Here is a 72,089-nt window from a genome sequence, read left to right on the forward strand (position 1 = left end):
CAACCTTTAGGAGCCCTACTCTTACGGCCGATTTCTTCACCTGGATGAAAACCGGTTTTCGTTGAAAACCTTTCGGCTTTCGGCGAATTGGCCACTAGCAAACTGAAAACTGGTTTTCATCGAAAACCGGTTTTCATCCAGTGAAGAAATTGGCCGTTGCAGTCACGTTACCCAGTGATTAAAATCAAATTTCCTTCTAATTACTAGGTGACGTAAGTGTGAGAATAGGGCCCCAGAAATCATTAGAGTTTTTCTAAGTGTACCTACTGGTGGGTAATGGAACTTAATGTCGTTTTTCTTGAAGCGAAACTTAGTCAGTTTCTAACCCCAACCAAAATGTATGAAGATGAACTGACAGTTAGAACCTGACTCAGTTTCGGGTTCAAGCGAAAACGCCATCAAATACAATATTTGTATTTGACGCCATAAGTGTGTAGGTACCGTGTTACTCAGATTTTTGAGTAGTTATAAATCAGCGTGCTTGGAACAAAAAAAAAACAATAATAGTTCATAAACAAGCTAAATTTATTTAGTAATTGGTAATGTAAATGACAATCAAGCGTGTATAATCTGCAAAAGGTGCTTTACACAAAAAGAACATTGTTTCGGAAATTCTGCAATGTCGACCAAGAATGTAAACATGCAAGTAGAAGACAATGAACCAGCCGCTACAAAACGCAAACCAATTTGCATGATTGTGCTCGGAATGGCTGGTTCCGGTAAAACAACATTCGTTCGTAAGCTAGCTCAATACAAAAATGAAGAACACAACCCGTATCTCGTCAATTTAGACCCTGCTTGCCGAGAAGTACCATTCCCCGTGAATATCGGTATGTATTGATATAATTCGTATAAAACGTTAACATACATTTTGAACTCCGTAGACATACGAGATACCATTAACTACAAAGAGGTTATGAAACAGTATAAACTCGGACCTAACGGAGGAATCGTGACCGCCCTTAATTTGTTCTCCACAAAGTTTGGCAAAGTGATTGAGTTGATCGAGCGGACAGAAGAGAAACACAAGTACTGCGTTATTGATACGCCGGGACAGATCGAGGTGTTTACCTGGTCCGCTTCGGGGACAATTATTACGGAAGCACTGGCAACAGCATTTCCGACGGTTGTTGTTTACGTGATGGACATTGTACGATCTACGAGTCCTACGACGTTTATGTCAAATATGCTGTATGCATGCTCTATTCTTTACAAGGCACGACTTCCTTTCATAATTGTGCTGAACAAAATCGATGTGCAGGAATTTTCTTTTGCCATCGAGTGGATGCAAGATTTTGAATCGTTCCAAGAAGCTTTAGAAAATGAGACAACGTATGTTAGTAATTTAACTCGGACAATGTCCCTTACTCTGGATGAGTTCTACCGAGACCTGAAGACATGCGGGGTTTCGTCACAAACTGGCATCGGGTTTGGGAAGTTTTTTCAACTTGTCGAGGAAGCTGCCAAAGAATACGAGAGCGATTACAAGGCCGAATATGACAAGTTACGAATCGAGAAAATGATCGAACAGAAACGAATGCAGGAGGAACAGCTAGCAAAAATCTCTCAGCAGGGGAAAGGCCAGGAGGTATCGCTTGTAAGTGAGCTAAGCAGTGGACGGGAACGGGCGGAGATTTATCTAAAACATCCAGGCAATGAAAGCTCGGAAGATGAGGAAGGTCACGAAGATGATGCTCCAGTGTGCCCAGGTGAGTATATATAGGGATTGTTCAAATTTAATTTTTTGATTATAATATGTTATGATACATTAACGAGGTGCTGAAAATATAATTTTTTTTCTCAGGTGACGATGAAGCAGAGGAAGCAAATTTCAGAGCATTTGTCAAAAAACACAAAGAAATAAATCAGGATACGTCGAGGAAACAATCTGGAAAATAAAGACCAAGCAAACAGTATCAAACAGGTTGTATTTTATTCAACAATTAAATAAGTAACATCATGGAAACAACAGGACCAGTAATTAGAATTGTATTTTTATAACAGGATAAACCTTTAATGTTTGTCCAAAACTACTGATATCGGTTATTGAGTTGCGTCCCAGATCATCCGTCGATAAGTAATGGATTGAAAAATCCCGTTCCAGATCTTCACAGTTGTCTACTTCGTTGGAAATTTTACTGCAAGGAACCGATTTTTCGTTACACCCAACTACTTGCACGGAACTTAAACTGAATTTGTCCGGCAGAGTTATAAACTTCTGCTCCGATAGTCAGGCTGCAATCAAGGCCCTTAGCTCAGACAAATCCCGGTCCAAGCTAGTGATCGCGTGCCGAATTCAAATCGAAGAACTAAGCATTGTCAACACTATCTACCTTGTCTGGGTGCCCGGACATTGCGGTATTATTGGAAATGAATGGGCTGACGAATTGGCCAGGGCAGGTTCAGCGATTGACTTCGTTGGTCCTGAGCCCGCGCTGCCAATTTCGACAAGCTGGATAAGGGAAAAAATACGGTCCTGGGCTTCGTCCGAGCACCGCAATTATTGGAGAAATCTACAAACGTGTCGCCAAACAAAGGCGTTTCTAGAACAACCATGTCCAATGGTTTCGAAAAATCTCTTACATTTTTCGAAGCTCCACTGCGGCATGCTGACCAGGTCTGCAAACTCAATTATCACATGGCAACTATTCAGCGCGCTGAGTCTTTTTCATGTGATCTTTGTGAATCCGAATACGGAACCTCATATCATCTGATATGCAACTGTCCAGCGGTAGCGCAATTGCGATTTCGTGTCTTCGGCCGTCCTTATATAGACGAAACCATGTTTGGACGACTGAAACTCAGAGACGTACTAAAGTTTCTTATCCAATGTGGTAAAGAGCTTTAGGCTTATTCGCAGGCAAGTTGAACTACTTGTGAGTTTAACTTACCTGTTGTTTATTTTTGTTTTGTGCTGTTATTTTTCCCACCCTTCCAATTCTACTTCCCCACACCTCCTTGTCCTTTCCTTCCGCTCAGGAAATGATGAAAACACACGGCATTCAATATATTCTGATTCCTGATTCCAGGTGACGATGAAGCAGAGGAAGCAAATTTCAGAGCATTTGTCAAAAAACACAAAGAAATAAATCAGGATACGTCGAGGAAACAATCGTCTGGAAAATAAAGACCAAGCAAACAGTATCAAACAGGTTGCATTTTATTCAACAATTAAATAAGTAACATCATGGAAACAACAGGACCAGTAATTAGAATTGTATTTTTATAACAGGATAAACCTTTAATGTTTGTCCAAAACTACTGATATCGGTTATTGAGTTGCGTCCCAGATCATCCGTCGATAAGTAATGGATTGAAAAATCCCGTTCCAGATCTTCACAGTTGTCTACTTCGTCGGAAATTTTACTGCAAGGAACCGATTTTTCGTTACACCCAACTACTTGCACGGAAAGCTTTCTCCGGTGTTTATTATCAAAAAGTAGCTGATTGTAGAATTCCATGATGTCAGACTTGGTCAGCCCCTCGATATGTTCCATTTCTAACTTGTTGCGGTTGAAAATATACTGTTCTGTTGTGATCTCTGCCCAATTCCGGTTCACTTCATTCTTCAACTCAGTATCGATGATTTGCTTACTTTTCAAAAGCGAGGTTTTTATTAGATCGAAATCCGATTCGGACATGCTATCCAGGATCTGGACAAATTTACTATTGAAATCCTCAATTCTTTCATCAATGTACTGGTAAGTAAATTTATCCTCTTGTGAGTAAACGGTAATTGAGAACCCTAAAACACCGAAATTGTCGCGCATCGTCGTTGAGACATCATAACCAAGTTGTTCCTTGGTGCGAAGAATGTCGAACAGTGGTTCTTCGATCAGCATTGTCAGCAGTTCCAATCGGGAATTCAGCATAGGTGTTGCAGGACCCACCTGGTAGAAATTCGTCGTCGCTGTGTTCACATCGTTATCGCGAAACGATTTAACGGTCAGGTAGTTGTTGCCTAATGGAATTTCGCGTGCTTTGGAGTCAATAAGGGTTCGCTAAAATTAGAGGTTTTTTTCGTTAACTTCTATTGGGAACTGAAACAAGCTATATTTACATTTTCAATTTTTCCGATATTTAAGCTTGTCAATATATCTGATATAATGTCTAGTGCGTTCTGTTTTTGTGAGTTTCCTTGTATGAGTGCCTGAACCCTGACATTTTGAAAGTATTTTCTAGAATATTCAATCAAGTCCTCGATCGTCAAATTCTTCAGCTCATTGAACCTCTCGAGTGTAGTCCAGAAAGTCTGCTGAACTATTTTCAATCGGATTTCCCTGGAATTGAAGTAAGTTTGATTGTTATTCGATCCGAAAATCCTTTTGAACAAGATTTAACTTACCGATTCAATTTGCTTGCTTTGATAATTTCATTGTAGTATGATTTAGCGAGTTTCTTTTTTATCACCTCGAACACATCAGGGTTGATATTGTTATCGAAACCTTGCATTGCCTTTGTTATTTCACTAACGACAATTGGCAACTTTTGATTGTATCCATCGACCTTGAGATTAAGAAGCTACTATTAACCATTGTCAAGGATGGAATCTCACAATAAAATTACCTTTAACACGATGCCTTTTTCAGCAGGGTAAATTTCATAATCCAATCCGGCTACCGATGCTGGATATAGCTCCTCAGCGATTTGAAATTTCAACACCGAACAATATAGACTTGATAGTGTTGCACTGTCAATGAAAAAATGAGTAGCAAATATCACTAGTTTTATTAATATAAGAGGTATCGCGAATGCTCACCTTTTTGGGCTCTGCAGCGACATCGGGGATACGAAATAGAAGTACATCATCGATATCGGTAGTTTGAATACGTTATCCTGTCGAAACCAGAGTTCGCATAATTCGTTCTCCAGGATTTTTTCCGGGAATGGTGGCGTTTGTGTCACACCCAAGTCGTTTTTGTCAGTTAAGATGGTAAAGTCCGTGCTGATGTAGTGATTTCTTTCCTGTAGCTGGAGTTCAGGTATGATTTTTGCGTTATTCCAGAGATCTTTCCACTCCTGAGGAACATCTATAAGTATGTAAAATAGTTGGAATGAATCGGTCCCAAGCTGTATCATTTGGATCTTCTTAATCTCGTACAATGATACGGTCTGCAACACTAAATTCAGCATTTCGGCTGCCGCTACTGTTAAAAGATACTTGCGATGCGCAACGTGCCAATTTTTGATAGCAAAGAGGATAATAATTATAAATTATTTGCTCTTACATTTCAAATATCCTTACTTCCTGTAGGTAAACATTTTTAAAAAAGCGGACCTGATTTTTTTTATTTATCTAAAATTGATTGGCTTAACTTCTAAAACCATAGCTTTGCCAAGCGAAAACATATGCACTAACCTAATCTTGTTTATAGATTGATGTCACATTCGATTTTAAAATCGGTAACTGCCACGAATAATTCTGTATCGCTCGCTTTTAGTAGTGTTTATATATCTGGCACTATGTGTTTTCTAAGGAGAATTCGTCATAACTTCTCTAGTTGGCCATCGAACCTTGCGCAGCTGAAAATTATATGATTCGAATCTGCTATTACAGACCCGCAGGACAACATGTCCTCATCAATTATCCCATTGCGACGCAAATGGGCAGGGAGTCGTGAATGGTTACTTATTAGTTTGTATAGTATTACCACTTGTCTTCTCGAGAGTTGCATGGTTTAAACGAAACCGTCGGTAGCAAGCTATGACAGAAACGACCTTTTTCCCCGGCCGTCCACGTTGCCTGCCATCGTTTTTGCACGAAACCTGTGAGGGAATGTGACGTCGAAGCTAGTGATGACATTATTCCCCTATGGGACGGAACCAACATGAAGATTGTTTGTGATCCTCTGGTTTTAGCTGAAAAAACTTCGCGTTTTATATCGAACCATGCTACTGGAACCGTTGAATTTGTTTTACAGTTATAAAGGCTACTACTTACACTGCTTAAACTGTCCGTCATTACAACGTACTTCGCCTTGGGTATCGATGTGATTTGTTGAATAGCTCTGCGAATAGGCAGCAATTAAGCCATGTACTTAGACACTGTTGAAGAAAGCTTTGTTTTTATAGATGGAATAGCGAAGTCATTCACTACGGCATAGACAACATCGTTGTTATCTTTGGATCCATCAGTATCGAATATTTTGAGGTTTCCATAGTGTTCTCTAAATCTTTTGTTAAAAATTTCAGATGCAGATACGTCGTGCTCTTGAGAAAGTAGATTCTTGATGGATAAAGGACGATTCAGACGATACATCAGCTTCCGTCAACGTTAACGGAACATCACCGTTCCGTCAGGATAAGTTAGATGCGTTTCTCTTGTTCCCGTTCACACGTGCCGTACATCAAAACGTTCCGTGCCGTTGATGTTGTGTGTGAATGCCTCCGTTTAACTGCATGTAGCTAATCTTTACGTTTCGTGCCAGAGATGGAAGCCTGATGTTACGTGTATCTCGTACTTATATCAACTTTTAGTCTCTTCAGTCTTATTTCCGAAGGGAACATGAAGCATGGCAAATTTAGCACGGTTTGGTGTACCGGATGAAACTCGTGAAACTGTAGAACCGCCTGGTTTATAGCTGTGGCATTACAGTTGTCGCGAATCGTCTGCGCTGCAAAGCGCTCTTATTACGACTCTAACGAAAGGCGTTTATTAATGGACCGTATTACCGCTGATTTACGTCGCAAGCCTAGTGCGATCAGGCCTTCTAAGACATCTAAGGAACCAGTATGAGTTGCTTTAGGGGATCGTAGGCATACTCGGATACACGCCCATTGAACTTGATCCAATATTAATGCATCTCGCTTTGTAATGTTTACCAGGAAGATGGCACCGTACTCTAATTTTGATCGCACACATGATTTGTAGATATTTAGAAATGCTGAGGGATGCGCATCCAAATGCTGGCTGGCTACACTGCACAAAAAGTTCACATATAGCATCGTACGCCTCTTCAGCGCTGAAATATGGAGACTTTTTTCAGTTATATGCATTCCCAACAGTTTCATCGAGTCCACACAAGTAACAATTGATCAATTGATACAAATTGACGATTTCTCTTCCAATTGTTTTCTTGAGCTAACCATAACACAACTTATAGTTGGGAAGACCTCCAAGCCCAGATCGGACACGCTTTGAATCATACTATCGATAGCACAGATACACGAACCGCTACTGAAATATCACCAGCGTAACCAACTTCAATAATTGTATTTGGAATGTTTTTCATTAACCGTGCTATGTAGATGTTAATAGCAGATAGGACTGAGCGGTGATCCTTGGGGAAGACCTTTCCACGTAGTCCTATATATCTTTCGAGAAGCCAAGGGAATGGAGACGATACGTTCTTCGAATAGCCTGTAGAAGGCACTGATGATACAGTTGAAAACATATGTCGTTCGATATTCCGAACCAACAGATTGACATCGACGTTGTCATAGGCACTCTTCAGGTCAATACTGCAAATGATCATGTGTTCTCGTTGCCGTAATGCTGCTGATGCCGGATGATGATCGATGAGGAGATGAAGCGTATCCATCGTCCCTTTACCCATGCGAAATCCACACATTTCGAGAGTTAGAAAATTGCTGCTCTCTATATACTGCTCTATCATTAGCTCATATATTTTACGGAAACAGGATGCCAAAGCGATTGGGCGAATCAATGACGTACTAGTTATGTCTTGACCTGGTTTCGGAATTGCCACTATCTAGAAGTTCTTCCAGTTCTGAGGTATGTCAGCACCGGCATGTACGCTGTTGTATATTCCCAGCAATGCCTTCACAGCACTAAACGGTAGCTGATTGAAGACAGATAGGGAACTCCGTCTATTCCCGGCGAAGAAACTTTACCAGATTTCAGCACGTTCTTTAAACCATGCATTGTCAAGAAGTTGGCTCTTGCTTGGTCGCTGCAGCTACAACTGGAAAATTGCATCAGATTTTTTTTGCGGTACTAGGAGCCAGTCGATCTAGCAATTCCTCAATCAGCGACTTTGATGTAGCTTGTCGATTACCAGAAGCCACACGCCCTTCGAATCTCCGTGCCATTTTCCACAGTGTATCAACGGAAGTGTTATCTATCTAAGAAGTTACAGAACCAGTGCCAATATTCAGTTTTGTTCTGCTTCGCCATAGATCGAAAAACACGTTCGGCTTCAGTGTGCTCATAATGTGCTTCAGCAGTCAAGAAGCGTTTCCAGAATAGGTAGCTCGTGTGAGTGCTGTGAATTCCTCGTCCCAGCATGGTTGCGATATTTTCGAAATGTTAGAAACTCGTTTCGGTATTACCGCCGAAAATTCATTAGCCTCCCAAACACACTCAAAGAAGCGCTCAAATGTTGGTTCGTCTGAAAAGTTGTCTATTCCCTCGTCAAGTTTATCGGTAAATTTGTTCCAGTCCATTTTTTTTAATTTATTGGCCTATAATGCTTTGTGATTAATGTTGTAGCAGATCCAAATATAATCGGGAATGATCACATGGTGATTTTTGAACTTCCCACGAAACGTCTCCGACGAAACAAACGTGATGTCGATTGAGCTCCATGACCAATTCGCATCGGAACAAGTCGGTTCACTGTTATTCAGGATTACCAAGTTACACGAATCCAGGGCCTGAGAAGGTAGCTCCGACGATTTTCCGATTGGTCGCCCCACAAGGGGTGTTTTGCGTTGAAATCTCCTGCTATTATGCAAGGTGAAGGTACGGATAACATAAAGCTCTCAAACTCGACTTGAGATTGATTATGTGTACATATACTGAAACTACCGTAATTTTTCCAGCGCTACAGCTGAACTGACAAGCTTTTTGTTGAATTACTGCTATTGATGTTATATTATAAGGAGTTGGATTGAACTCTCTACGTACTGCGAGTGCGACACACCTATTGAGTTTCTGGTATAATCTTTGCGGAAAATCACATGATGGGGGAGATTGAAATTTGTGTACCGATCAAAATGTGTCTCGCTCTCGCTGAGAACGGATCTAGGTCGTTTATAATATTTATAAGAGATGCGCGTTTGCTTAGTAAACCTCTACAGTTCCACTGTTAACATTGCAGTTAAATTGCATACTTTGATTAGGTCGATGTGACAAATTATCATAACCTTAGTGATGACAAATACTCTTGCACTTTGTTATTTACAACTGCCATGATTTTCCATCGGTGTGACCTGAAAATTGGTTTGACGACGTTCAGCATCTCTCCTTTTTTGTTGAGAAATTCTAGGGCATAGTTTATGATCGTTTGCACGATGTGAATAATTGCAATTCACACAGCGGGGTATAGATTGGTTACATTCATGTACAGAGCCAACCCAAGCAACACGGTATGTTGATAAGCTGTTTTTACAACACCAATGTTAAACATTAATTTGTGAAAATATTACTGCAGCAAGCGTTATTCAACTGTTATGCAATTAAAAAAGCGCAAGGGGTGGAGCTTATAGGCAACATGTTCATTTGTTCCGAATGAAGTACCAAGAATCATAATAACAACAAAGAGTGTTGCAATAATGCTAGCGATTGCTTTGAAAACAACTTTGTCGAAAGGAAATGAAACTTAATGTGTTTCATGAAATTGTTATGCAAACAGAGCATAAATATTATTCACATATGACAATATGATTAATGTGGGTGAAAATGTATAACCAATAAAAATGAATCGAGTAATTTTTGAAAATACTTTGATATTTTTAAAGGGCCTTAAAACAACGTTGATATAAACTCAATAAATTTTATACTTATTTTGTTAATTATTTACCGTACTCAGAGGACTGTGTTCAAATATAATTTTTTCGAGAGTAATCAAAAATTTGAAGCATATTAATGATGAAAATTTTGGGATCCGATCAAAAAATCTATACATATTAATTGTTCGTCAGCAACTTTTATAGAGAAAGAATTCATTCTATCAATAAATATGGCGATTGTTTATAAGTGTATCCAGAATCAAATTTGCTGACAAGTTAAATAATAATGTCATCTCCAGTTTTCGCGATGATGCTTGCAACAAAATTGTTTTAACTGTGCAGTAGAGTCACAAACACGTTGCAAAAAACATCAATAATATGTGTCAAAGTTGATTGTTTCAGAAAACATTAGCACTACAAATAAATAACTAAGGTGTAACGTGCAGCAGCTGTGTTTCACACATGCAACAGTCATGTTTTTTGCAATTCTGTTGTCATTGTAATGCAACATATAACTTTTATTGTTTTTCTAGAACATGTTGCAAGTGCTGCTTGGGACTTCATCGACACAGTTGTTACAACGGGGTGAGCTTTTACAGCTTTTTTTATCGTGTCCCAAGCGCCAGCGCTTGGGACATTGACAAATCGGGTACATATATTGTTTGATTGGGTTGCATCAATCAGTATAAGATGATTCCAGTCTTTGATCGGACCTGCAAAGTCCAAGTGAATTCAGCTCCAAACATCTCTTGAAAAACTCCACGGAAACAACTCGGCCTTTGGTGAAAATTTACTATAACACGCAAACTGTACAGCTTTTCACAGTTTTCTCGATATCTTCGTAGATCCATAGCCACGCTAGTCCTAGCAATGCTCTTACTCATAACCATGCCTAAATGCGATTTATGGATTTGGGAAAAAAAACCTTTTTCCTGATTCTATGATAACAACTCAATGCAATGCACTATCTGAGTGTCTAGTTAGACGATGTGTCCAAACTAACTTTTTTTTGTCTAACTAGTGCTAATCTGGGTACTAGTTTAGATACATCGTCTAACTAGACACCTAGATGTTGCTAGTTGCTGACGAAATGAATTCGAAACACAAAAAATAAAACTTAATTTAAGTTAGGTTTTGTGCCCTTAATGCGCAAAGTGGTTCAGTCCAATTTTCCCTTATGGGAATTTAAGATTGCATAATGCCAGGCGTTTGGCTCCCTAGCCAAAAGACAAGAGTTCGTTTTCGCTTTCTCGTCAGCAAACCTGAGCTTCTGTATTTGCTTCCCGGGACATCACTCGTGACAAGTCAATTGCTTTGAACGTTCACATGTGTCGTGTAAACCGTTTGGCTTTTTTGTGTCTAACTAGTGCTAATCTGGGTACTAGTTTAGATACGTCGTCTAACTAGACACCCAGATGGTGCTAGTTACTGACGAGATGAATTCGAAACACAAAAAATAAAACTTAACGTGGGACTTGCGATTATGGGCAGAATTCTTTTCTTCGGAAATTGGTAAGTTGTATTCATAATATCCGCTAGACCTTTGATAAATTTGGTATAACAATTTACTAGCCTTGCCAGTGCCCTAACCTCAGTTTATCTTCTCATCTCTTCACAAAGCAGAAGCACACCGCGCTACGCTATAGCAACCAGTGAAGCAAGCAAGCGCTTTGTTCAACATCCAGTACACAAGCAGTACTGTACCGTTAGGGGTGGGCGTAGCGTAGTTGGCAAATCGATTGCCTTGTACGCCGCGCACCTGGGTTCGAGTCCCGACACCGCACACAGGGTTAGAAATTTTCTATAAGAGACTTTTCTAACCCGAAGAGGCGAATGACCTTAAGGTTAAAACCTCTGTAATCGAAATAAAAAAAAGTGCTGCACCGTTGTTCCCGGCTATGTAGTGAAATGAGTCAGGCAAAGGAAACAAACTACGGGATGACACAATTTCGATTGATTTTAAGAAAATTCGTGTTAGACCAACAGTTCAGGAGGTGGAACAATCAGTAAAAGTTGAAATGAAACTTAATCTCGCGGAAGTGTCCTACATTCAGCTACACCACGTACAAAACTGGACTTTGATTACGTTTAGAAGTTTATCTCAGACAGTAAACTTAATTGGGAAGAGCAACATGTAATACTACGTCGCACATAATAATATCGGAACCAAGATCCCCGTGTCTATAGAAAATGGTATGGTGGATGTTCGTACAAATGACCTGGCATCGCGTACTAAAACATCATCATTACATCAAAGCCTTCCCGAGAAACTCGAACGCAGGGTTGTTAATCGATAATTAATCGTCATCGTCGATAACGTTAACCACCCGTCAACGTCATCGGAAACTCCGTTAACGATAATGTATCGTCGCCTTCATCGTCATCGTCGATAATTGTATCGTCGTTTTCATCGTCATCGTCGGTTCATCGGTTATCGCGATACATTTTGCGTTACTTTCCCGTTTATTGGGGTTGAAGTTGATGCGGTTAACTTTCAATTGTTTAGAATTAAATAACTATTGAAGGACATGTTGTTGGCAGTTGAAAATCAATAGTTTTGGACATTTTCTATGCACAGGGGTGGGGGGAGGGGGGGGGGGTCGACGATGTGTCAAAATGGAGTTTTTTGTCAACTTTTCGGGAGAGTTTTATATTGAAGGGAAAGTTATTGGCAGTTGACAATCAATAGTTTTGGACATTTTGAATACACAGGGGGTTCGACGATGTGTCAAATTGGATTTTTTCAACTATTGAGGAAAGTTTGTTATATTGAAGAAGTTATTGGTAAGTGAAAATCAATAGTTTTGGGCATTTTCAATGTACTGTCGGTGCATCAAAATAGATTTTTTTTCAACTTTTCGCGAACTTTTTATATTCAAGGGCAATCGATAGTTTTGGACATTTTCAATTCACACGAGGATCCAAATTGGCAAAAAGGTGAAAGAAATTCTTTGAACCACGAAAAACATTTTAGTTATAGTGTCTTCAGCAAAGTTTATTTATATTTTTTGCATTTAAAAAGTATTAGTTGGGTGATTAATTCCTCTAAAGCTGAGAAGAAAGTTTTTGCTTATGTTTATGAAAATAAAAAAAAAGTTCTTTGGCAAAGTTGTTGAGAATATCTTACTTCGCTGAAGAGACTATGTGTCTATCGGTCTATTTTAATTTACATTTGTGGAGATGTTTTTGATATACCCCTGAAAATTGCTTTTTTCAAAATACTTTTCCTGGTAATTTTGTAGAATTTCAAAACGTTCCAAGATGTTGTTCAGCATAAGAAAATACAGAATTTTTATAATGTAAGTTTATTTGTATCTCTTACAACTTAGAGGTTATCGAATGTTTTAGTGCCCAAAAAGCAATATTTTGGTATGGAAGCCGTAAATTTCCGCAGACGAATACCAATACGAATCTGTAAAACAAACACTATCAAAATCGTTTGGTGGGCTCTAGCTTACGTTCAAGTCAAATTCGAGTAAATTCCTACTTTAGCATATTTTTCTTATCTTAGAGATGCAAAATATACAAAAATAATAATACTGTACTGTAAGACCTCCTTAAGGAAATTTTTTACTAAATGATCAGAACGGGTTATGAGGCTTTGTCGAGGAACTAAAGAAGAATATTTTAACCGCTCCGGTTTATTAAAAAGAAAGAAAAAAAAATGTTAGTCCAGGTGTTTGCGTTTCGACTTCGTCTCTTCAGAACCAGCAAAAATATGTGCCGATTTCGTCAATGCCATCGTTTTATCAGCCTATAATTCGCCAAGGGGCTGATGAAAACGGGTCTTCACTGTATTCAAAGAACGAATAAAACTCTATTATGAGGCCGTACATAAATTACACTACATATTTAAGGGTAAAAGAAGGAAGCATGAAGCATCTTGTTACATAGTGGAGCGAAGAAACGGAGGAGGGGGCTAAAAGCTTCCTAACTAGAAAAAGAAATCAAACATTGGAAATATGTATATTCTCCTTTTCAAAATCCGAAATCTTCTGGTTTAAATCAAAAATTATAATAAAATCTGTTAATCACCACACGACTTAAATGTGTAGTGTAATTTGTGAATGGCCTAATAATAGTGGTTTAGTAGTTATTTCAATATATGTTTTTGCGTGCTAAAAATTACTAATCGCACAATAGCTCAAAATTTGTTTTCTTCATGGTCAAAACAATTTTGATCACCTTTTTACTGCTTGGAAACAATGTGCACCTGGGACTCTTCTGTGCACCAACTTACTCGAAAAGTTGAAAAAATTCAATTTTGACTCATCATCGGACCCTTCTGCGTATTGAAATGTCCAAAATTATTGATTTTCAATTGCCAACAACTTTCCCTTCAACATAATACATTTTCCCCCGAAAAGTTGAAATAATTTCATTTTGACGCATCGTCAGACCCCGCTGTGCATAGAAAATGTCCAAAACTATTGATTTTCAACTGCCAACAACATGTCCTTCAATAGGTATTTATTTCTAAACAATTGAAAGTTAACCGCATCAACTTCAACTCCAATAAACTGGAAAGTAACGCAAAATGTATCGCGATAACCGATGAACCGACGATGACGATGAAAGCGACGATACAATTATCGACGATGACGATGAAGGCGACGATACATTATCGTTAACGGAGTTTCCGATGACGATACATTATCGTTACCGAGTAACGTCGATAAATTATCGTGAAAAATGTATCGCATTAACAACCCTGCTCGAACGCCTGTTCAAGTCGGGTAATGTGATCGCTGTCTCCACATTCCATCTGCTCCCCACCGTAGATTTTTTGACACTTCTGTAGGACTTGTCGAATCGCGAATGGTTACACCGTAGCACCAGTAACAGCTGTTTGCTATTGCCCTACGAACTTCATTATTAATGGTGAAAGAATGTAGGAGAGCAACTTGCAGGCGGCGATCAACAAAGTGATTGCTCGGTAGTTGCAGCAACCCAGCTTATCGCGCTTTTGTAGACAAGACATACTACTCCCTCCATCGAACCCTCCAGTAAAATCACCTCCTCTTAGTTATTCGAACTCACCCAGTGGAGTGTTCTAGCCAATCATGTTTGAGTATTTTCTATTTCTCAACCATCCGATCTATTTCTGAATCTCCAATAGATCAGGTGCTGGGAATCCGTCATCGGCTGCGAGCGTCCCCAAGCTTATTCTTTTGTTACTCTCATCGTTTATTGTTTAGCCATTTAAATGTTCGTCATAATACAGCTTCCAGCTATCGTTCATCTCACACTCGTTAAAGAGAAGGTTCCCATTAGTGTATTACCACTCATCGTCAAACCAGTCATTTCCTCGATTTGGAGCATACGTTAGTTAAGGCCTCGCCAGTGCTACTTAAGCGTGTTCCTCCAGCCAATCTCAAGAGTAGCCCCGCCTGGTTGCTTCCGTTGGTAGCGCTGCCTCTAGCTGCTGCGCGTATTCCCCGGCAGCACGATAGTCTCGTAGCTGCTCGATCTTGAGTATTGACAGCCGTGTTCGACGAGTGTTGCACACCGTCGACTGTTTTAAGTGTATGAAGGTCGCTACTAGCTAGTGATTCGAAGCTATGCTGGCACTACGGTGGGTTCGAATATTAGGAGTCTTTTTTGTTCTTAGTTGGACTTGGGGATACCTTTGCAGGAGGAAGAAGGCGCTACAAACTACAAACTTCATCGAGAGGCTGCAAAATTCTTGCATTATTGATGGTTGTTATTTATAACGGTGTGCAAACTATCCGGTCCGATCACCGGTTTATACATTTCCTCCCGGCCTGTCCGAGGGTTCATTTCGCTGATGACGTGCTTACAACTATCAGTTGTCCTAGATACGCTCCAGCTGCGCAAAAAATGCGCTTTTTCTTGTCCTCGTGCCTCGCTTCGTTAGGGCAGTGCACGTTGATATTGCTGTAGTTGATAAAAGAGGTTTCCATACTACACACATTCTTTCACTGCCTACCACTTGATTACGCGTTGGTGGTGTATCTTACTCGCTACGATCTGGTAGAACACACCCGCTCGGTGCCCGCTTTCCACACCTCCTGCCTCGCTAAGCAAAGTTACAGTAATGCTACAACTTCGAAATTGCGAGTTTGCAGCCCGTCGTACATAATTCGGTCGAACTCTAGGAACCCAAGCGACTTGCTGTTCTATGTTCCAAAATCCCGGCCATAATCTTCTGGGCAGCTTGTTGGGCCTGCAACATCCCCCTGTCTCGTCGGAGAAGCGCCGTGTGGAGTTTCTTTGTTGTCCATCACCCCACATAACTGCCATTTAGTTCTGCCTACCGTAGGATTGAAGTATCCATGTAAGTATCTTCATGTGCATAAAATTTACTATAAATGTATTATGATATAGGATTATCTATAAAAGTATTGTGGTGGATCAGATTCATGGTAGATTTGCTCGAAAAAGTTATTTTTGTATGGGTTTTGTAAATATTGGAGCGAAACTACTCTGAGTCGTGAACCAAAGACGAAAGCAGAATTAACAGCTGTAACAGTTCAAAAGTTACTTTGTATAATCTTAAATCGCTTTACTGCGCGTTGGTCCGCTCAACGTTAGAATATTGTTCGGCTGTTTGGAATCCGTACGAACAGAACGGGATTGACAGAATCGAGGCTGTTCAACGCAGGTTCATACGCGATTTCAGCTGCCGAGCTATGAAACCGTTGCCAGCTAATACACCTCGATACACTCAGCATTCGGAGGGACTGCTCTCAAGCCTTGTTCGTCTTGGACTTACTCTTTGCCAGAGTGGATTGCCCTACAATCCTCGGACGTCTGGATCTTCAAGCACGCGTTCGAGCTCTACGTAATAACTCTCTTCTGCGAGTTCCGTTCAGGAGAACCAACTATGGTTGCCAGAGCGCTGTTACCGGACTCCAGCGAATTTGACTTCAACCGGACGCGGAATGCGATAAAAGCGAAAATGTTGGCAATTTTAAAATGTAACTAGTTTAAGAAACCACCATTGGGGCCAAGGGCCTGTTGGTGAAGGTAATAAACATAAACATAATACAGCTTCTGTACCAAAACATTTTTTACGTTTCAATTGAAGAGTTTTAACTGTAGTGTTATTAACCTTTTTGTTATAATAATTTTTAATCCTATGAGCAGGGGCTGGAAATCGAACCGAGCCCAAGTAACAATTGAAGTATTATAGTACGCTATAAGTTCAATCTAAGTTTTATTAGTGGCTATAAAACTATCATAAAACAACAATTGTTACCAGGCAGGTGAGATGCGTATAATACAATCGAGTTACGCTATGCCCGTTCCCTAAAATATTGATTCCATAACCACCGACTATGGAGTGCTGGACATTTTTTTCGCTAGTTAAATATTGACACAAAACATTAGCTTACCTCTCTCAGCATATTCCGTTCCGAACCACTTTTCCTGCTTGTCATACATGATTCCCTTGTACGGCTTGGATGAAGAGATCATAATATTGAAGTTTGGTAAATTCAAATTATCTATAACATCTTGTATTTCCTTAGCGTTATATTGGAAGTATAGCTCCGACCCTGTAATAATATCCTTCGAGGGATAATACCGCATGTTAACCACCAACTCTTCCACATTATCGCTGGCATCTTTCTCTTTGCGGTAACGAAATGAGGTTGCCTCAATCTCCTTAAGTTCATTGTACAGCCACTCTACTGGGCCAGTCTTTTTCAGCAGTCTGATGTAGGAATAGATCGCCTGCAGAATTTCGTCTATGTTATCTAAGCCCTTATCAGTCATTGTCACAGACACTGAGAACAGCGTAAAGAGAGAGTTCTTTTCAAAGCCATAACTGGCTCCTGTTTGTACATCCGACGCTAATGTTCTGATAATAAAAATCATGTACAGTGTGTTTCGGTCCACAAAATAATGTTAACCTACCTATTTCTTAAATAACTGGTTAGACTATATTTCCCTTCATATCCTAATAGATACGACAGATAATCCACGGGTTTCACTTTATAGTCCTGACAATGACAAACCATTTAGAAAAGCAGTTCTACCTGCAGACCTCGTTTGCGAAATTACCTTTACGGACGGTGGTAAACTCCATGTCACATCCAGTCTGCATATGTTAGACTTTGGTTTTACAAATAATACCTTATTATAAAAATCCGACTTAAATGCATTGCGTTCGTTATACATGGAAAAATCATCTCCAGGTAGATGGTTATTAGGGATGCTCGCGAAATACTTTACTGTTAAATCCTCAAGTTCATCTAAACTCATTCGAGCCTGAACGGCGAAGTACATCCGATGAGCTGAATAGTGGCGTTTTCGAAATTTGTGCAAAATTTCGTACAGCTCATTTTCGGTCACATTATCTTTCAAAGTGCGTAAATTTCCCCAGGAGAACAAGCTGCATGGATGATCCTCTCTGCCCATAGATCCAAGCAGCTGCTCTCGCATAGATGAGAAGCTATTAATGTTGGTTTGAAATTCCGACTCAACGGCATCACGCTCGCGGCAGATTGAATCTCGCATCATTAGAGGAGAAGCGAACAAACTCGAAAACCTATCAAGAGCACCATCAAGATATTCCTCGTCGATCTCAAAGTAAAAGGTTGTCTCTTCCAGATCTGTAACAGCATTGTCGAATCCACCACATTTCTGAGAAAATGTGGGTTTGTGTTACTTGTTATACTGAATTTTACAGAGGAAGATACTCACGCTAATGTAAGAATCATATTCATTTTCGGTGGGGTACTTGTCACTGCCCATAAAAATCATGTGCTCTAAAAAATGGGCCAAACCTTGTACTGTGCGTGGATCACTGTAAGAACCAACACCGATGCATAATGCAGCGGCGGCTAGTTTTTCCCCGCTCGCATCACCTTCACCATCGCTGTCATTTGGCTCATTTGTGCTTGATGTTACACTTGACTCTTCATCACTCTGAGATTGATACTCGGTATCGCTTCCTTCGTTCGAACTATTCCCCACTGGTTGCACTCGCCCGGCTGGATCGGAAATCAGTAGTGCATGGAATCCATTCGACAGGATAATGGACCTGTAATAAGAGAAGGTCAATTGGTATACAGATCATCTATGTGGTAAAGACATGGCACGGTGGTCAACATTGCACTATGGTCCCAAAGCCATATTTCATGCAATCGCTTCTTATATAAGTGCCGTTTGCCGATGACACAGTTTTGTTTATCATCGGTAATAGTTTCGATAAGTGCATCAGGTTAATGAACCTTGAGCTGACGAAGTCTAGTGATTGGTTGTAGTGGAAAAAACTCAAACTGAACATTTTCTAGACCAAATATATGATTGTAACTAAGCGGCAGATGAATGAAAGTACTGCAACAGTTGAAATAGATAGAGGGATTGTTGAACGAATTGCAACTATCAAATATCAATAATATAATAATATAATCACATTGGACGAAAAACTAAGTTTTAATGAGCACCTGAACTTCACAATCCGGAAATTTTTGGCGTTCTTTGTAGGATTAATAGGTTTCTCACATTTGACTTAAAGATATCTGTTTACAAGCCCATAATAGCTCCCCATTTTGACTACTGTGCTTCTATTTTGTTCTTAGCAACAGCGTAAGCAAATGCAGATGATACCTGTGTAACACTGTTGTGTACGAAAGAGTTGTGCACCGGCATGAAAACAGACAAGCCGGCAATCCGCGATTGTTGAGCGCTAAGAAATCTTATACGCAGAACTCCTTATTTTATAAAGGCTACAATTTGTTCAACGCATCACCAGAATACGCCAAGCGGACTAATAACCTAAGAGAGTTTAAGCAGGCCTGCAAGATATTTGTGAAGCAGAGGCCTTTGGATTTATAAGAGAGAAGGATGGACATACACGGATGTGAAGTAAGATTGAAGGAATCTCTCATGAGTGAAAACTATTATCGAAAGATATCTTCTCGTAAACCTTCCACACTACCAACGATGTGTATGGGTGGCCATCCCAGTATATGAACAAAAGGCCATTGGTATGTATAATCAATTAAGTGTATATTTCAACGAATATATCATTTATAATCGAACTGAATACATTGTGCAATATTTTTATAATACCTTGGTATTAGAAAGTGATATTTATTTATGTTCTCACCATTTCTAACCACGAATCAGAACTAAAATTGCTGACACTTTTTGCTATTTCGGTGTATAATAGACACATAGGCGTGCGCAGCCTTTTCCAGTAGGGGGAGGGGCTAATCTTAAAAATTTTCAGTTATGTTAAGCATTCATTATCAGTTTGATTTCTGATAGAGGTTAGATTGTAAAATTGTAGATTGTATTTTGTTATTGCAATTTACGTTGTCTCATTTATTTCGTAAATCTAGAAACTGGTTTTCATAAAAGCATCCAAAGTATTTCTGTGTTTTATTATCATCCCATTTTAATAAGCCTTTTTTGTTGGAGATGAACCACTGCGACCAGGGGCCCTATTCTCACAGTCACGTCACCTAGTGACTAGATTAAATTTTGTTCTAGTCACTAGGTGACGTGACTGTGAGAATAGGGCCCCAGTATTTAGATCTGTGGTACTAATAAGGCTTTAAAATTAACATTAAATATCCCGAAAAAAATTCTCATTTTTTGCGCAAAATAATCCTCAGCATAATCAACAGCTTTTTTGCAGTATAATTTTTCGGAAGTTTATAAAATTGATCATTTTTTAATCCCAGATAACTCGCAGACTTGTAAATATTTTTACGAATACAGTTTCGATCCATTTTTTGCACACCCGAATTTATTAAATTTTTGTACCCGATTTTATGAAGCTTTCGTCGCATTAAACTATAGTGGATATTCGCCAAATCCTGCAAAAACTTGAAAGAATCCCGGCGAGACCTAATTAACCACTTTTCAGACTTTTCGCTTTTCAGTCAATCGTTGACGTATAACTCGGTTCATATTGTTGGTTGTGATGAAAATCGGAGTCTTACGGCCATAACTGCAAATTTACTGTCAGATCATACACTTTCTCCGGCAAACTTGTCTGCAACAATAATTTTATACTTCTTGGGAACATCTCTGTGATCTTTGGTAACATAAAGCTTCTGTCCCGGAAGCGATTTCAAGTCAAATTTGACAGGGCGCAATGTTTTGCTTTACGGTCCAGTTTGATTGCTGGATAGCCCTATACTTGAAGAAAGCTTCCCATGCCCGAAAGTCCTGGATTAGCTTTGAAAGCCTTCATGAAGTCCTGACGCAGTTTCCGGTACTGCTTCGACGACACATTAATTGAAATCTGTTTGTACTGCACATATATCATTCTCGGATTTCAATTAACTTTTGTGTGTCTCGTGTTTCATCGCGTGACAATTAATGAAAACTTTTCCTTTTTTCAAAATGTTTGCTCGGGATCCTAAGAGAAAGGCATTGTAAGCAAATTGCATTCAAAAGCTTCCAGAATCGACCACAAAGAGCACTGTTCCAAATAAGAGAAAGCATAACGATTCTACATTCGCAGAATTTCAAATGTTTCTAACTTGGATTTGTTTGTAAATTTTTAGAATTATGTTGGGAAAATTTAGTTAAAAATCAGAGTGGATTTCAACATACGAATTATTTCAATTTTAACAGGACACCTGCTATGAAATTACCTTGCTTTAGTTGCTATAAGACCAATTAAGTTTTTCTTGAAAATCCTAAACTCAAGAATGCTTCAATGAAAAGAAATAAAATCAAAAAAATACTATAAACTGAAATCGAAAGTTGGAAAAATCCATAAAAAATTATCGTGAGATATAAAAAACAAAAATAAGTTTTTCTTTTGAATATTTACGAAACATATTATTTCTCTTTCTATCTCGCCAAGATTTGGCCACTGATGACGTAATTTATAGTGCATTAAAAATCTGGATGGCCTTTGCTATCGGTTGATGGATTTCTAATATTTGTGATATATTTTTTGATCTTCACCAAAAACATATTTTTTCAATTTATAAAAAAATCTATCCATAATATTGGGAGAATCTCTAATGGATTTATAAGAATAATGAAGACAATCAAAAACTTCTGAGCAACTCCGAGAATTAATTAGAAAATACAAAATCGTCTTTTTGTAGGAAAAAAAATTATTAAAACTTCCGACGTAAGCATGCGTGTATAATCCGTACAGTCGTTGTTCATGCTTCAGGTCCATTTTCCATTTCTTTTCTTCATCTTAGTATTTAGTAGTAAATATTTATAAGAAGTTATATATAGTCATCTTCGACTGATCTTTGATCGACGCCAATTCCGAAGCATTTCATGAAGCCAAGAAGCATGTGATTATGGTTTCGTTTCTTCGTACACTGTATCGTATTGTATTTTCGAGTACATCTCCATGTTTCAATTTATCTTCGACGAATTTCGCGCCAACTCGAAGAAAGGTTGTCAGCACCCTCCGAGATTTTAATGAAACTTTCTGTACATGAAGACTTTATCACAAAAAGCCACTTTGCATACTTCGTTTTTCCAAAAATGACCTAGACTGTCTTTGGAAAAGAGTCAAACTTTTTTTAACCATTTTTTTCAAATGGCTATAGTCTAAAAATGACAAATTCCAATAAAAAAATGTTGTAGGAGTGATTTTCACAAAATTAGTCCAATTTTTCAATAAAAATATTAAAAAAATTCTTTATTTTAAAAATTTAAAGTTGATTTACAAAAAAACATCTTTGATCTGGATGAAATTTTGTTTCAAGATAGGTAATTATGTTCCCTACCTACCGTAAAAAATCAAGTTGGGCACCTTCAAGGAAAAAAAGTCATTTGAAAAAAACTTTTCCTTATACAAACTGATTTTTTTAGTGTATTTTTATCGAAAACTAAACCAATGAAAGTCATAATCATCTCAGAATCTAATTTTCGAACTGCTAGTTGCCTAGTAACGAATTTGGTATATATTAACAAACAAACTTGAATGTAAACTTTCAACTGGTGGATAATATAAACTTAAGTGGGTAAGACAAAGCGAGGTATTCGCGCTCACATAGCAACACTCAAGAAATACGCCTTAATATACAATATTAGCTCAAGATCATTCTAGTTAGGTTAGTTAGTTCGGCTAGTTACTTAGGTTAGTTAGTTAGTTTAGTTAGTTAGGTTAGTTAGTTAGTTTAGTTAGGTTAGTTAGTTTAGTTAGGTAGTTAGGTTAGTTAGTTAGGTTTGTTAGTATCAACTCCTACACTGACTGTTCAATCCTCACTGTTCGAAGAAAAGGCTGAGGAAGGCGGCCTAACGATTAACAGACGCACAAAAGATGAAAAAAGTCCAAAACCTCGAAGAGGCAGAGCAAGGTGCTTGGAGTTCTAAGGTGATTCGTCTTTGGCAGTAACTAGGTGAGGAGTGAGGTAAGCGTACAGGAGACTACGGGGAATAAAAATGACAGCGAACAACTTTGTTTACCCACTGAAATCCAAGCAAACATATGGAGAGAACTAGTAAACAATGTTGTTAGCTGTCGTTTCTAAAACCAACATGGCTGATCGGCGTTTTTGAGGATCGTATCACCTGAGAATAAAAACTCCTTGAGGCAGAGATTGCGCAAAATAACCTTAAACGCGGATTAGCACTATTCTTTCTCGCTACACTTCACAGAAAGGAACAAATACTTGTGTGTCGATTGAGCGCTCGAAAACGAATATCGTTCAAGAACGTTGGTCTGATACTTAGACTTGGCCGATTTAGCTCTAATCTGGAGCAGACACTTCTGGTGGGACTAGGAATTGACTCAAGACAATTGATCAGGCTTCTAGGAAAACATTTGATTTTCCAAACGATTGACACGATTCAGTTTTATAGCTCATAAACCTTTACTACGTCTGAATTTGACCAGGTCCCCTTACAATTTAAAAACATGCAAACCTAATTATGGCTCGAATGGATTAGATAGGATCGTTTTATACGTTGTTTGTTAACCATGGCAATCACTAGTGAGAAAGCACTGCCTTGTGAAAGTTTTAATGCTCAGTCTTTTATCAAATTTATTTTACATCATACTCACATCGGTTTGTTCGAACATTTTCTAGACTATCCACGGTACACAAAACTCTCGCCGAGATACCCGCTTGTTTAGAATTACAGAAATGTTTCGATTATATCACTATGCGTTTTTATCAATTTTATATCACGCTCGGTTATATTACGATTTTGTTTTATATTACGGCACACTACGTTTTGCTCCAAATAAGCCACATGTTGTGTTAAAACTGCCAGGATTGCTTTTACAATTGATTTGCTTATTTACATGTAGGGTAATACGCCTATTAGTAGGTTTTGGAATATTCCGTTAAGGGTTTATATATGATGAGGTCGGTCAAAATACTTTTTTATTCTTTTATCTTACAGTATAGAAAATTGTTTTAATAGAGTTTCAAGCAAAAGAAGCAAAGTTATAGCGCTGTTCATCTTGCTACCATACGGGGGCGGGGCGCATGGCGCGAAACTTTAAGGGGGTCCTCTTATATAATTATACCAAAAGTACCTAATGTTTGATAATTGTAAAATGACTTAGGGACGTTTTCTTCACCCTCGCTTAGCGCCTAAGCCAGGTTTAAACGTACTGGTGAACCTGGTTAAAAAGTTAAGCGAGGGTGAAGAAATCGGACCTTAGACATGTGGGCTATTTTGCAAAATGTTTATTAGAGTTTCATCTTTAAAATCAAAATTTTCGAGTGAAAGGTGTCAAAAATGGCCACTTTCTTGAAACAAGATTTTTCGAATCTGCGGGCATTCTTGTTTTTTGAACCATTCAACTTTGCGTTTTGCCCGCCTAAAAGAAGTCATTCTTCGGCGCTTTAACCTACAAAATCGCAATATTTTGATCATTAGTGATTTTTTACTGCCGGCCAAAGTGGAAAAGTCATGCGATAAAATGATACTTTTTTTTCAAGTGGCCGCTATTATGTTTTTAGAACGAATTTTTTCATGTTTTTAGGTCTCTATGGAATGTAACCTTTTTGCACAATTATATAAGAGGACCCCTTAAACGTGAATAATCCAGAAATCATGTTTTACCAAAAACGTTGTTGCAATGACTAGGATTGCCGAAATATCTTTCGGTCGATTCAAATTTTTGTGTTAAATTCTTCGTAATCTTTTGCCGTGTCCTTAAGGGGGGCGTCTGGTGTAGCGGATAAAAAATCTACTTCTTTTTAAATCGCTTAATTGTTACTTATCCACAAGAAAATCTAACAAAATAATGAGAGAAACAAAATACGTAAGATATGCATTTACTCTTCAATCGATGTGAATACTTTTCTTTTGAAAGGACAACATTAATTAATGGAGATGGGACTATTTCTATAGATGTTGAAACAACGAGAACTGAATTGTAGTCTCTTCGAATACACTGATTTTAATAGTCAAGATATTTGCCCAAAACCTTAATGTGCCAGATTTCTTCAAGTTTAGCTTTGGGTGGTTCAACAATTTTAAGAAACGGTACGGGCTACGTAAAGTGAAATCGTGTAGGGATCCGCTGATGCCATTCCATTTGACCAATGTGTTGAGCAAAGATGGCAGAGGTAGTGTGATAATAGAAACCTGATAAAAATAGGCTCATTACCATACTATGATTTGACTTACTCTTTTTGACTTACTTTATCTTTTTTTAAATAATAATACATAAGTTAATGTTTGAAAGTAATTTTTTGTTTTGTTTTGAATATATCACGCTTCAAATATATCACGCTAAAATACAGACCGACCGTTATATAATTATAATCGAAACATTACTGTATTCGAATTGTTTTGATTTGTGATCATTTATATTTTTTACAGAAAATTAGGTGGGGGATCGGAGTTACCCTTTACCCACCTCCCCCTCTGGCTACGTGCATTAACAGCGCTTAATATTCACACTAGTTTTAAACACACATATTGTGGTTCTGATGACGAATGATGTACAAAATGCTTTTGATGGTTGTTGAAAAGAATAAATTTTCATTTCCTTTTGAATCTTGATGATTTTTATTCATATTTTTCCATTTTTAGTAAATTTTCTTGCGGTGTCGACAACCGACCACATATTCCTACATGGAAAAACGATCATTTTACTTAATTGCTAGTAAATTTTTTATTGCTGAAAGAATAAATTAAATTTTTTCACTAGTTGAGTTTGAGCTTGTGCGACCACCCCTGGCTGCTACTCCGATATCGATCTGGACTAGCTGAAGGGAATCAGTAGATAATTATGCTTGGGAGTAGCGAAACATTTTTCAATGTGCAACTGCTGGTAATCTTAAAGTGTTTATTGATCAATACCGGCGCCGGCCAGGCCCGAACGTAGATCGCGGAAGGAAAGGGAAGGAATTGTTAGTCCGATACTTGCTTTTGCTAGAGGCCGTAGATACTACTGCACACTCCACAAGTATCACGGGAGGAGGATATTTGATAGTAAGTATAGAAGTTGGATTCTACTGTTTCTTTATCGACGCCACAGAGGTGACTCCACTATCTGGACGAGATATCGATCCATCAACTTATGGGCCGGGGACCAACGGCTTTACTTCCCTTCCGAAGGAAGACGTGACAACAGATTTTTTCACCTCAGAAAAATCTCAACGACCTCGGCTGGAATTGAACCCAGGCCAACCGGAATGAATGGCGGTCACGCTTACCACTCAACCACCTGCGCCGTCTAAATTAATTTTTTTCACTAGTTATTAGCTAAAACCTTTTGCTCTCCATTGGTATGCTTATGCCCCTATATTGACCAATTGGAGAAATGTTATGGGCCAAAAACAAAAGGATGCCGAAAACCGACTACATTTCCCTATTATTTCAATATTATTCTGTAATTTTTCTATGCAAAAATATCGACAAGCAACTCGATATCGAATCTTTTTGTAGAGCGGTTTTTTGTATGTCTAATGTGCAATGCATGAAGCCTAGAGCCCTAGATTCCATTCGAAAAACAATTTTTTGAGCATCTCGATTTAAAAAATCACAGAGAGGTAACTATTTGCAAAAAAAATCTCATTTCAACATTCCATTGAACAGTCCCATAACAATGAGGTCTCAGTGTAAAAATGGCCTAAGTCAGAAAATTCAAAAAATGAGATTCACGGTTTCTATTATTGGTTTTAATGTGATAAAGATTTTCGCAATCACTAGTAACCGAAAGTTTCAAATTTAAGAATTTTGTTTCAAAAACGATGTCGAGAGAATCATGTCTCAGAGATGATGCGACAGTAAACCATGAATACTTAGTCAAGAATACTTTAGTTCCACACCAATATATTCCAGAAAACAGAAAAGAAAAAAGTATTTTAGTTACAATGTTGGATAAAAAGATAATTTTCGGTGATTTCCGTTTTTCCCTTGTATCTCGAAATAGGTTTTTTTTGGAGTTTGGCAGAGCCCCTCAAATTCAAGTCGCATACAATCAATCTTCAATTTCTTTCCGATATGACACTAGATCTTGAAGATTCATGACATTCCTAATAAAATACGTATTCGGGTGAACATTTTTGAACTTTGACTGTTTTGCGTCCAATTTAACTAAAATTTAGCATAGAAACTTTTTTCGAGATGAGGGTATTTGAGGTATATCTAGATATGAAATTCGATTGTCACTTTTTTCCAATACATATAAATATAAATCTGTTTACCAATTTCGCTCGCTCTTAAAGTACACTCAAGTTTTTTTACGCGGTTTTTTTTTGCGCGGTATTTTTTTACGCGGTTTTTTTTACGCGGATTTTGAAATTTACGCGGTTTTCATTTACGCGGATTTTGAAATTTACGCGGTTTTCATTTACGCGGATTTTGAAATTTACGCGGTTTTCATTTACGCGGTTTTTGAAATTTACGCGGTTTTCATTTACGCGGATTTTGAAATTTACGCGGTATCCATCAATGAGGTTCCCTTTATTGCGGATTCTTAAATTTAAGTGGTCTTCATTTACGCGGATTTTGAAATTTACGCGGTTTTCATTTACGCGGATTTTGAAATTTACACGGTTTTCATTTACGCGGATTTTGAAATTTACGCGGTTTTCATTTACGCGGATTTTGAAATTTACGCGGTTTTAATTTACGCGGATTTTGAAATTTACGCGGTTTTCATTTACGCGGTTTTCATTTACGCGGTCTGTATCCCCCGCGTAAAAAAAACCTGAGTGTATAACGTATTGTATTCTGATTGGCTATTCTTGTATTATAATAATCTGCACTTACCTGTACTCTTTTTTATCTGAGAAGGATTTGTCTGGCGTTTCTAGATAACGGATACCACTTTCTCCATCCTCGTGCTTATCTTCTCGGGTGGGCATCTTGGACAGCGCGTTCGAAACCAGTTTCGATCCTGGTGATAGTGCTCGCTTGCGCGTCATTAACGATGGTCCAGTCGTCAATCGATTACACCCGTATCTCGCGAAGACTGTGAAACATGCTATCATAACCAATAACACATTACCTACACGGTATCGATGGGACACAACGGGAAATACCGCCATCCAATGCCAGAACCAGGAAGACGAGCCAAAAAGAAAAAAAAGAGACACGAGTGTGAATAAAACCGCCGGAACGTGTTTACAATACGATTTAGCAAGCGCAAAAAATCTAGCATTATAAATTGGACTGTTGTTGCCCATCGTTACATGATAATGACCGCATTTTCGGTCTAATAACCACTTTCCACGAGCTCTAGGACGTGTCTGCACCACGCGCGCCTCTTTGGTGAACTGAATACTAACAACTAACACAGCAGGCAGTGTCTCAATCAAGTGTCATTATTAGATTCGTTCTATGTTCGCCTCCGTGGAAGCTAAATTATTTATCCACCATAAACCAATCAATCAGCGGCATGTAACTAAAAATTGTCTATTGTTGGTCAGTACTTCTATTGATCAGCTGCATTGGATATAGTCACTACATCCACCTGCTAGCAAATACCACCGAAGCACCGTAACGATGGAATCGAACTAACCGTTTGCCGATTATAGTAGTCTCTAATATGCCTGCTAATAGCAAGGCATTGCAACTCTATCAAGTCGCATCCGTTCGTTTTGAACCATTCACGTGCGTTTGAAGTGTTGTGTAGAAGATGCCTGGGATATTTGGATGGTGTAAAAATATTTAATGCAACAGACTTAAATGGTATACTATTGAAAGTGCATTAGCAACGTAACGACCAAATATTCAAATGGGCATCAACAAGCAGCTGTGATATGTATCTACAAGTGGTATATTTGATATAGTAATGTAAAACAAGGACTTACTATTAATACATATTGTTATATGGATGAATATGCGAGGCACTATGCTACCGTCGTGGTTTGCTCGTTAGATTATTTTTACCGGATTGCGTTTTAGTTGGACTTACACTAGTTAGGCCATGGTTTTAACTGTTTTTTATTTTGCAGTGTAACTGATCATCCAAATTTCATGGTAGATGGACTTCGAAAATGAAACAGACTATAGTTCAAGACGTGAGCACTTGTATTCTACACAATATATTAATATATGTCGTTCTACTCCAAAGTGGCTTATATATGGCATTTCTACTAAATTCGTCAGCTTGGCATTGCTGATTGTTGTACTCATAAAGTAAGTTCCTAGAATCGTCATTTGCACCATTTTTCTAAACATTTCTTCTCAAATGACGTCAATTATCAAATCTCTAAATTACTCCGATATCTGTATTGGACAGTTTGATTTTTCGTAACAAACGCTTTGCAAAATTGCGTCAATAGATAATTTACATAATAAACTAATCAGCATTTTCAATTTGAAAGAAAACCATTTGTTCAATTCTGCTTTGCGCAAAATTGTATTCGTTATCTAACGCTGTATGAAGTTTAACATTTATTTATTTCGTAAAACAGATGTTTACAATGTTTCCTCTCAAGGGCAGTATTCTCACAATTTCGATTATAATAGGGCTTCACTGGTTTGACAGAGCCTTTTTTGCATTCCCAAAATCGTGAATAAAGTGCTTTGAATTCTAGAACAATCACGTTTTTACGTTACAAAAACATGATGATGAAGACGATGATGATGGTCCTACCTCATACCCCCACAAAGAAGATAATTCATATTTTAACTCATGACAAAACCAGTTTACAAAAAAGCGGACTGGTTTAATTTGCAGACATAGCCTTTTCTTCAAAAGAACGTAACACGATACATTTCGAATATTCCGACAACAAGCAGGGTCCATCAATAAAATTTCCATTCCGGGAAGATACTTGATAGAATCGGAAATTGAACCCAACAGCTTCCATTTCCGACAATTTTCTGTAAAATTTCTCCCGCCTGACCAAGAAATCAGTACTACCACCTGCTAAAGAGAGAAGTAACGAGCCAGGTAGTAGTGCAGAGTCCGTTCGAGTTTTATCATCCATTAATTGATTGATCAGGAATTGAACCCAATATCTAGTTATATCAGAAGGAGTCATCAAGCTCCATACTTAACAAACTAACTCTGTTATTACTATCGCACTATCGCAGTAATAACCGAGATTAACTCTATTGTAGAGAAAAGCCAACACAATTCCATCATCAAATTAGACCCTGATCACAACAAAACTCTAGAAGCTTCGATTCAACCAGATAAGCTCTTAGTACTGGTCACCATGTTCGATTTCAAGTTATTCTGTATCTGCTTATCGCGCAACATCTCATTTTTTAATATCTTTAATAAAATCCATCATCATCATAGTGAATATAATAACTTATTGTGACTAAATGCAAATAATAGAAGAGAAAATACATTACATAGTTATTCAAATTACTCCAAAATATAAAAATCCAAAAAAAAATCTGTCTACAAGGCAGATTTTACATAGTGTTTTGAATACGGTCAATGTTGCTGCACCTATGCCTAGACATCGAATTGAATAAAACGTATTCCTTTGTACAAGGTGCTCTGCGATCTACTAAATAAAAAGTTTGGTGTTCTTACATCAGACGCGTTTCTAGTGTTAAACCTATGCAATTCGAAAATGTCGAGGCAGTATTCCATTAATGTTGGACACAGAATACGCAAAAATCGAAAACGAAAAAAGCAGTTTTTTCCACACCGTGTGTTAGATCTTCATAAAAATCAATCAGCTTATGTAGAATGTTGTTACAGTAATGCTGATTAATTTTTATAAAGATCTAACATACGGTGTGGAAAAAAACTGCTTTTTTCTTTTTCGCTTTTTGCCCTTTCTCTGTTCAACCTCAATAATCTAAAAATGAACACTATTGTCAAGCAATAAATTCTTTGCTCCACAGAGAGCCATTGTTATGCGTCTGGTATGAAACCAGAGGAAGTGTATCTGTTAGATTTTAAAATCAATCCCATGATTCTATATTGCAATCGTGTTTGTGTTTAATTGTTAAGAAACGAAATGGACGGACAAAAGTCAATATGTGGTGAAATAATAGATTTACGTAAAAAAGTTTTACTACTAATTTTTAAATCATTTTTGAGACAACACAATATAGGGCTGGCAACACCGTTTTCCAGTCAAGCCAGTTTACTCTGAAGAGACTTGATCAGTTTCTCTATCCCGTTTTCTAATGCGATTTTTATCGGGAAAATATACTTTTGCATATAAAATATTTAAAATAATCCATAAAGAATTGTAAAACGATCCATAAAAAAGTTGTTCATGTTCCATAAAACAAAACTGGAAATCCATAAAACAGTGTGAATGATCCATAAAAAAGGGTGATTTGATCCATAGATCATGTAAAATTGAACCATAAAATGGTCGCAAAAGAGCACTAAAATAGTAATAAAAGAGCAATTAAAATCAACCAGTGCCCCATAAAAATATTGGAAATGTTCTATAAAATGTTACATTTTGCGCCATAAATTAACTGACATTGATCCATAAAATATTAACAATGTACATCAAAACACGTCGATATGTTCCATAATATCGACAAAAATGTTCCACGGTATTACAAAATGGAGCAACAAAATGTTAGAAAAAGTTCCATAAATTTGATGAAAATGTTTGCTAAATAATTTTTCTTGGTCCATAGAAGATGTAAAAATGAACATTAGAAATGCTATGAATTGATTCATATATCGAACGTTAAATTATGGTTCATGGATATTTACAAAACGATCCATAAGAAGAGAAAATGTAAAACGATCCATTAAATTTAATTTTTCTGGTGCTTATGCACCAGAAAAATTAAATTTAATTAATTCAAGCGAAATTTTTGCTATTCGAACTAATAATAAAGTATATTACATTTGTTTGACATTCCAAACTACAACAAACAATGCATACATTATAGTTAGAAAACTTAAGCTTCCATATCCCACTAGTCAGGTAACTGAGCTTCGCTAACCTGAAATCATTGTGGCAACTATTTTAACCGATATAAACCGAATCCGAAAGCGGAAATGTAAAATTATTAACCAAAGTATGGTTAACTGAAAAAATAAGTTGCGCTAAATAATACTCATAACAGTGACAGTGTTTTAACAAGTGAGCTTATACTGGGAGCTAGTGTGATGCGGCTTGGCCGCATATCCGAGGCCAAGGATTCGAAGCGGCGCAAAGCCGCTGAGGATCCGTTGGACGAGGCATTGATTAACCCGTAACTGGAATTGCAAGCGAACCTGTGATCCTCTCGTTTGCCCGGTTTACTCAAACATAGGGGGTATAGCTAGTTAAAAGCCAACTGAGCGGCAGCGAAGTCGGACAGTGCACTAGAAAGCGATGTGGCGTAGCCACATTAGTCAGTGTTCGTGTATAAAGTGTCTGTTTTCACTTAAGTTATCTGGTATTTGCGACTCATGCCAGCCTGTATCAGTGGTCTAATAACTCTCAGCACGCTAATGCCCTTTAAAGAGTTGCCACAATGATTTCAAGTTAGCGAAGGTCAGTTACCTGACTAGTGGGATATGGAAGCTTAAGTTTTCTAACTATAATGTATGCATTGTTTGTTGTAGTTTGGAATTTCAACCAAATGTAATATGCTTTATTATTAGTTCGAATAGCAAAAATTTCGTATAAATTCCTTAAATTTAATTTTTCTGGTGCATAAGCACATATTAATGGATCGTTTTACATTTTCTTTTCTTATGGATCGTTTTATAAATATCCATGAACCATAATTTAACGTTCGATATATGAATCAAAACATAGCATTTCTAATGTTCATTTTTACATCTTCTATGGACTAAGATAAATTGTTTAGCAAACATTTTCATCAAATTTATGGAACTTTTTCTAACATTTTATTGCTCCATTTTGTAATACCGTGGAACATTTTTGTCGATAGTATGGAACATATCGACGTGTTTTAATGCACATTGTTAATATTCTATGGATCAATGTCAGTTAATTTATGGCGCAAAATGTAGCATTTTATGGATATGGATTATGAATATTTGTATGGGGCACTGGTTGATTTTAATTGCTCTTTTATTACTATTTTAGTGCTCTTTTGCGACAATTTTATGGTTCAATTTTACATAATCTATAATTCAAATCACCATTTTTTATGGATCATTCACACGGTTTTATGGATTTTCAGTTTTGTGTTATGGAACATGAACAACTTTTTTATGGATCGTTTTTCAATTTTTTTGCGAATCATTTTTATTGTTTTGGCGGCGCAAACTTAGGCCTGCCATTTTTATCTGTGCATCGATGTTTTTTCGAACATTAGAGTGAGATTCAGAAATGGAATCGAGTTGTTCCATCTTCTTATTCAACTCAAAGACTATCGAAATGACATCCTGTACACCACATGACTGGCTTGACAAACACTTAGCACATTTGAAGCAAAGACTAGTATTGTCAGCCACCCAATTTACCATGGCATTGCTTAACCCCGAGCAACGTTGATGGTACCTATCCCCACAAACTGTAGTGGGTTCCGGGTCCTTCGGAGATTAAAATAACACATTCACATTTCGAACATTTACCCGCCATCCTAGACAAATTAAACGCTCAGCTGTAGAAGCGCGACAAAACAATTTGAAACAATGTATCACATCACTGCGTGACAGCATATATAGCCAGCCGTTGCAGTGAAATTAAGGGGGTCTTCTACTCTCACGGTTTCAAAAAATAGGTTTTTTTTCTTTGTTTAATTTCAATCTATATGTATCTGAGAATATGTCACAGAAAGGATTTGGTGAAAATCATATTCCTTGGCATGTTTTTAGGAACCGAAAGGTACCTATCTCCGGCCGTTTGTGAGATACTAAGCGCGGCTCACCACGATGGCGCTTGTCTATGGAAAAATCATTGTTTAAAGAATCAAACGGTCCATTCTTGATCGCTTTTGTAAATGTGAGCGTCTGTGAATGGGAACGATATTACGAAAGCTGAAGAAAGAATACAAAGATATCGGTAGAAAAGGAAAGGGAAAGTTGACGGACAAATCAATCGGCGAGTTAACAAAATTTTATGGGCTGGCGATTCGAAGAAACTCAAATTCTGTAGAACATGTGCGAAATGCAATCTGGGTTTCCCTCGAACACTGTTCGTCATCGAACGAAAATCCCCAACACTCAAAGTGCTCATTCGGCAAGTGGCGTCAGCTCGAAGCAAAAGGAACAATATCAGGATCTACGAAAGTCTATCATCTAATGGTGTATTAGAAAGATGATTGGGCGCACACATACAAAACATCAATGAGTCTGTGAATAGTGGAATCTGTGCCTTAGCGCCAAAACACTTGCCCAAATTCAGGCAGGCTGGTGGTTAATATTGGGACTTATTTGGCAGTTATTATATACAACCAAGGATTTTCAACGATATTACAAGCTATGGAGGTGATGGGAATTACGTTGGGGACTGAAGCTGAAAGATGTCCTACTCGACTCAACGGTGAACGTATCACTCGATCTGAACGCAAAGTTGGACTCGCGGCAAAACAAGTTCAAACGATACAAGTTCAAATAAACGAATTCAACAGGGGGAGTGGACAATCAAGAACATTCCCGTGATGAGGAAGGTGAACTCCACGGCCCCAATTTGCCAAAACTTTACTTAAGCGGGACCCATACAGTTTCAACATCAATGTCATCAATGAAGTTTCAGGGTCACGAGATATTTTTCTTTTCGTCTTCAAAAGTTAAATTGAAAAGTCAAAACATATATCTTCAAAATATAAAAAGGTTTCAAAATCCATTGAGTAGATGTTTTACAATGTATTCCCAAAAAGTGCTCAATTTTAGGCCGTCGAGTAGAAGACCCCCTTAAATCAAGAAATCACAGCAAACTGCAAAACTAAGTGAAAACAAAACACAACATGTATATTTTTACATATGCAAAAAATAAGTTAAACTGCACTACTAGGTCAAATCAGCCTGCCATGTTGGTATAGTTGTGTTACCTGTTGCATTAGTTGTACTACCATTTCCGTTCATCCCAAACTGGTACGGATAGATGTTTTCTTTTTCGTTTCCATTGCTGCTCGCATACTCTCATTCTGGCTCACTTTTTAATCTCCTGGTCTCTCACTCCAGTTACCACTGATATGAGAATTAAATTAACTTGACATTTGTGTTTATTTCTTTTTTTATCGAATATATTGTGGTTTAACGAGTGACTAGTGAAAATGTAACTGATGAATTCACATGGTTCCCGGGAATTCAGATTTCCCCCCGGTTCCGGTATTGGGACACTAGTTATAAAATTCAATGGAATACTGGCAAAATGGATATCTTAATTGTTGCAATTGTTACAGAAATCTGTTACACTGATAGAATATATTTGTAAATCGCTGCGAATTAATTTCATACAGACAATTTTTTATAACGTATGCGAATTTTTCGTACATGAATCATACGTAGTTCTACTGAATTCCATATTTATTTTTTATTATGAATTTTTCGTGAAAACCACGAAACGACTTTCGTTGGCTTATTATGAAACGGCTTCATTAGACAAACGAATTGTTCACTGCTATATACGAAAGTCTTAATAATATTTACGAGCACCAGTCGTCGAACCGTCAACGTCAAAAGAGCTTAAATAGAGGTAGAATATGGAATCCTTGTTGCTATACGTCAGATCATTGTTGATTATCACGACAATCGCGGTCTGACTATTTAGTCACCGTATCCATGTCCGCCGGTTTCAGGAAGATTTCCTGGACCTGTTTCGCTTCCAGCTGATCCAGGGTACGGAGCAGTACAGATTCAGTTGAACCATCGCGAACTGCCCGTTGGTTTTGTATGAATAAGTTTGAGTATTTCTCTGCTGGAGCAATGTCAAAATAATATGCTATTAAATACAAAAACTTCTCTTAGATGTACGAAATAAATTCGTGCGACCAACGAAATTTTCGACAATTCGTTTCATTCACGACAAATAATGTTTTTATCAAGGAAAGCATTCGTGCAATGTGCACTAAATAAGTAAAATTTACGAAAACTTTCGTACATCAAGCGGTCATTTCTTCACACCACAATATTTCTAGTCCTCAATAATGATGAGCAGGTTGACATAAAATCGATTTGGCCAGATCGATCCCTTTAATAAAAAAAATCGGTGCTGTCAAACATCGATCCTAAAAGCTCGAATACGACCAACGAAATCGTTCGTAATATACATAAACATTTTTTTTTAAATAAACGAAATATTTCGTCCTATTCACGAAAAATAACGTCGATATCAACGAAAATGCAGTAAACACTAAATATGTAAAATTTACGAAAGCTTTCGTCCACCAAGCGGCCATACTGGTTCATGAAATGAACGAAACTTACTATTTACAATGCACGAAAATACGTCGTTGTAGAAAACGACGAATGAACTCGTGCATTGCATGATCAATTTCATTATATTTACGAATCTATATTATCAATCGTTACGGGACCATATGATACTTTGACCTCGGAACGGTCACCAACTCCTTCGCAGCCTTGCTATTTTTGTAGAAGCTAATCTAAAATGACGAGACGTCCCGGATTAGGCGGGACAATCCAGGATCTCAAGATCTTCTTTAATCGTTAATTGAAAAATCCGCGTAATTGGAAAATCCGTGTAAAAAAACGCGTTGATTCGAAAATCCGCGAAAAAACCGCATTAATTCGAAAATCCGCGTAAAAAAACTTTCAGCAAAAGATTTTTGAATTCTGGCACCTACTCGTCGTGACCATTCCGACATTACCCATATTGCATGGTTTCTAGAGAATTTGCGCCAAACTGGAAGTCTCCATATTTGATTTCAAAATGGCGCCAAAAATCAATTTCTGGTACCTACTCTTCAAGGGTACCTGCATTCCGAAAATACCCATATTGATTGGGTTATAGCAAATTTCGCTAACCGGAAGTCTCCATCTTTGATTTCAAAATAGCGTCAAAAATCCATTTCTGGCACCTACTCTTCAAGACCATTCTGAAAATACCCATATTGATTGGGTTACAGCGATTTTCGCTGAACCGGAAGTCGCCATCTTTGATTTCAAAATGACGTCAAACATAAATTTCTAGCACCTACTTGTCAAGACCTTTTCCGAAAATACCCTTATTGATTGGGTTACAGCGAATTTCGCTAAACAGGAAGTCGCCATCCTGGATTTTTAAATGCCGTCAAAAATCTATTTCTGGCACCTACTCTTCCAAACCATTTCGAAAATACCCATACTGACTGGGTTATAGCGAATTTCGCTAAACCGGAAGACGCCATCTTAGATTTCAAAATGGCGTCAAACATAAATTTCTGGTACCTACTCGTCAATACCATTCCGAAAATACCCATATTGATTGGGATTTCATTAAACCGGAAGTCGCCATCTTGGATTTCAAAATGGAGTCAAAAATCAATTTCTGGTAGGTATACCTCGATAGTACGTACACCTTCGCTTCGTTTAGTGTACGTACTATCGAAACGTGCGTACTATCGAATCAAAAAAATAAATTTCAAAATATTACTTTTTATGTTTAATATTGCATGAAAACTAAAAATAAGATTTATCACTGAAATGATCCCCATATTAGTGATAAACTGTTCAATCACTGTGTACTTGGTTTTAGAAGAACGGTTTGCTATAACCAGAATGGTTGAAAATCGCATGTAAAAGCATTTCCTCGGACTTATTCAGTTCGTCGACTACGTACGATTTGTCTGAATTTCGCATAAAATATTCTGAATTTGTAATAAAAAACCGAAAGGAATAAGATGCCTCTGAATATTGTAGGATATTCGAGAGTTATTGATAAATTCTCGACAAACATATGATTACGGCCTAAAAGCCAACTGTCAAAATCCACTTTGAATGGAAATTCCGGACAAACCGTTACACGCCATTCACAGATGTTGATAATAAACGAAAGAGAAAAGTTTTCTCTTTCATAAACTGTTGTGAACTGTGTTCGACTAGTAACGGTTTGTCTGGAATTTCCATTCAAAGTGGATTTTGACAGTTGGCTTTTAGGCCGTAATCATATGTTTGTCGAGAATTCTTTAAATTTGGTAGCATTGCCGCGAGCGCGATGCCATTAACAACATATTGTTTTTCTCTTCCTTTATTTTTTTGGTCGCAAAAAGGATATTTAAATATATTTGCAATGGCGATTAATTTTTAAATATATTTTATGACAACATATGAGCTTAAGGATATATAAAGCATAGTTCCCTGTCATATCTTAATTCTTGAATCACGCCAATATGTTGAATACTTCCTTTAATTGATCACACAAGTTTCACAAAAGAAGTATAGATAAAAAAGGCTCGTTTAGCTGTGTTTGTCCAGATCTGTAAGTCATATTAGTCTCCATCAAATTTGCTAGGCGTACTTGATCTTACCCATTCCATTCAAAACTTAGTATCTCCTAGAATGTAATGAATTCAGCACTCTCATTTTATGTGCATAATATTTGAAAATCAAGTAGCAAAAATCGTGTTATCATTGCTCTAGATAGTATACCTTAAAAGTTACTAAAATCATTTTTCGTCTCCAGAAAAATTTCTTTGAATTTTACCGGATACTTCGAAGTTAGTAATACTTCTCTGATACTTGTGAGACACCGTACATAAAACATACCAAAGTTTTTGGTCAAACTTTCCTAGTTTTGCGAAGTTAACTGTGAGTTTTAGAAATTTACTTGAAGTTCGTTGTAATTTATTTGTTTGAAGTAATAGTGTAAAGCTTGAAGACATCTCTTGATGTTTGAAATTTTTTTCCACAAATTCTTTAAATACTCTTGAAATTTCGTAAACTTTACAGAAGTTCTAAAGATTTCGATCAAGATCGTAGAATTTTTTGAAGTTCGCAGAATTACCAGAAACACTCTGCTGTTTATGTGAAATGTTTGAGTGCATGAAAATTCTCTGAAGTTTGAATTATTTTTCTAAATTTTATACAACCGGCGAATTATCATCCTTAAAGCTCATTAAGCTTCTCTGATGTTTGACAAAAAACTATGAATGATAGGAATATCGTACAAATTGCCTGAAGTTCTAAGGATTTCCTTGTAAGTTAGCAAGCTCCCTAAAATTTATAAGACTTTCAAGATACTTGTAGGACGTCCCTAAAGCTCGTAGGATTCTTTTCATACTAGGTAGAATTTTACGATGCATTTGTGGTTTACTTAAACTTTGGAATACTTTGCTGGAGTTGGATATTAACATTTGCAAAAAAAATTCATTATACATTAGGGTGGCTAAAAAATAATTATTTTGTTGCGAAGGTTCAAAAATTTTTTAAAGACATTTTTGTGCGCTGAATTCCTATGTTGGTTGTAGAAAATAGAAATTAACTTTGCTACTTATTAAAGTGGCTCAAAAGTAAATATTTTGTCTTTTTTTTATTTCCTTCAATTGTAATTTTGGAATTTATTTTCCGTATTGAAACGAATTGATTCTCAATATGTGGCTTTAGAAATGACTATATTATTTTTAAGGATCAAATAAGATGTGATCGACTAATTTTGGAACGTTTAATTCATTAGTGGGTTGCTTGGTATGAAAACTACATTTTTTTCATTTTCAAAACAAACATTTTGAGCGTCTTAGTGGAATATTTATTTATATTCACCAATCAACAAGATGATTAAAGATTTTGTTTTCGCTGGTGTGTTTTAAGTTGCTTAGATTGCTTATTTCATACCTTAAATTAAAATAAATCCAAAATCCTTTTTTTCGCGTATATGGTTCATTTAAAAATGGTCTTATTCAGTGAAGCCAATTTTCATCAAAATTAACACTCATCACCAAATCAAAACTGATAGTAATCCATGGTTTCGATGCACGAATATGTATACAGACGAAAACCTTCCATGGTAACCTATTTTCAAGTTGCAAACAAATCAGCATTGATGAAATGCGTAACCAAGTTCGCTTGTTTGCATTCCCTCCATTCATTCATTCCGCGTGATCATTTTTCAATCTGAGTATGCTTCACTATGTTCGATTCTTATCCATTCAGAAGTGAGGCACGAGATTCATAATATTTTTCGAATTCAATCGAAGTGATTGAGACAGTTTTGGCGCTTTAATGCATAAGAAGGGCATTTGAAACCTATAGTTAGGGGCCTTTATGGTACTAGAGCCTCGGATAGTACTATTGATGCCAAAACATCTTCCTTTTCATGCCCAAAAAAATTGCAACGAATGCTATTTGATTTATTCATCAAGCATCGAAAGTTATCGATTGCGATGAGAAAATATCCATATTGGCCCGATCTTCACTCAATGCTGAGTTGCCTCTGACAACACGTAGTACAGCATTTATTGACGAATGAAAAGTTCTATTTGGCGCGTTATGTATTTGGATTTGATCGCCTACTACAAATAGAATGACCTGATAAGCAAGGACTATTGGTTCAGTATACAACATTCAACGTTGATATGCATCATTTTAGATCAACAATATTTTCATCAATCACCATCACTGGTCTTATTTTATTAGGATAATATCGCATACCCTTAAGCTATATCAGCGCTATGCAAACTCGGAAAAAATAGTCTCACCAAATGACTAGAACTTAACTGTGTTCACTCAATTTGACAGTTATTGCGTAAGTTAGCAAAAATAGTTCATGAAACATTTTATGACACATTTCAGATGGTTGAAAATATTTACTGAATTTTAAACATTCTTAATTCCTTTACCACTTAAAAACCATACTTCCCATTCGGCTCCTTACTCTTGATCACTAGTAAAACCCTTGTAGATCATGCTCTAAATGCTATTTGAAAGTTGTGCATAAATTAGTGTCATTATTCTAGTCATAAAGTGAATATTCAAATTAAATATCAGTAATTACCATGCGTCTCCATTCAGTTTTTTTTTTCAAATTTTGACTGCTTATCGCAAGTTTTCGCAAAACTAGCATAGGCTGATTTTAAAGAGAAAATGAAAAGCTTTCGAATGAGCATAGTGTGATCGCGGGCATTCACGGGCGTCGTTGTTGTTATCGCTTTAGAAGTTCGAATTCAATAAAAAAAAATCATGACAAACAGTTAGCTAAACACTAACTTAACCAACTAGTGACTTATTTTTGGCGATTTTACGATGTAATTTTATCACACGGATAATTTTGGTGAAATAATACAATTCATAAAATCAACCGTTTCTTTGAAAAACGAGAATAACCGTATGTAGTTCCTATGGTCAAATAATGCAAAAAACACTTGAGTTATGCCCTTCAAAAAGCTGTCAAAAATTCATTTTGCATTCAAATCACCTAAAATCTCGCGAAAATGTCTGTGATGGCTCAGCTGATATGAGAAATACTAGTGAGAATATCGCATAACCTTCATAGGGTTACTGCGCCCTAATTCATCTTAGCACCCCTATTCATCCCACCCATTTGAACACATTAGTTAGAGCAGTGTCTGCTATCTCTATTCAACGCATTATTTCAAATGGTAGGATGAATAAGGGTGCGTTGTACTCGACTTTTCGCTTCGCTCTAATGCGAGTATTTCACTTTTTTCAAGGCAGATTTTTTATTGATCTGCTTCTTATGACCGAAGCAAAGATGTTGGCTCCTATTTAAGCGCAATCCAAGAATTGTAAGCCGAGTTTTCAGCGAAATAGTGTGACATCGTGACTAATGAGATGAATAAGGGCACGTTAACCCTATATGGACTTAAGTCCGGGCTCGTCCCACTGTGGATCAGTGAGTAAGCACATAACAGGATGTTAGTAATTTAATTGATTCGGTGTATCGAATGTATGCAATGGATTAGAATTTGTTGGTCTCCGGAACTGCTGGAGAAATCAGCGGGGTGCAGGTGCTACGAAAACTAGAGATACGCTCAGACCATTTTCAATCAGACTTGTTTAGTGATTTGTTTCAACCTAACAGGAGCTAACACTAGGGGCAGATCACTCTAAGAATGTATAACAAATTTGTATCAAATTAGAAAAAATGCAATTAAATTTCCATTTTTGCATCAGCTTGGCACTCCCTCGCAGAAAAGTTTGTTTAACAAACGTCCTACGCTGATCCACTTTGTTCAACGTTTTGTTAAATATAGCGCTAGTTTTTGTGTAGGGTTTTGACGTCTTACACGCAACGCAAACCACATTGCATGCAACGCAAAAACATTGCACGCAACGCAAAATACATTATGAATTTCTATTTTGATGGAAATAAATGCATTTAATTTCGCTGATTTTTAAAAATGCATCGCAAGTGATCTGCCCCTAGAGCTAACACGTCAAGTCGTGGAATGATTATGATTGATAGTAACTGTATATTTAGGTTTCGTCAGTGTGTAGATCTGTATGATTCCAGCACATCGAGCATACTTTACACTCAAGATAGAAGCAGATCGTACGTTGTAAGAAAATGTAGTGCCAGGGAATCGTATTCCTTATCATCGTGGGGATTTTGTACTTACAAGAAGTAAAAGTAAACACCAGCCTGGAAAATGAAGTAATGTGTCTACCTTGAAAGGTGTCCTTACACGATCATTAAAAGTTAATTTTATCAAACAAAACAAAAACTGTTTTACCATTGCTTAATTTCCCAGATATAGAACAATAAATAATTATTATGAGTCATTGAAATACAGTCGTTACTCTGCATTCTTCAAATTTGTCCATTGCAATCGTTATTTCATGCGAAGTCGTAGTATGCGACATCGACAATTTTTCTATTTCGTTCTTCAAATTTTACAACTGTAAAAATAGTTCCACCTTTCATTTATTATCTTGCATTGGGCAAGCAGGGTGGGCACTATTGGAGCTTCAGTTGAAAAAAAATTGATATGGTTGCGAGAATTACATTTTGTGCAATGTGTTCAATAGATGTCGCTAGTACATCGTGGGCGATGATTTTTTTAGATTTTTTTTAAGTTGTAACGTTTGTTTGTATGTGCTGTGAAGTCTGTTATAATAAAAACCGAAATTTTGGGAAAGGAATTGTACTGTCAAGAATTTTTTTTAGTTGCATAAGCGTCAATATTCGTCACGCCGACACACGCCGGCGCGCCGCCGCCGATACACTAAGAAAAATTATATGGTAACATTTACCATATGAGGAGGTTAATTCGACTTTTCGAGTATAGTGCTTTTTAACCGACTATAGTATCAGGTCACTTTAACTATATGCATGTTCAAGTTTACTATACAAGAGCTCTTGACCACAATAGTACTATTGAACATTGTATTGTAAGCAGGACCATTATAAGTGGGATGCTCGCCGTAACAATGTGCATCGTTATCTTGACCTGGAACTGTTTGTTATAACTAAACCAGGAGAATGGGATGTTTTACCATGCTTTATGCATAATAGTCAAATTGAACACTCTGTTGTATGAATGACCATTAAAAGTTGGATGCTTGATATAACAATCAGCATAGTCATCCTGAGCAGGGCCTGCTTGCAATAACTAAAACCTCGAGGTTTTGACATTTTTCCTCTAGTTATTTTAAAAAGGGAAATGACGAGGGTGGATAAAAGAAAGTTTGAGCCAATCTTGGTTTTTGAAAGCATCCCTTAATTTATTGATGATACACATTTTTTATAAAAATATGAATCGTCTCAGCATCCACATTTCAGCCTCCTTTTCTGCCTTTACGCTTAACTGAAAAATCGAAAATTTTATGATTTTAAAACATCGTTATTGAATTAAGTTGTAGTATGTACTCACATAGCGCAATAAAGCAAAGCAAATACTTAGTAATACAGTCCCTTGCGAAAGATGACCGTCTGTTTCGTAAGACTTCAGACCTGAATACCTTTCCTTACTGGAAATCACAACGGCTTAGGATGCTATCGCCTTACCGTAATATCACAGAGACAATATTATTCCAATAGCTAAAATATTAAAATTTAAAAAAAATATGCGCCGAAAAGCACGCATGTATGTTATGTATACATTTTTACTGCAATGGCCGCATCCTGCAGTAATACTTAATGGGAACGCAAACATTGACAAGTTTTATGGTTGTTAGTAATACAAAGCATTGTCAGCTGAAAATCACTATACGCAGAAGCTGCTTTCGACAAGGGTAAAGTTCACATAAGCGGTGTATATAGTTATTTCAACCTTTACATTCTTATAACAACTATACATTTAGTGTTCACGACTTATTAATATATTGTGCAGAGGACAATCAAACGAAAAGTAGTTATAACAATGGCACTAGTTACATTCAAGATGTTTACCATGTTCATATTTTTATTTTTACTTTAATTTTAATAGTGATTCACACTATTCCATTGTCAGTTTTTAGATGATAAATATTGTTGGAGTGAGCATGTTCAAATTGTCGTAAATAACAACAGCATAGTTGAGCGGTAATCGATTTTTGTAGTATTTTTTGCCATACAGATGTTTAGTATTACCGATCTCATGGTCATTACTAGAGATGGGCCATTCGTTCGCGAACGGTTCAAGTGAACTGGTTCTTCGAAGAGAATGAGCGAACGGAAGTTCTTTTTAAAAGAACGGTAGTTCTCAATTCTCTTCAAAGCGAATGAACTGAACCTGACCTAAAGCCGTTTGGCGAATTTCTCGGACCGATTTTTAGGCGAACGAATGAAAATGAACCGACTTGCCGTCCCACAAACCGCTCTCTGTGCTCTCCCAGAATGGAACCGGCGAAGAACGACTCATCACATTCTCTATTTCTCTAGTTATACATCATGAAGAAATCGCTACCCTTGATGAACTTGTTAAGCATACAGGGGTATAATAGTTTGGGCAGCATCTGTTTGGTTCCTCTCCAAGAATCGAATGTTATGAGAGACATTCGCTAGATACAAGTAAATTATCAGCTGAACGGAAGAACGGTTCATCTGAACTAGTTCTTTTTACAGAACTGTTCAGTCGGGAATGGTTCTTCGAAGTGAACTGTTTCGCCCATCTCTAGTCATTACTGCTATTTCGGCAAATAGTTAAAACAACTACGAAAGTCTGGTCACAGATACCACAGGTTTTTTCTCAGTGTAGGGTCCAACGGCGTGACGCCGCCAACGCCGCCGCCGCCGGCCAAAAATGTCGCTTACGCCGCCGCCGACTAAAAATGCATCGGCGCACACCTCTACTCCCACTTACCTTACTAACAATGGTATTGCTCATGAGAAAGTGACGTTAATGGTGAAGGTAGTGTGATGCGGCATTGCCGCATAGTCGAGTCCAAGGATTCAAAGCGGCGCAAAGCCGCTTAGAAACCGACGGACGAGGTGGTTTTGATCTTGCTACCGAAGGGTGCAATTAAACCTGTAATCCACTCGTTTGCCCGGTATACTCAAACATAGGGGCTATCCCTAGTTTAAGTCCGACTGAGCGGCAGCGAAGTCGGACAGCTCTTGAATGAAGCGATGTGGCGTAGCCACATTCGGCACTGACATTTTATTGTTGTAAATGAATACTATCCATTGTTACTAAAAAAATTGTGAATGCCTAATGTGGCTACACCACATCGCTTTTTGTCATGCTGTCCGACTTCGCTGCCGCTCAGTCGGACTTAAACTAGGGATAGCCCCTATGTTTGAGTATACCGGGCAAACGAGTGGATTACAGGTTTGATTGCACCCTTCGGTAGCAAGATCAAAACCACCTCGTCCGTCGGTTTCTCAGCGGCTTTGCGCCGCTTCGAATCCTTGGACTCGACTATGCGGCCAAGCCGCATCACACTACCTTCACCCTTAACGTCACTTTCTCATGAGCAATGCCATTGTTAGATAGGTAAGTGGGAACAACTTATTTTTCCAGTTTAAACTACTTTAAAGCTTTCCCCCCCAATTTTTTTCATTGCTTGTTATAAAATAGGCCATTTAGAACCATTTCCAAAATAAATTAACCCTCTTTTCGAAAAAGCCGCGATTCGGAACAATTACCCGTTTTACCATACCGGATATCTTGAAATCCGGTGCTATCCCGTCTGGTCACTCTAAACTAGTTCATATGATTATCTCTCTTCTATATCACAATCCGGCATAGACAACATTGTTTATAGCCCTAAAGACATTGTTTGCGACATAGTAAAACTACACTAAACAGCACTATCAAAGTACCGTAATATGCTAAATAAAATAGTGATCAGCAAACTTACCGTGGCCGATGGCGTGATTTGTACACACTATGCTTAAAAACTTTATATATTATATTCCGTCAAACAATGATTTAACACCAATACATAATTACACTTTCTTAGAATAATTCAAATAACGCATATTCAGCGAGCAATTGCCATCAAGCACATGGCTCTTGGATATTGTATAAATACCATAAATACTTTCCAAGTATATGATATTGAATTAAGATCCCATTAGGTCCACTAAACGAAATGGAACTAAAGAGATACTCTATTGTTAGAAATTTCACGCGTGTTTGTTACGAATGGGAAAATATGTCAAAAATGAAAATCATACCGAACCGATAATGGTGCTGTTGAATTTACCGCCTATTTCACACCACATCATACACTGAATCCCTATAGTTACTATATTCATAGTTAGGCGGAGATACTGAGCGGAGCAAATTGAACATGTCAAATGCCGGAGCCAATCGAGCGTGACGTCACATAACATGTTTTCTTTGGATGTATATGGAAAAAGTATTGTGATTATGGTAATAACTATTTTACTCTTATCTTGTGTTATCGAGTGTAGAGAAACGAAAAGAACCAAATTTTTTTAATGTAGAATACATTTAAGGTTTCAATATAGGGGTCCCGTTTCAAAATATCGGCTGCGGCGCCGCGTCAGATTTTGAACGTTAATAACTTTTATCATACTTAACAGAATGATTTGATTTTTAGACCAATTTGTTGCAAATATGTTCCTCTATGCTGTATTAAAATTTGAAGTATGTATAACATGTACTAATAACAAAAAAAATGTGTTTTGAAAAATCTTTCGAAAACGACTCGGAAAAGTGAAAATTTTCAGCCCATCCCGCACAGAGCCGTCGTTATGGTAGACCAACCGAACAATAAAATAATGAAAAGTTTATATATAGGTCCATTACATGTTTGTTCGAATGGTTATTCGCATTGGGTTGCTTGACGAGAGCACTTGGTGGGGGAAAGACGGCATATTCCTTTGGTTAGGCCATTAGAAGCCGGACGGAAAGGAAAGGCTCATGCACGGCACGAGAACGAGCGAGAAAGCGATAGTAGTGCATATTAGCTCGATTATATAAATATCTGTCGGTCGATTTTGCTCATCATTCGTATTCGTTCAAGCACTAGCAAGCAGCCAGTCCACCGAAGAAAAGCAGTCGGCGATGACGACGGCGGAAAAAGTGCCCCAGCTACTGGTGACTCATCGCAACCCGATCAGGAACTGTCGCCCTGCAAGAATTTCGCCCCAACTAAAGGGCAACAGAGTAGGCTATCGTTCCAGCGTCTGGGTCGTGAGATTGTGCAGGACTGCAAAGTCGAGCTACGCTTACAAAGCTCAGTCGTAATGATGCCCCGAGAAGACAACGATGCCTACTTGGTCGGTTTGTTCGAGAATGCAAAATAGTGCTTTCTAGCTCACCGTGTCCGCGGGGAGTGCGTCTGAATTATGCTCCCGCAATAAAACAATAAACGGTTCTTTACAGGACCAATTAATTGTGTTCTAATAAGAGTTAAACTGAAATTTACATTTTATGGTGTATAACAAATAATTTTCAGAAAGCAATATAAGAAATACGATGTGTGGAAAGAAAGAGAATTTAAATTATCCTCTCGCTCGTTTTCGTGCACTGCTTTTCCATTCCTTTCTGCTGCTACTACCATCATAACTAAAACGAATGTGCGTGTTCCCCCACCATCTCATGACCAGTGTTGCCACAATTGCATGTCGCTATTACAATTTGAATTATTTTATTGATCCTCTCTAGTATTGATAAAATATAGAACGTGTAAAGTACACTAGTCGCATGCTTTTATTCGAACTTTTTGGCAGCCTCCGTTGATTAACTGCATAAATCGATTTGTTTGTGCAGCTCCTTGCTAGTAGCAAACTAAATAGCCTTTATCAGCGCTAACAAATAACACGAAAGAATTTAAATTTGTGAAAATCTTTTCCTTCCTTCTTTTCAAATCTGCAACATTCTTTGAAAATATTGTTTGAATGTTGTTATTGAAAAACTGAACATGCAAGTTTGCTAGCATTGGCCACTAGATTGAAGGCGATGGAAAGACAGAATATTCGTTTTGGTTATGCTAGTATTGGTAGCCGAACGGAAAGGAAAGGCGCAGGAATGGCACGAAAACGAGCGAGAGAGCGATAGTAGTGCTTTCTCGTATATGAATATTGGTCGTTCGGTTTTTCTCATCATTCGTATTCGTTCAAGCACTAGCAAGCAGCCAGTCCACCGAAGGAAAGCAGTTGGCAATAGCGACGGACGGAAAAAGTGCCCCAGCTACTGGTGACTCATCGGAACTGTCGCCCTGCAAGAATTTCGCCCCAACTAAAGGGCAACAGAGTAGGCTATCGTTCCAGCGTCTGGGTCGTGAGATTGTGCAGGACTGCAAAGTCGAGCTACGCTTACAAAGCTCAGTCGTAATGATGCCCCGAGAAGCCAACGATGCCTACTTGGTCGGTTTGTTCGAGAATGCAAAATAGTGCTTTCTAGCTCACCGTGTCCGCGGGGAGTGCGTCTGAATTATGCTCCCGCAATAAAACAATAAACGGTTCTTTACAGGACCAATTAATTGTGTTCTAATAAGAGTTAAACTGAAATTTACATTTTATGGTGTATAACAAATAATTTTCAGAAAGCAATATAAGAAATACGATGTGTGGAAAGAAAGAAAGAGAATTTAAATTATCTTCTCTCGCTCGTTTTCGTGCACTGCTTTTCCATTCCTTTCTGCTGCTACTACCATCATAACTAAAACGAATGTGCGTGTTCCCCCACCATCTCATGGCCAGTGTTGCCACAATTGCATGTCGCTATAACAATTTGAATTATTTTATTGATCCTCTCTAGTATTGATAAAATATAGAACATGCAAAGTACACTAGTCGCATGCTTTTATTCGAACTTTTTGGCAGCCTCCGTTGATTAACTGCATAAATCGATTTGTTTGTGCAGCTCCTTGCTAGTAGCAAACTAAATAGCCTTTATCAGCGCTAACAAATAAAACAAAAGAATTTAAATTTGTGAAAATCTTCTCCTTCCTTCTTTTCAAATCTGCAACATTCTTTGAAAATATTGTTGGAATGTTGTTATTGAAAAACTGAACATGCAAGTTTGCTAGCACTGGCCACTAGATTGAAGGCGATGGAAAGACAGAATATTCGTTTTGGTTATGCTAGTATTGGTAGCCGAACGGAAAGGAAAGGCACAGGAATGGCACGAAAACGAGCGGGAGAGCGATAGTAGTGCTTTCTTGTGTTTTCATATATGAATATTGGTCGGTCGGTTTTTCTCATCATTCGTATTCGTTCAAGCACTAGCAAGCAGCCAGTCCACCGGAGGAAAGCAGTTGGCGATGATGACGGTCCGCAAAAGTGCCCCAGCTACTGGTGGCCCATCGCAACCAACTACCGATCAGGAACTGTCGCCATGCTAGTATTTCGCCCCAACTAAAAGGCAACGGAGCAACTAATCCGCTGGCTAACATTCCAGCGTCTGGTTCGTAAGGTTGTGTATTACTTCAAAGTCGAGCTACGCTTACAAAACTCAGCCGTAATGAAGCCACTGATGCCTACTTGGTCGGTTTGTGGGAGTGGGCGTAAATTACAATAAAAGCAACGGTTCTTTTCAGGACCAATCAATTGTGTTCTAGTGAGAGTTAAACTGAAACTTTCATTTTAAGGTGTGTAACAAATTTTCAACAAGCAACATAATACGTTGTGTGGAAAGAAGTAGCTTGCACACGGAACAAAAATTTAAATTATCCTCTCGCTCGTTTCGTGCACTGCTTTTCCATTTCTTTCAACTGTTATTATCAGTATTACCAAAACGAATGTGTTATTGCATGTGTTTAAGAGAAACGTTGAAGTCGCATGCTTCTATTCGAGCTTTTTGGCAGTCTCCGTGAACTAACTGCATTAAATGATTTTTTTTGCGCAGCTCCGTGCTAGTAGCAAACAAAATGGCCCTACCAGTGTCTGATTCGTGAGATTGTGCAGGATTTCAAAGTCGAGCTAAGCTTATAAAGTTCAGCCGTAATGGTACCCGAAGAAGCCAGTCTTGTCGTTTTGTTCGAGGCTACAAAAGAGTTCGCCAGGCACGTAACTATCATGCCAAAAATATCCAACGATCCAGCGCATCACCATCAACACCAACGCCGATACCAAAGGTTCTTTTCAGAATCACCATAACCATAATAACCATAGAGAATTATTTGAAAATTTCCCATTCAAACGTGATTCTGTTGAATATTATTAGATTTAAATTAACGTCTCGAATTGAAATCACGACGCTCCGGTTATGTGACAGACATTACCCACCCATCTTTTTTTATTGTGACCACGACACCCCATTTCAATATTTCTGAATGAACAGAAGGTCGAGTTTGGAAAGTTTGTAACTTTCATTGTACTTAACCAAATTACACAATGTTCGAACTAATGATTCAGAAATATGATCAGGAATCTTCTGTTAGATTTGTAAGTATGTATAATTTACATGAATAAAGAAAAATTGATTTTCAGGAATCAATTATTATCTGTTCTTCCATTGGCCAGTACTACGCGACTTCCTCATGCTAACAATTAATTTCATCGTTAGCCATCTCCCTCACCAAGGCCAACAACGCCAACAAAACCGGTCCTTTTCAGGACCACCATCATTTTTGTAAAGAATAATTTGAAATATTCCTCGCCCAAATCACCTTTTGTCCGAAAATTCCAATGAGTATCAACATATTTGAAGAACGTGTTCCTTATGTATTCTACATCTCTCCGGTTATGTCGCAGACATTACCCACCCATCTTTTTCTGTAGCAAGAAGAGATATTCGCACAAGTATGAAATCATATAATCAGACCTTCGAATTGGTTTTTCTACTCGTGCATGTAAAGTTCTTATTCACGACGACAATTAAATTATTATGTTTTCCGGCTTTTGTGTCCGCCTAACTTATAGTAACGCTATGAATCACATATGAATCAAAATCTTCCTGGCGAGATGGACCTTGAGCGGTGTTAGCCGTCCGCAAGAGACACAACAAAGAAAAAAAGGATCTTCCAACTAGGAGAAGTTGCATTACCTAGCCGTAGGTAATTTTGTAATTTTAAATCTATGCATCCAGCGATGCCAATCTTCCAGTTTAAACTGGATTCTTCCAGTTTCTTTTACAACATCCGTTGGACTGGATGTTGTAAAAGAAACTGGAAGAATCCAGTCAATCGGAAAAATCTTCCAGTTTTTTGAAATTTGAGCCAGTTTTTTAAATAAATATTCATTTATTTATTTATTTTTCTTGCAAATTGTAACTTGATCCGTAGAATTTTCAAGCAAGCGATGGGATGATGCCGAGTGCCCCAGAAAAAGATTTTAATCAATCGTAACATGAACTCTTTATACCATGAGTAAAACGGTTCGGAAATGTACGTTTTGATTCGATTTCAAATGAATTTTACTCAAACATAAAGGTGGCAGTAGAGTAACCAACCTAATTTGGACCCTACATATTTTGGACCCTATTAATGTATTTGCCTCCTACACTGCCAAGTTTCTCTGCATTTGGTTTGGTGCAGCAATTACATTCCTTGGGTTGTCTATTAAGTTTCAATATCATTAGTTCATCTCTAATTGTTTAAAATTTAAAAGAATCCACAGTTTTCAAAAATATCACCGAAAACGTTTCATGTTTCAACGATAGCCAAGAGGAACCGGTGGAAATGGTACATATTCAAATTGGATTTAAATGTACAATTATAATATTTTTTATCGATTTAATTGATTTGGTATTATGCATGTTACGTATTTGAAAAGGTTTCTTCTTAATGTTTTATCTAAAAAATCTTAAATAAATGGTGTCCACAATATGTCTTGAAAAATTGATATCAACTTATTTTGGACACCCCTCGATTGACAGCTATTTGTTTATCGAGTTAGAATAATCAAAAAGTGAAAAATTTCGTAACGGTAGGTCGCCTGTTCTTTTTGGTCAAATTAATTAATGGATGTCGAGAATGAAACGATTAAGGAACATTTCATTGAAGACCATAATATGACCAAAGAGGAGACTTCTGAAATCCATGTTAAAGAACATTTGTAGTTTGAATTTGTTGAATTCGACGAGCTATATGCTGACAAATCAAAGAGACATACCACAGGTAAATAATGATAATAAGAGTGTGCTTGCTAAATTCCTAGAATCGCCTGAAACACTCACACGAACAGGAACATCACGATTCAAGCGACGTAGTCCTGCTGTTTTAACATTGCGCCGAATAGTTGAATCCCACAAGGCGAAAACTGAAGAAAAAAGGAAAGTAAAGGAAGAGAAACAAATAAAACTGAGCTTAGAAAGAATAACAAGAAACCACCTCGTAAACAAAAGAATTAAAAATTAATATTTAGTACAAGAAGATTCCTGACGAACTTTGAACCTTGATTTATCATCCATTTGAGGATGTTACTCCATAATACTGCTACAGATGAATTGTTACACGAAATATATTATTGTTAACTCTATTGCATAACATTTAATACTGCTTGGTTAAGGTTAATTGTACCGAAAGTTTTTCTATTTCTCAAAATGATAGAACTAAAAAAAATACTTCATGTAGTCAGCCTTCCATATAAAGATTAATGTACCATTTTTGATTGGCAATCACTGATTTGCTTATGTTCTTCTTTCATGCATTAAATATACTGCAAAGTTTAGTAGCAAAAACTTTACTGTTTCCAAAATATATTCAGTCACATTCAGTGTGTCCAAAATATGCTTGGAACATTGTCCAAATTAGTGTGGAAAGGTCTGAAATGTGAAAAATTCATGCAGTGAAGAAATGTCATTTTCGAGTTTATGTCAATGTATAAAACATCCATTGACAGATTTCTTTCAAGAACAGTAATTTTGGAGCAGACTCGTGCATGTATTGCATTAAAAAACATAGACAAGCAAATATTTTTTGACGTTCACGTAATTTTACTTCCTCTAGGGGTCTAAAATTGGTTGGTTACCCTATTACATTTTCAAAAAATATTATTTTTTTTAGAATTTGGACAGCAACATCAAAAAACCGACTCAAATTTTCAGTAAAAGGTATGGAATATACGTGTTTACTTAAAATTACTTTCATTGAATCGTTGATTTTAACATTACAAGGGTAAAGTAGGTTTTTTTTCGAGCAATCAGTTTTTTCAAGAAAGGTTCCAATTTTTTTGAAAAAAATGTTGACAACGCTCTATGCATCCAGCTTCTTCCAGCGAAAAACGAAAGAGATGAAGTCCAATCTCGCATTCGTCGTAAACCAGAATAAGGGTGAATTTAATATTCCCCAAAGCCGACTAAAATTCATCTAATTAATTTTACGTAAAGTAATCATTCTCTTTCTATCGTTTTCGGGCAGCGGAATGAAGACGGCAATTAAAATAGCCTACTAATATAGAAAATGGATTTTTAATGTGAAACGAAAATGTTCAATATTTTCGTCGGTTGAGCTGTTTCTGTAAAAAAAATCATGGGTTCACAACGATAAATAAAAATACAATTTGTGCAGATTTTCGAAATTTTAAAAATAGTGGCTATATACCTTTTTAACATGAGTTTATATTTTATTTTATTTCTCACGATTGCTAGCATCGGCGCTGCTCATTTTTGATCAGGTAAAAGCGATGGTCTTTCAATTAAAATTTTGTATGGCGGAAAAAATTTAACTGCAAAATTATAAACTACTTTTACAAATAAATTGAAATAACGGCGACTTCTCAACTAAATCTATTTTGAATGACGTTTCAGGTTAACATTGATGTTTTTTCATAATAAATTATATACCTATCAAAACAAAAACATGAAAACTTTCAACAGGATCAAAGTTAAGGCCTATTTACACCCTCGGTGAAAATGAACGTGAACTCGATGCGAACCAAATTGTTTTTTCCAATATCTCACTTATTAGTGCATAGAAATTGATGAAAATGGAACTAAACGATAGTTCATTAATATACTTAGCGAATCCATGCACAATTATTCGATATAATTGAACCAATGTAATAATATTCGTATTCCCCGATCATTTTAAATATTCCACGGTGAAATATGTTCGCAGTGGATATTTCACTTGTTCAACGGGAGTGTAAACGCGACGATGGGTGGAATTGATGCGGAGTGGTGAATATAAATGTCATCGCTGTTCACGGTGAACGTTCACCTTCGAATACCAAATTGCATTCTGACAAACTGTAAACTGCCAGTTGAGAGTGAAATCGTTTTTCACTGATGAAACTGTCCACGACGTTGTCCACCGCGAACAATGGAAGGTATTCAACACTTGTTCATTTTCATTTTCACGGAGAGTCTAAATAGTGCTTTATTCGCGTTTGTCTAGAGACGCGCAACAAGCGCTGCGCGAAGCACATCAGTTCCCAGTTAAGCTCAGCCGGAAATGAACTGGAATTCTGGTTGGTTCCAGTTCGTATTCCGGCTCCAGTGACACAACCGATTCTAGTTAGAATCGACTGTGTCACTGGAGCCGAAATACGTATTCGTAAGTTCGTATTCCGGGTCCAGTGACACAACCGATTCTAGTTAGAATCGGTTGTGTCACTGGAGCCGGAATACGAACTGGAACCAGCCAGAATTTCGGTTGAATTTTACTGGGAAAGACCGCTTTAAGGTTGTCAGCAAGCAAGCAGTAATAAGCATCCCATTTTGGTTTAAACGAAAGGACAATTTTTAAAACAGAATTTGATTGATAAGTATAGCTCATTAAACCATTAAATCAATTCTAAAAAAAAAATTTCGAATTTTGCTGTACGTGGTGAATTTGGCACCACTTGCATCTGGTATGCTCAACCGGCACATAACGCATAGCATAGCACGAACACCTGCACAAATCGTAGATGGAGTTGCAGATATGAGCATATCCATTGTCATATTAGTTTTCGCCACAAACCGCAATGACGTAGACCCGCTCATTTCCACACACCTGGCCACGTCCTTACAAGGGTTTTAATTTCATAATTGTCCTATCATCTACTTAATGAAAACGCTCGGAACCGAAACAGTTTCCATAGATAACGGAGATTACAAAAGGCGAAAGATATATATATATATATATATATATATATATATATATATATATATATATATATATATATATATATATATATATATATATATATATATATATATATATATATATATATATATATATATATATATATATATATATATATATATATATATATATATATATATATATATATATATAGTGTAATAATTGGGAGTTTTATAAATCAGTATTACTAGTACTAATAACTAATACTTACAAACGCAGCCTTCCTGTAAAATATTGTTAAAAGAAAATAAAAAAATTACATCTAAGGGACACCAACTTATTTCGTAAAGGTCAGTCGAAGGCAGAAAAAGTAGGAATCCTAACATTGAGCCCCCACCAAGTGGCAGCGTATCACAGAAAAGTGATGTTTCCATGTATTCATTCATGCATGGTAACAGTGACCCAATTAATAAAATAAAAACTATTAACAAAAAACCTCCATAATTCAACTGCGCTTTTTCTTCAGTTTTTTTCATACCGCCTACCAGTAGGACACACTAATTAATAAGCAAGGACTTAATTATAGATATTCTTGCAATAAATCAAAAAAGCACAGAGAACAGACATCCATAATCGAACAAAAATATTCAAAAAACGTGTGTAAACATTTGAATTAATATACTAAAAACACTAGCGCCGCCACACCAACCTATCCCAACTATCCGTCAAATCGATTCCGGAACCGGTTCGAAATCCTGGATGGATTCAGCATGGAATCTAGCTCAAAGAAAACAACCGATTCTGACTCTATCGGTTGACGCATTTGAGCTGGAATTCATGCTGGAAGTCCGAATCGGTTTCGGACTAGTTTGACTGGGTAGAGGAATAAGCGCTGTCAATTCTGTCGCACTCAGCCACAAAAAAACATGACGACAGTAGCGCACCTGGTTTAGATATCCAAACTACCTTCGAAACCGTTAGAGATTTTACACAAGTTGAATGCTGAAGATGGACGTCTGTTCTCTGTGAAAAAGGGAAGCAGCTTAGTCGGCCTATCAGATGGGTACTTCCAGATATGACCGGAAATCCAATATTGTTCCAAACAAAAGCATATATAGCAATATTTAAAAAAAGAATATTAGAAACGATCTCACCGGTGTCCAGAACGCAAAATATGTCCAACATACTGCTTGCTTACAGGTTCTTGATGCCGCTTCTGACTGATGACAGTTGAAGGATATTCAAGATCCTCGGTCACCTAAGACAACACATGACATGATGTGTGTCTGATGATCTACAACTGATGGTTGCAACACTCATGGAGCATTCGAAGACAGAACCACATCTCGAACATCACTGTAGCAAGCAAATCTTCGCGTTGTAGTTTGCGCAGTCCTCCAATTGATCCGGCCGCGAAGGTCGCTTCAGGCAGCATCTGTAATTTCTTCACCCAGCAAGTGTTGAAGTAGAATACTTCTAACGTTTCAATATGGGGTCCCGTTTCAAAAATTTCAGTTGAGAAATTTTCCCAGGTTTGAAATGCGAATATCTTCTGTTCTACTGGACGAAATCGCAATATTTTTGCACTATCTGATCGGAAATTTGTGCACGTATTTCGTATTAAATTTCGGAATTAGTGCGACTACTATAAATAAACCAAAACAAGGATTTTTAGAAAATCCTTCGGAAACAGCGAGGAAATGCGCAATTTGCCAGCATATCCCACGCAGAGCCGTCAAAAAGGAGCATGTAAGCGTTTCATTACATACGGGAATGTTATATATACAGGTCACGCGAGCTTGTTTTGTATCAGTGGGTGCTCGCTTACCACACGAGCAACATGCTCGTGCGGACGGTACAATGAGCGGTATCATGTTTGCGTTCCCTACCAAACGTCATCGCAAGGTTCTTCGTGATAAAATCCAGGGAATCACCAAATCCGCCATTCGGCGTCTGGCTCGTCGTGGTGGTGTAAAATGCATTTCCGATTTAATCTACGAATGCTGATGGTGTGCAGGAAAATGTCATCCGAGATGCCGTGACCTATACTGAACACGCCAAGCGCAAAATCTCAATGAATGTCGTCTATACTCTGAAGCGGCAGGGACGCACATTGTATGGATTTGGAAGTTGAAAAGGTAGAACTCACTTGTATCATTATAAAAAAGGCCCTTTTCAGGGCCACCAAATTCATTTCAAAGAATAAGTTTGCATTTTCTGTTTCATGTACTGTTTCTCCCTGGAGAGCAATTTGGGTTAAACCCAAAATTATGATTTATTTCAGTACGCAAATTGCAAATATGGTCAGAAACAAACTGGAGTGAACTGGAAAACATTTTTACTAGGCGCATTCAAAAAAGGTTTCAATTCTCAAACATTTTACCAATGTGCCGTATTACATTACTCTCTTTACCCTGAGTGTTCGATAATCTCCGTATTGGAAACACAATTTCAATTTTGTTCTTTATCAAAAATATGTGGTCAACCAACGAAGGGGTGGAGCTTCGAAGAACACATATTGAGGACAACACAAAAAAGGACGAGCTTACATTGTGCTGTAGTCAGGTATAAAAACTCAGCATGCTGTTGCTCACGCTCAGTTCGTTTCCAGTATCAGCATGCAGCAGTTCGTTTGCAGCATATCCCGCAAAATTCACACTGCTGTCCGTTTGCTGCTGTCAGAAGAGTTGGCCAAGCACGCCGTCTTCGATGGCACCAAAACTGTTACCATATACACTGCCCATAAAAGCATAAGAGTCCCATATGGATTTTTGACGAAAATGAGTTATCTGCTGGATTGTATTCTGTATCACCACTGAATCACAATGAACAAATAAGATTACCAGGTTTGTTATGAAAATACCGAAAAAATACCAGAACAAGGTTGTCCCATCCATAAGGCTGAATGAGAATATAAATCTTCAATAGTGTTTTTCTCGGCTTGCTGTTTTTCAATATGGGACTCTTATGCTTTTATGGGCAGTACACCAGCTCCAAGTAAATTTCGAACACTGGCTAATCAAAAGGCCCTTTTCAGGGCCATCAATTTATCGACAAAGAATGAAATTGAAGTTTTGTTATTACAAGCATCAGAAAGTGGCTTGTCAAGAGCGTTGGGTGGTAAGTGAGCCACTTGTGAACAATATCGTCGCTTTCAAGTAGAATGGCACAAAATAAAAAAGTTATTTGTGTGATTTGTAGACAGGTTAGTTTAACGATTCAATTTACAAAAATCGAACGTTTTCTAACGTTTCGATATAGGTGCTCCGTTTCAAAATTTTCGGCCAGAATGCTGCCTGTTTTTCAAAAAGTGAAAATCTGCTGTTGTACTGAATGAAAACCTTCGATTTTTGCGCTGATTGGAAATAGTTGTGACTAGTTGTGTAGAATGTAAAATTACTGAAAATAACAGATTTTGTGAAAGCAGTGGTTGGTCCGTACGATTCGATTCCAAGCGAGCCAGACTAGTTTTCGTTGGAAGGTCCATCTCTGACAATAGAAATAAACTATTTTATTTTGAATTCAACTACAACTTCCTTGAAAACAGCACAGCTAAAAAACTTTTGGGAAAAACGCGCAAACCTAAATTTTCCACTATAATAAAAACTAGTGCCCCGCCGCACAGCATCATCAAGATTGATAGTAATTCAAGCCGGGAGGAAAGGGCGAGGGAGGTTGTAAGGCAATGGAAAATTTCATTTATAATAATAATACTTCATAATTGACTGGTCCTGAAAAGAACTTGTTGGTTTGTGGTTTATTTTGGGTCACAATTTAGGCCCGCTCGATTTTTAATAGCTGTAAATTTTTCGCAGGGCGACACTTTCTGTTCGGTAGCGATGAGGCTTCTTAACGCCAATCGTGACTGGGGCACTTTTACACGGCCTTCATTGCCAACTGCTTGCGGGGAGCCTTTCCTCCGGTGGACTTACGAGCGGTTTGTTTGGTACAGGCCATGTAGCGAAAAATGCTGATCTGCTACTTCTCTGATGCTGGTAGTAGGACGACGGTCAAACGCTCGTTTTCGTGCCTTCATTCATAAAAGTTCAACAATATTTTCAAAGAATGTTACAAATTTTCAACTTGATAATTCCAAAAATACTCCAAATAAACTATGAATGTGCTAAAGTCGACAAAATCGCATAGAAATTGCTTATTCCAGAGCAGAATTTACCGGTACAGTGTATTCTACTTCACTCCGGTTATGTCTCTGACATTACCCATTCATCTTTTTTTTCAGATCCGGATGACGAAGCGTTTCTTCAAACTCCGGAAACTGTTTCAAAACCCGTTGATCAGTTATCCGTGTCGTAATTTCACTACTCTTCAAAATTAACGCTTGATAATTTCGGAAAAATGTTGACGGGAGCGAAAAAAGTTGACCACCATTGTCAAAGGTTGCTGTGATTGGTTCGACACAAAACGTTGCATAACGCAGGGCTAATTTTTGGAACAATTTGTGTTCTCATTCAGCCCTTCGTCATGCAAATTTGTGATATTGTGACAAATTGGCTAAGCGCGGTGGTTCATGAAGCGCGGCCGTTCCCTTCGACCATGGAAGGCCGCGTGGAATTCTGGGCAAATGCTTTAATAAATACGCGCGTATTATCAAGAATCTTGTTTTAGTGAGAATGAATTGGAATGATATGAAATGTATTATTATTATGATTACATAATTTTACTTAATTGAAGAACATAAATTTTTGTTGACTTCTTCATATCGAATGAAAAAAATTTGGAATGCTGAATCTTATTTTTCTCACACAGTTTCAGGTAAGTTATATGCTGTTTCAGAAAAAAAGTAAGTATTTTCAGAGATGCTATAAAATAATATATTCAGAGAAATGCAACAAAAAACCTGTTTTAATCCATCTAACTGTGCCTTTCTCATTTCTCTAAACTATGGCTCGGTGGCTGGTTATGTTCAATTGTGGTAATGTCTATTACATTTTTAGTAGGAGACGGTGGGGAGTGGTGAACCATGGAGAGTTGTGAACACCGTCAATACCCGCTAAGCTATATATTATAAAAAATATGGTAACTACTGTTAAATGTTTCTACTGTCATGGTAAATGTTGCATTAACTTATGTTCTTGATCTTCCCGTGCCCCAGCCGCAAATTCAGGTGGCTTGGCGCGAATCATGTTGTCATGTTCATTGCGAATCAGATCACTTTTCCATCTCACCATTAGTTTAATAATCACCCTTATTCTTGTTTACGACGAATGGGAGATTCGTTCGAAAGTGGTTTATATTCCCGTTTACGACAGCAAAATCAAATGGGCTTACTATTCGATCGAATCGCTTTCGAACGAATCTCGCATTCGTCGTAAACAAGAATAAGGGTGAATATCTTAAAATTTATCTTCTCTAGCGATAATAAAAATAAACCTGAAATATATTTCATTTCTCCTACTTTTTATGACGGTTCACAACTCTCCACTAAGCTAAAAAATTGCTTTTTAATTTAAAGCATTTTAAATATTTTAAATTGCTTCAGTCTGTGGATGTATAAAGGTGTCCTTTATAAATACCAGTTCTTGCTAATTTTGTCATGCGGGTGTGTGTAAAACCCACGGACGAACCTCTCTCCTGCTTAATTTGGTATGCCTTGTGCTATAGTGGTGGTATAAATTTGATGGGTTGAGAGGTGGGGGCTATGAGGGATGAATGGAGTAGTGGTCTGGGGGAGTGTAATGAGGGGTGATCAAAGGGTGTTTAAAAGAGGGAAACCCTATGTCAGTCGAAAAAAATGAGAGATATGAGTTTCGATTTCAGAGGCAGAAATGTGCCAAAATAAAAAAAAAACAATATTCGTCAATTTTTTGAGAGGCTCCATGCAGTAAAAATTAAGAAAAACTAATCAAACATGTTCAGCAAATCTTGAAAGTTATGCAATTATTCGGTGAGTAGTACTATGTTTCACATACATTCAACCTATTCCTTCCCATTCGAAAAATTGATCCTATCCACTAATTAGTCAGTTACAGGTCAGGATCCCATTCCCACAATTTTCTAAAAACCCTCATGATGCTTAAAACAATAACTTTTCACTGTACTGATCAGACAAATATTAGTGTAGTATTAAATTAAATCAGTCAGCATAATTTTTTTCTTTAATAGAATTTATTTCGATCTGTGGGGGAGGGGTTAACCACCAACTCCCCTTGGCTACGCCGCAGCTGGGAGTTACTTATTTCGCTTCTCTTTTTCCGAGAGATGTTCCAGATCTATCCGATGGTGATAAGTTAGAAAATTAGCTATCAGGTTCGTGCAACTAATATTTTTTGCACCAATTAGTGATCAAAGTCCATCCACATAACTTGGAATTGTGCGGTGGTTAATTTTAGCGGTGGTAGATTGAAAAATAAAATGCGAAAAATGTCCTGATATCATCCTTTTCCGTTACATCGAAAAAAATTCGACTTATTTATACGGCGACATAGGGTAATCTACAAACATGTTATAGCTTTTAACGTATTCAAGATAGTTATTCGGTGTCTTCAGTAAAGTTGTCAAAACTAAGAGCAACCAATTTGCTGAAGGCATCATCTCAATGTAATCACTTGAAAGAAAATTAATGAAAATATCTCACTTATTGCATTCAATAAATTGTCCGACAATGCTATTAGCCCAAAACTACCCATCTTGGCGTTAATAAAAGATTACATGTTGAATGAAAAATGATAATCATCTTTTGTCGGAATTCAATGTTGAATATCTCTTTGGATAATAGTCCGATTATAAAAATCTTTAGCTCGTTGGAAAAGTGTCATATAAGCTTTCTGGTGATATGCAAAACGATTGTCGAAGTAGTCAATTTCGACAGCGACAGCGTAAGTTGGCGTGAATGATCGCAACTGCATGTTCGAGTTTGTGACCAGGGTTGTATTATCTCGCGCAGGGCTCGAGCTAGAAAAAACAGAGAATAGGGATCTTTAGGGGTGTGCGGGTTAAGGCATTTTCTGATGCAGATTAGTACTTTGAGCTAATATCTCAATCCTTTTTCTATTTTTAAGCTCGAAGCCAACGGATTGCAAAAGTACCAGATCATGCTGTGTGGGGTACTGTCCCGGTTGACAATGAGGCGAACGAGGTATTTGCAGATACGTCATTTAGTAGGACAACTGTCAGTTTGTTGACTGAATTTAATTTTTTTAAAATTTAAGTCAGAAAAGAATAATTACAGTTTAAAAGTAATGAGTGTACTCGTAAGGACACCCGCTATCAATGCATATGAAAAACTGACACAAATTTTCCAAATTAAAGATCCCTATTGTACGAAAATCGAAAACGAAAAAAAAAACAGTTTTTTCCACATCGTGTGTTGAATCTTTAAGAAAATCAGTCACCGTATGCAGAATATTGTTGCAGTACTGCTGTTACGTTTTTATGAAGATATTCTGCCTACACGCAGAAAAATCAGGCCTTTTTGAAACAACAAAACGTTTAGTTGAATTTAAAACTTGATGAATGACTGTTTTAAACTGATATTGTCGTTTCTCGAAAGCATATACTTGGTTTAATTTAACTAATACTTCTGCTTGCATTTTAAATAGAATAATTGTTGAAACAAAATAAAATTTGTTAGGTCAGACCGATCCCTTTGTTAAAAACCAACATAATCTTATGGCGATTTCGCTTGAACCTGAAATTGAGTCAGGTTCTAACCCCAACTGCTGTCAGTTCATACATTTTGACAGCAGTTGGGGTTAGCAACTGACTCAGTTTCGCCTCAAACAAAAACCACATTAGATTTCAATTAAACTTGAGTTGTTCTCTCATTTGGTTAATATGCATTAGATTTTTTTTGTTTCTTCGAACTTGTTTGTTCATGATTTTGTTGTTTCAAACGAAATATTTATTGAACGATTGAAAAGTCAACAAATGAATTTGTTGGTAATTTCAACCAACATAATTAATTGAATCAAGCCTGAATTTTGTTTATCCCTATATCAAACGAGAAAGTTATTTAAAACCAAAATTTGTTCATTTTGATTTTTTCTACGTGTATGACTGCAAAACAGTCCCATAAAGATAGGAAATCCCATAGAAAACAGGACAAATATGCGATTATGGGCAGTATAGTACACGGTGTAGAAAAAAAACTACTTTTTCGTTTTTGAATTTTTGTACCAACCTTAAGGGGGTTGATCGCGTGGACGTGTATGCTATTTCGCGTGGGCGTGTTTGTCGTGTGTATGCAACATCGCGTGTTTGCATATTCGCTTGGGCTTTTGAATGTAGATTTATAGATTATACAAAATACCAATCGATACTATGAATAGATTTCATTATAATGCGAAGCTGTGGTATTGTGATATTTTAAATAAAACAATGGTGCAATACAGTCTCAGTCACTCAGTCCTGGTATCGAACTGTCAACCGACAGCTCAAATAGAGAAGAAAAAGAAGAGATGGGAATCTGTTCTTCGCATTGATATTAAAAAGGTGCATTAGTGGGTTTCTCGTAGAGACAAAACTGATCGCAGGGCGTAGGTGACGGTCTGGAGATGGAGTTTGTACCCAAGCAACCAGAAGTTCGATTAATACTTAAAAAGCACACTTTAAAGTTCACGTAAAGTTCTTAGCGAACTTTCAAGCTGCTTAAGCTTTAATGGAACTTGAAAGCTGCTTAAGTCGCTATTAGAATATAAAACGTACTGAAAAATTACTTAAAACGAGAAGCTTGCGCAGCTCCCTTATACGAACTTTTGGTTGCTTGGGTAGTCTGTTTCCATTGCAATCATATATGCGTATACATACTTTTGGACTATAAACATTGTTTCTGGATATTGAAAAAGAAATTCTAATTCATTCGAAAAAGTAATCCCGTCGCAAAATAGAACAGACTGAAATTGGTCGAAGGTAATTCAGGCCGAATTAGGGTTGAACAGAGAAAGGGCTAAAATCGAAAACGAAAAAAGCAGTTTTTTCCACACCTTGTGTTAGATCTTCATAAAAATCAATTCTACATAAGCTGATTGATTTTTATGAAGATCTAACACGGTGTGGAGAAAAACTGCTTTTTTGTTTTCGATTTTTTCCCATTCTCTGTCCAACCTTAACTGACATTCGACGTGCGGCACTCACCCGACTTTTAAAATCGAGGGCGAGTAAAATCACACAGTGAGGTGAGATTAGTCGCCTAATAAGGCCGATTTTGATGATGGTAAGATAAAATGAATTCGAAATTGGAGTCACTGCAAGCTTTGCATTATTATTAGAAATAAATTTGTGCCAAAATCCTTGCTTCAGGTAATATTTTTCGAATCTGGCAAAAGTGCAGAAATATGTAACTCAATAAAATCTTGATTATCTTATTTTTTGAAACATTGCTACGTACGTGCTACGCTCTAACTTACGAACGACAAATTATACAACAGGTAACGGACATCAATTTAAAACTTCTATTCGTTTTATGACGAACTACTTCAGAATATATATTGGTGAACAAAGATTTTTTGTGATCTTGTTATTCGAAAATAATAATACCGTGCATTGTTGGACGGAAGAAGGCATCTTGCTGTATAATTATTACCTACCTTTGCTATCGAAGCACACCGAAAACCTGTAAAAAAGGGCATACATCATAATGTCGCAAGCAGCATCATTTTCGGTAGATCATACTGTTGCATGTCATCTGCTGCACTGCATTTGTTTGGTTTGCTGAAATTGGTTGCCATGAGTGTTTTGCATGTGATAGAGTGGTAAATGTAATGAATGAAATAGACGAAATGCATATTTATGCAAACATTTAAACATTTGCTTCTTGGGATAATCTCTCTGGTTTATCTTTCTACAGTTTACAATGAAACTTACGGTACTAAGCTGGCTATAAATGTAATAGTACTATTTACTAGTGTTTGGTGATGCCCCCAAACAACTATCTGTGGCAATTAATAACCCTGCACGTAATAATACGATCTGGCGTTAGTCGTTAGCCGAAGCATGTTAAAGCTGACAAGAGAACTCAATGGAATTCGTGAATCATGTCAAAAAGTCACCTATTCATACATACACTCTACGTAACAGCAATGAGTACTTTTCATTCCCAACTAAAAAATCCCATTCACACAGTCACCAAAACATCTATTAGATATTTACACTTTCCCTTAATAAAACACAAGAAACAGGGAACTGGAAATGGAAGTAAATCGGCAACTCTCTCAAAATCTCAGATTCTGGAGATTTTGAAGCGAACAGATAGGGAAGAACAATGGCATTCGATGGATTCTCAACCATGCGAGATGATTTGTCTACACCATTCGACGGGTAGCCCAAAAGGTACCATCGTCAATCATTCTTTGCTCACTTCTTTTTATCTACATTTCGTCGATTATTATTGTTTCGGCGATTTTGACTGTTTCCACCCCCTCCCCTTGAATTGTTCCATCTTTCATTATTTCTAAAGTTATTATTGCCTATCCTGTTGTTCCTCATCGCATTGTTGCGCATGTTATTAAAATTCCCCATATTCTGCTCATAGTTGGGAGTGAATCCACCACCGCCACCTAAGCCACCTAGTCCATCATCGTAATCATCGATCCATTCTTCTAGAAGCGGAGGGGGATTATTGTTTTTAGTAACCTGTCCCATGGCAAGGAACTGCTCAAAAGGCATATTAGGGGCTACGCCAAGCAATCCTGGTCTTACTTCTGGAGGACAATTAAACCGGGGAAGATCGAAAAGAGAGGGTGGCTTCGTGATGGGAGGTGGTATACCAACGGGAGGCATCATCCCCATCGGAGGAAGTCCAAGGTTAGGGGGAGATACAGACATTAGTGGTGGTGGCTTTGCAGGAACAAGAGGAACTTCACAGAACGCCACTGAGTCGTCAACGTAAACGTTCAGATTAGTTAATATGAACTGCAGCATCTGGTTTCCCGCTAGAAGTTGCATGAAATCGGCTAACAAATCAGGCGATTTGTCTGAGCTATGGAATTTCTTCATCTCCGTTGTAAGTATCGCGAGTTGCTGATTAACCATAATTTTGTGTTTCGAGCTTAGATCCGTGTACCAGGCTGATCGCTGCAAAATGGTTTGTACGTCCAGTTGTACAGGGTTACCAGTCCTTGTATTGGCGCTGTTGCGTTCGCTTCCTTGGGCCTTGATCTCCTGATTCCGCTTTGTTCGAGGGTCTATGCGAGGTACAACTGGACCAGCTGATACCACGGGTGCCGCAAGTGGGGGTGCAGACGGCGGTGATCGTATTCCCGGAATAAATGAATCCACTCTATAGCTATTACTATCACTGTTATCCTCATTAGAAATACCAAATATTCTCCGAAGTCTGGGATCTTTGGTTCTTTCCGGGCGGGGCGTATTTCGTCGTATATCTTTGTAGTTGGGCTTAGGGATGTCCACCTCGGTAATCTGTGTAAAATAGAGATTGATTGGTGAAGCATTGACGAAATTAATTTTTTTTCGATATAATGAAAAAGAAAGCGTTCGACATGCCAGATGGTCAAAGTCTTTAGCAATTTAGTTTTTTTTCGTTCTCAAGACTTTGTAATTATCTGCGTTTTTCACTCAAAAACTCACCGGACACCTTCTACAAATTCTAACTCATATAAAAATATAACAGTATATTTGAACATACCTTGTAGACGATTGGTGGATGCGAGGTGATCGATCCGTCGATCTCCGTCGCTGGGATGTAATTGGTCATGATGGGTTTAAACGGTAGCCGCAGATCCACATCGATAAAAGAGTTCCCTTCTTCGCCCATCTTTGCATCCAAATTCAGGAAGCCTAGTCTCATATCTTTGTCCCGATCTGTGTACATCGAAGACTTAGACTCTGAGTCACTATCGTCGCTTATTTCGCTATTGCACGGGTCATCGTAAATCGATGGCCTCGGTGGTTTTGATGGTTGAGAGACCGTCTTAGTTGCTGTAGGACCTGGTGTAGTACTAGAGTTCGGCGTCCAACCCATCGTTTGTCCACTGTTCGCTGAGGGTTCTTGCTGTTTGTTAGTTGATGGAGATTTTGAACCGGTGTTCTCGGATGCATTAACGCTTGCATTGTACATCGATTTCCGACTAAAGATGTCAACTTTTTTCTTCGTTTGCTCCGAACTATTACCAAAACGAATTTGGGAAAAAGAATCTATACATTTCTCTGGCTCATCTTCAGCTGGCTTGTACATCCCAAATGGTTTGGAATAATCGATTTTTTGGGTCACCGAGCGATTAACCAATTTTGTATCAAAAATAGCCGGTTTAGGAAGGAGTGGTTCATCATCACTATCCCAGTTATCAGTGCAGATGTGGTTTTTCTCCACCGGTTCTTCGTCTTCAATGCTGATTTTAAGATTGTTTTCTTCATCATCGTCATCATCATCCTCATCATCATGAGCTATCAGCAGATTGTCTGTATTCTCAGTATTATCCATGTCATCATCATCGTTCAGATTGGAATCTTTGAGATACTGAGAATAGTCCACGGTTGGCGTTTTGATGAGATTAGTCAGAGAACTGGAAACTAGATCCAGGTTGTCCTCTTGGGTGTTGGGAATTTTTCCAGTAGTTGCTTCCTGTGCAGCTTTACTGACCATTGGGAGAAATCTCATGTCGACGTCTTTTCCACCTAGCGTGTGTGTTTCAGAGGAATCTTCTTGCAGGGACGTGTGTGAGGGTGTTATTCGCATGTCCAGGTCTTTATTACTGTTAGTAAGCGACAAAGCCGACGTTGATTCAGGAAATTCTAGATCATCTGATTTATTTCCAAGTTTTGCAATATCTCTCAATTTTTTCATGTTGAGAGAGTTCAGCTGCAGCTCATGTATTTGACCAATGCTCAGTCCAAGCTCGTTCAACTGTGCTACTGTAAGCTGGTTTATCTGATCTAGGTTATGAATTCCCATTTGCTCCAAATTTGCAATCTGCTCCTGAGATATAACGCCATTTAAATGTTTCAAGCTTAAGACATCCCCATTTGGACTTCCACTGCTTTTTCCGCTTTCTTCTAGTGAGTCTGCAGTATTTTTCTCACACCACCTAGACCTGCGATTTTTGCTACTTCCTCGATCACTAGATCCGATCATATCTAGTAGTGAGGGAATTTTACCTCCACCAGAGTTATCATTCGAACCCATCTTCTCGGTCATTCCGAACTTTTCCAGCAGTTTCCGATGAGTTGCATTGATCATGGTATTTGCACTCTCTCTGCTGATTCGGGGGAAATCTCCGAGTATTTCCTGTGGTGCCGTTTCCAAATGCTTCAACAAAATTACCCTTAGTTCGTCCGATAATGGTTCGCCGTGACTGAAAAGACACTTTTCTTTGTCCTTACACTTTAGACCTAGGTAATAGTATTTGCAGGGAAAATCGGAATGCATGTACAAACATTTTTCCCGCTTTGCGCAGCAATCCATAAGGTAAAACTTGCATAATTCCATCTTGCGGGGACCACTGTGGCGTCCATTATGTTTTTCATCCTAAAATATCTTAAATAAATTATTTGTTCTACGTTGGAGATTCACTCAAAAAATTTACATCCGAGTCGTCCCGCTTGCGTTTTCGATTTTCACGGTTCCCTCTGTTCCGTGGGCGATTTTTACGTTTGCGACGGCTGTACTCACGATCGCGATCGCGGTCCCTTCGTTCTCGATCTCGCTCCCGTTCTCGTTCACGAGAATCATCGGAACTATAGCTATCTGCTGAATCACTTCGATCTGCGTGCTGCGCTGGACGGGGACTTCCGCCTCGTACGTTCATCATTTCATATTCGAGATCAATTTCTTCCATTTCCTCTGTTTTCTCTGGGATTGGTTTCTTCTGTTGAGACAATATTTTCTATTGAATTAAATTCTAATCCACATTAGATAAACTATACACCTACCTTATGCTTGTCACGTTTCTTCCGTTTGGCTGGTGTTTCGCCATCGGTATCATCGTAGCGATTGTTAATCGATGGCATTGGAGGTTGAACGCCGTCTTTTTTAAGTGCACTCGCAATGGCATTTTCAACGCTAGTTGCCCAATCATCTGCAATTGATAACAAATCTTTGTCCTACAAACTTTTTTTGGTTCCACCAATTTAGTCGTGACTACGGCGTACTTTTCAATATTAGAGCCCCTTTTCAAAATTCTAGATGAAATAGTAGCTAGAGCTTTGCTAACAACTAGCATTGTATTAAAAGGAATTACACTATGTTTTGCACTAATCAATCGGAAAAATTTTGTATTAAATTTTGAAGAAGATGTGCATGATTTATATAATAAAGCAAAACCTGATTTGCAGATAATCTTTCGAAAGCGGCGGGCAAAAAATGAAATTTCCCTGCCTATTTCAGGCAGAACCGGTAATATAGGGCGCATAGGAGACTCAATTGATGACTGAGAGGCTTTAAATATAGGTCCCGTGTTCTCGTTTTCTACCATTCGTTGATTGAGTTTTGAACGAGCAGCATATGGATTGAAATGTTCCCGTTTCCTAGATGTGTCAGTTTATTGATGGCTTGCGAGTGTATAGGGAGGTAACACACAGAAATCCTTCGTGTTCGTTGCATTGTCATTGAACGAGCAACATATATATTGAAACATGCGGATGGTACAGGGAAAAGATTTTATATAGATTTCGCATAAACTTGAACATATTTATACCAACTACATATTTTTCGGGTGGCAGTGCACCCATTTCATAGCTATGCATAAAGATTATCGGGCGCTCTTCACTCTGTCTGCTTATATTTTGCACACCCGAACGACACTTTGATTGATCTAGTGTAGTGTTTTAATTTGTAATCTGCAATATGCAGCGCACGGTAAAATTATAGCCGATTGACGACCTACACTAATCACATAAAAATCGCATTCCGTTAAATATCACTAGATTTAAATTAACAGAATTGTAGTCACGACACTCCGGCTATGTCACAGACATTACCCTTCCATCTTTTTTTTGAGCTACTTACCGACCACCGGCGCGGGTTTGCTACGCTTCAGATTTTTAGGCGGGGTCGTTTTATCGTTACGCCGCGCTTTGACATCGGAAATCTTTTCCGCTATCTCGACCTTATCACTGGGTGCGTGTAGTTGTTCGTCCTCATCCCAATCTTCCAGGGGTTGGGCAGGAACTGACACTAGAGGTACTACTTCCTCTTCTTCCACTGGTAGCACTAGAACATCATCTTCATCGTCGTCCTCGATCTCTCCATCTTCCAAGTCCTCGTGTTCGCTCATTTTATTTTATATTATATTGCACGTTATGCAGAAGATATGAATTCACGTTTCGCATACGCTAGCTTCCACCCAATTCTCGTTTCACAAACACTAGCTTCCGTCCAACTATTATACCTACGGGAAATGAAAATGGACGTTACAAAAAATTTCAATAACAACTAAATAAAATAGATTGAATTGCCATGCTGTTTGTATAGTACTAGGCGCCTTCAAACCAACCCCAATTACGATTTAAACGATTCCAAAATATTAATATGTGGAGCACACACCGAACGAGGAGAAACTCTCTTCCAAAGCTCTCTATGCAACCAAAAGATCGTATAAGGGAGCGGTTTAGGCTTCTCGCTTCAAGTACATTTCCGATGAAATTCATGTTCTAATAGCGGCTTAAGTAGTTTTCCAGTTCCATTAAAATTTATGCAACTTGAAATTTCACTAAAAATTAAAGTTAGCCTTTTGGGCACTTTTGATGACTTATGAAACTCCTAACGAGCGCTGGAGGAGCAATCAACGTTAGCACCGGAAGAACTCGTTAGATATATGTTTGGTCGTTTGGACTCCACCAAGCAACTACTGTATAGCATTAGTGGGATATACAGTTTTAATTTTACCAAAGGGGGGAATGCTTTTTCCTAAACTTGATTTGATTTTAATATTTCTTGTTTTGCGTACGAAATCCTAAATACTTGGCAGACGTGTCATTGTGAAAGAAACAGCCAGTCGGGCAAAACAAATCTGTATCCAAGAGGTGGTAAAAAGCACTACTTACACATTTGGAATATATTGAAAAGAAACACTTAAATTCAGTACTACTAAAATTGAACCCTCCATCATCTTACTGCATCCGGAGAATTTACAATAAAATTCGGAGGCTCGGGATTGTTCGAAAACCGGAGTCTCCTGGTCAAACACTGTGCAGTAGTGGGGAATGAGTAATCAACTACCACGCACTTAATTTTGCTTCGAAAAAAAAAAAAATGGTTCGGTTTAGTTAAATGGTATTTTTGGAAGAATTTTAGTATACAGGGTGTTTAGTTCATGGTTAAGAACCTCTCGAGGGATGATTGACTGTCTTTCACCACCATTTTAATAATACAGATTGTTAGTCTTGAAGAGCTGCATAATTTGTTCTTTGACATGATACACTTATCTTTTCTTGTTTTCATGTGTTTGCGTTATTGAACTTTGATATTTTTATCTCATTTTTACTAATACTAGCTCTTATTGAAAAAGTATGGCACTTATTGTACCTTTTCTTATTTTTATTCGAATGCCAGAAAAATTTTGCAGAGGAAGATGTATTAATACCTTTCAGTTAAGTGCACTTAGTATTCTTTTAAAAGTAAATTAGTTTAAAGTTTATGTTATTTTTAGCATTTTCGTTGATTTACTTAAAAAAAGTAAATAATAAACATCACCATTATTATCATCGAAATAATGTATCTCAGCAAGTTCTACAATTCTTTCTTTGACTCCATTCCATTACCTCTTTTAATTTCGAAGCAAAATCAGTTTTATCACCTCGCTTCATATGTAAAAACAACGATTTCGAACCCACTACATTGATGGTGAGGTCATGTTGTGTTAAATATTAAATTGCAGCGAAATGAAAAGCGATAGGGACAAAGCACAGACTAACAGACATAACACTATGAAGACATTCCTTCGAAGAATATCGATCTGCCAATTTCACTAAAACACTAGCTTTACGTTTCATACACGGTCCTAACCACTCATTT

General features: G+C 37.7%; 3 protein-coding genes across 5 annotated transcripts in view; 1 reads left to right on the forward strand and 2 right to left on the reverse strand.

Moving 5' to 3' along the window:
* Window positions 1-479: 479 nt before the first annotated feature.
* On the forward strand, window positions 480-1,921 carry LOC131687350 (GPN-loop GTPase 1). The gene is made up of 3 exons (XM_058971430.1): window positions 480-830; window positions 885-1,709; window positions 1,805-1,921. Exons 1-3 carry the CDS (start codon window positions 620-622, stop codon window positions 1,897-1,899), a joined length of 1,131 nt encoding a protein of 376 aa, XP_058827413.1. The 5' UTR covers window positions 480-619; the 3' UTR covers window positions 1,900-1,921.
* A 1,216-nt stretch (window positions 1,922-3,137) lies between these two features.
* On the reverse strand, window positions 3,138-46,352 carry LOC131687349 (nardilysin-like). 2 transcript variants are annotated; one of them, XM_058971429.1, is made up of 11 exons: window positions 46,097-46,352; window positions 27,841-28,078; window positions 18,364-18,703; window positions 17,722-18,303; window positions 17,575-17,660; window positions 17,052-17,518; window positions 4,760-5,030; window positions 4,567-4,690; window positions 4,346-4,506; window positions 4,061-4,280; window positions 3,138-4,001 (listed from the first exon to the last, which is right to left on the reverse strand). In XM_058971429.1, the coding sequence occupies exons 2-11, from the start codon at window positions 28,059-28,061 to the stop codon at window positions 3,210-3,212; spliced, it is 3,264 nt and encodes a 1,087-aa protein (XP_058827412.1). In that variant the 5' UTR covers window positions 28,062-28,078; window positions 46,097-46,352; the 3' UTR covers window positions 3,138-3,209. The 2 variants fall into 2 exon arrangements, with proteins under 2 accessions (XP_058827412.1, XP_058827411.1); XM_058971428.1 differs by lacking the exon at window positions 46,097-46,352 and adding an exon at window positions 28,263-28,564.
* An 18,548-nt stretch (window positions 46,353-64,900) lies between these two features.
* Window positions 64,901-72,089, reverse strand: part of LOC131692834 (protein suppressor of sable-like) — an 18,450-nt gene continuing 11,261 nt past the window's right edge. For both annotated transcript variants that reach the window (XM_058980146.1, XM_058980145.1), the window contains exons 2-6: window positions 70,083-70,464; window positions 69,008-69,153; window positions 68,662-68,943; window positions 66,765-68,603; window positions 64,901-66,538 (exon numbers count right to left, since the gene is read on the reverse strand). In XM_058980146.1, the coding sequence (XP_058836129.1) occupies window positions 65,474-66,538; window positions 66,765-68,603; window positions 68,662-68,943; window positions 69,008-69,153; window positions 70,083-70,350 (3,600 nt within the window). In that variant the 5' untranslated portion in view covers window positions 70,351-70,464 and the 3' untranslated portion in view covers window positions 64,901-65,473. The remainder of the gene's footprint in view (window positions 66,539-66,764; window positions 68,604-68,661; window positions 68,944-69,007; window positions 69,154-70,082; window positions 70,465-72,089) is intronic.

Source organism: Topomyia yanbarensis, chromosome 3 (assembly GCF_030247195.1).
Source record: "Topomyia yanbarensis strain Yona2022 chromosome 3, ASM3024719v1, whole genome shotgun sequence".
Taxonomy (NCBI): domain Eukaryota; kingdom Metazoa; phylum Arthropoda; class Insecta; order Diptera; family Culicidae; genus Topomyia; species Topomyia yanbarensis.

Excerpts from the sequence above, each read along its gene's own strand:
- LOC131687350 (XM_058971430.1), top strand. The coding sequence starts at position 620 with ATGTCGACCAAGAATGTAAACATGCAAGTAGAAGACAATGAACCAGCC. Across the intron at positions 831-884 it reads ACCATTCCCCGTGAATATCG|ACATACGAGATACCATTAAC; the intron begins GTATGTATTGAT and ends TGAACTCCGTAG. Across the intron at positions 1,710-1,804 it reads TGATGCTCCAGTGTGCCCAG|GTGACGATGAAGCAGAGGAA; the intron begins GTGAGTATATAT and ends TTTTTTTCTCAG.
- LOC131687349 (XM_058971428.1), bottom strand. Across the intron at positions 17,519-17,574 it reads ACCAGTTATTTAAGAAATAG|AACATTAGCGTCGGATGTAC; the intron begins GTAGGTTAACAT and ends TTTTATTATCAG. Across the intron at positions 4,691-4,759 it reads TCGCTGCAGAGCCCAAAAAG|TGCAACACTATCAAGTCTAT; the intron begins GTGAGCATTCGC and ends TTTCATTGACAG.